This window comes from Stegodyphus dumicola, chromosome X2, assembly GCF_044657685.1.
Source record: "Stegodyphus dumicola isolate Sdum_Otavi_A_Nest chromosome X2, ASM4465768v1".
In the NCBI taxonomy this organism is placed as follows: domain Eukaryota; kingdom Metazoa; phylum Arthropoda; class Arachnida; order Araneae; family Eresidae; genus Stegodyphus; species Stegodyphus dumicola.
Genome location: NC_140781.1, coordinates 50,420,773 through 50,492,861, shown reverse-complemented (window position 1 = coordinate 50,492,861; position 72,089 = coordinate 50,420,773).

Below are 72,089 nucleotides of genomic sequence, written 5' to 3'. Positions count from 1 at the left end.
AGGCTAACGATATCGTACGAAACACAAGCGTCGTTTTACACTGGCAAAACTTTAACTTGATGCAAATAACTCTTATTTTTAAACTACATTTTCTCAAAAAATTTGTGTTTTCGCAAAATTTCTCGGACAGTTATTCCCAGTTTCAGGGTTAAGTGGATATGGGTCAGCAGTTAATCAGATCCTGCTTGAAAAGTAATCATGCTAACTGGTACCAAGAGTGCGGAAACATGAATCCTTACAATAATATTTCAGTCCTCTTCGGGTACTTCGAAGAGGGGCTGAATTGCAATTAATCACCCGTCCTTTCAGCTAAACAATCCCTCGTTTGTGAAGGTCGCTTCCATTAGGCGTGGCCGCGGTGACCACTCGACCGTCCGCGACCTCTATTTTCGCCGCTAAATGATTCTCATTGTCACTTTCGAGAATCCCAACGGGGATCGTGCACAATGCGCGCCTGACAGTTGTTTGCTTAATGTGGCATGAAAGTCCTTTTCACTTTTTTTTTTTTCATGTAATATAGCAGACTTAAAACAAATACATTTCTCATAGTCATTGTAGTTTAAATATTTTTCTCTCTGAATGTAATTGTTCGCCATTGTTTAGTTATTTTTCATGATATTTCATGATTTCTTTTAATGGCCCATCAGTCTCCAAGCAGTGAGACGCTGTAGCTGTACCCGGGTCCTAATCCCTGCTGGCGGGCTAGCTGCATGCGAGTTTTTGTGTTTTACCTATGTGTAAGCCAGTAATAGTCCGTTTCCTTTAAAAAGTTCGGTCCGAGGTTCGAATCCCGCGAACGGGCTGGCTGCATGGGCGTTTTCGTAGTTTTCCCCATGTAAAGTATATACGAGCCAGTTTCCCTTAGAAAGTCCTCCACGAAGGCATCCCTCCCTTTAGGCAGACAGCCCTCGTGTGCTTTGCCATAATTGAATAATCCCAATCCCAATCCCTTTAGAAAGTCCTCCATGAAACCCTCCTCTTCCTTTTAATATGCTTTGCTATAACACAAATAATCCAATCCAATCCAAATTTGTAATGTATAAATGTTTATTTGAAACAACTGTAACTGAATGCTTTTTAACATAAAATAATATAATAACATATAATAGTGATTTAACATAAAATAACATAAATATATTTATAATAAATAGATGTTATGATCTCAAATACGGATCTTTAACAATGACATGTATTCACTGTAAATAATTTTGATTCAATGGAATAGTAATAAGTATTAGCGCTAAATTTTACTTTATTGCGAAGGTTAATAAATTTCAGTTACTTAGCTAAGTCTAAAATTATTTTATTATAATTACGTAACGTAACTTTACCAGCGTAAATGTAACTGTGATTTTTTTCAGTAAAAATAATGTTACCTTCAATGCATATCTTCCAACATAAATAAATGCCTATAATTCAAAATTAAAAAAAAAAAAAAAAAAAAAAAAAAGTGTCATCATTAAGTTTCGTAGCCTTAATATATGTTTTTTTTCACTTAACACTTCTGCAGTGATACGTGAATACATATTGCCAATGTTCGATTAAATATCAAACAAAATAATTTGCTACGGAGATTATGAGTGCAGATTTCGGATGTTTCCGTATGATAAATAGTGAGCTACTGAGCTTCGTATAACTTTGTTTTCAAACTCTTTCTTTTTCTTAAAATTATTTGCATTACTTTTCCATGATTTATATCTGCATTATAATTAAACAGAGAATATCCCACAGGAGATAAAGTGCAATGTTTCATTCATCAAGTCTCTGAATATTAGACTTTTTTTTTTTTTTTCCTTTTTATTTCCTGAAAGTAACCATACAAAAGGCAAAAGGCAACGTTTTTCTTTTCTGTGCATTTTATCACGTTAAGGAGAAGTTGCGTTCGCCAGTTTTATCAATAGCCGTACTGATTCTTTTTTCCATTTTATATTTATATTCATAGTGCTTCATTTTGAACGGGTCAAAAGTTTTACAATTGCCGGAGCTATTTCTTAACGCATTTGCTTTAAAAAAGCAAGTTTTGCTACTTTGCTAATATTAATGTTTTTGACTTCTAATTATTAATACTTTCTGTAGAAAGTATTCGGATGCAGAGCCCAAAATCAAAGACAAAATGGTAAAAATCGCTTAATATTTCGTGTGTATTTGATACATATCAGAGATTCCCACCATTTTTCCTTGCACCGGCTTCTTTCAAAAGAATGGTTTTCTTCATCGACCCCCCCTTACATTTGTCTCTTAAATATAAAGCATACAACTTAATCGTAATGGTGGGGGAGGGAGGCAGCAGTTAGCTTGTAGTGTTCTTCTCAAATATAAAGACTACACTTATATATTTATGAAGTAATTGCAATTTGAGCATAAACTTCTATTAACAAGTTTGAACGGCCGGCATTAGGTGAATGACCCCCCCCAGGAGCAGATTTTGCTGTGGTCCACTAGTTTTGTTTTCTTCGTGGTTTTTAATTGTGCGCATCTTGTATTCCTGAGTTTTACTCTTTTATACTGCACTTATTGATTAAAAAATTTATGCGTTTAAAAATATCATTGATTTTAAAAATATGTTAAATTATTTTTGTGTATTTTTCCCCTTATACTGCCAATACATGTTCGGCTATCGACCCTCAATCTAACCCTTGGTCATCATCGACCCCTGGGAATCTATGCCCACCTCATTGAGAGTCCTTGGTCAATTAATTAAGGGAGCTTCTGCACATTCTTTTTCCTTTAAAAAGTATTTAAGGGGTAATTACGTTGAAAAACCTACTCTTCTTTTTTTCTTTGTTTAAAAATAAGAGAAATGTAAAAAGGTTTGGTAACATTTCATCTTTTGCTATTTTACTGCTCTGCCGAAAAAAAAATCATACTGTTTCATGCTCTGATATTCCCTCTTCTGTTATAAGTAGTTCCTAAGACGACCTCGAATTCATTTTTCCCATTTCATCCTTTCATCCTTTGTCCCACCCGTGGCAGAGTGGTTAAGACTGATAAATTTTCGGAGGTCGAATCTCAAGCGAACGGAGTATGTTTAGTCTTTTTTTTTTTTTTTTTTTTTTTTTTTTTTTTTAAAGATTTAGTTTACAGAGTTATTGTTTTTACAGAGTTTTTTTTTTTAATTTGTGTATTTCATAGTTTCATTTCATAGTTTATAGGTTTTTTTTTTTTTGTTATCTTCTATAGAAGGTCCTCCACGAAGGATTCCCTTCTTTTAAATAGATAACCTTTGTGTGCTTTGCCATATTGCAATAACCTAATCTAATACTTTATCCTTTACACAAAAATTCACTACCTGAGACAGAGAACATTGGCTTTCTATTATGAATTATCTAATAAAGCACCTTCGATTTTTCACCATATAAAATATATGAAAGCACTAAGAATCACTTCGCATAATTCAAATATTTACAATCTTAGCGATAAGTAAAAAAAATATATATATATATATAAGTACTTTTATTGTCCAGACAGCAAGCTTTGATATGCAGTTGTTAACAGAAAAGCAAATGAAACTAGATGATCCTCATTGTTTTCAGTTAGCTTAGTCATAATTGGCTAAGCGTTATGTTTTATCGTTTATTATCACAGCCGAAATGATTTTTTTCCCTCCATTTTCTAGGGAATAACTCTGCCAACAGGTATCCCAGCTATGTTTTCTGTCAAATTAGGATTTCTACCAAATGGCTGGAGGTTGGAGAATTGCCATTAACAGAGTAATCGTTAATCTTTTGTATTGTTTCATCTATGATAAAATTGAATCTGTATTACCTATAAAATTTTGTTATTTATGAAGCCTGAAGTAAGGTAAGTTTACATGGCTATCAGTTTTCAAAATCGAAAAATAATCTTCGTGATCATACTTAGAAGATAATAGAGTACTAACTGATTGATTGACATAATCATCTTACAGAAATCCACTTTCGAAAGTCAGTTTATGGAAGCGAGTTTCACAGATATGGTCACACGCAGGAAATTTTTGGCTTATTCTTACTGCTTTCTTTAAGAGATATATACTTTTAATGAATAAATACTGAATAAAGATTTATCATTTTATACTGAAGAGTCCTGCTTCTATTTAACAGTGTTCTTAATATTTTGTATATTGTACTTAAACGGGATAATATATATATATTATTAATTCCGAGAAGAGGCTTACTTCTGATTATTGTTTCTCAAACTGTTCTGTAAGTGGGCCATGGGGTTAATTTGAAATGTATGTTATTTTTGAATTACAGGATCTTTCCTTTTGCGCCGAATCGGGATAATGGTTAGTGAATCTGATTGCCGTACCGAAGGGCTCGGGCTTGAATCCAGCAGAAAAGCATTGATGTTTGTTGAATGTACAGCGTGTATGCTCCATGGGATCAAGGCTTTTGCCAACTACAAACGCTTCTGAATCCTTGCACGATGAATGTCGTCGCCATTGTCAGAAAAGTGAGACTGGTAAAAACAACATGTTCTAGTAAACCTTATACAATTCATTCAGCTGTATCACAATCAAAATTAGAAATGAGCCACATGGCCGTACTACCGGAATACCAGTGGGTCAGTACTAGGACAGCCAAGATTTAGCTCTTGCTGATATATTCATTAGGACAATGGATGAAAGAAAGGAGAAAAATTATTTATTTATTTATTTTTGCTCTTTTAAGCCAGTGGTTTTCAAACTGGGTTACGCAGAAACCTGGGGGTTCCGCAAGACAAAATAAAAATTTGACACATGCCAAAGATATTGAGGTGAAATGCTTTTGCAAAACTAAAGAGTTTTCTGATGGAAAATGAATTACATTTAGATAATAGTGGGAAAAATTATATAACTGGACACCTTTATCAGTTGAAGAAACTTTTTAAGAGAATATTTCCCAGAAGAGAAAACTAAGTATGACTGGATAAAAAATCCGTACCAGTACTGCGATAGGCCCACCAACGACCTAGCGGTAAGAGCCGCTAACACTGGTTGTTCGGTCCGGGTTCGTGTCTCAGTGAACGGACTGATTTCATGGGCGGTTTTCCCTATGTGCAACGTGGATACGAGCCAGTTTCCCTTAAAATGTCCTCCACGGGGCATACCTTCTCTTCCATGCTGGGCAAAATGGTGGAGCCTGTAATAAATTTAAAAAAAAAAGAAGACTGCGATAAATTAGAAGATTTGCCAATAAAGGAACGGGAACAACTTATCGCCATATCGACAGATTTCATGCTAAAATCTAAATTTAGAAATATAAACTTAAAGCGCATCTCCTAAATTTTCAAGTTTCTCACACAGCTATAAACATTTTAATGTTATTCGGAATAACGTATTTAAGTTATAAGGTATTTTTCCCGCCTTCTTAGCGTACCTTTGTCGTGTAGTGGTCTGCACGCTGGGCGCGTACTCCAGAGGTCCGCGGTTCGATTCCCGGCGAAGGCCTTGCTCATTTTTCACATCTCTACCTAATGTCTCTACAAAGTGAAAAATCTTTCTTAACCTATATGATAACAAAAACAGTATATAGAGGCAAATTAAATGCAGAATATGAAATTCGATTGCAAGATTGCAGATAACATCAATAAAGCCAGCCTTTGACAGTTTACGTAAAACAATGAAAGTATAACCCAGTCACTAAATGTAATGCAGTCACTAAATGTAACACTATTAATGCTATTAATGAGTAAATTACATTAATTTAATGTTAAATTATTTTTAATAAAAATACATACTTTTTTGTGTTTACATAAAGTATCTATAACATATTGATCTACTTTAAACATTATTTTCAGATATATATTCCTAAGGCCATGATAGGGTTCCCCGAAAAAAATCATACGGTTCTAAGGGTACCGTGTTTCGACAAAGTTTGGAGACCACACTCTAAACTAATCAGTAAGCTTAAATAAGTGAGTTATTTTACGCTAATCAGTGCAGGTTCAAAGGCGATAGAATTAGTGAATTTGGAACAAATATGCACTCTTAAAAAAATTCTGTTGGATTCTCTTGATATCAGTTGCAAAAGTCAGAAATAACTTTTAGTTTTACATAACTTTTTTTAGCTGAAGCAGTTTTTTTATATGTAAAATGCTCATGTTTTCGCTATTACTGTTGTTAATCACCCGGAGGAATACAATAGCAGCGTTTATTTATTTATTTATTTATTTTTAGCTCAGAGAAACATTGGATGCCCCCTCTTTTTTTTTGGACTAATCGAAAAACAGATTTGCGTTTTCATTATTGTAGCGGTAATATCTCTCCACAGGAATGTGACAATAAAGTTGTAGCTACTCTTCCATAGGTTATTTCAGCTGTGTTTGTTTTGACCTGCGCAAGTAAAGAATCTGGATAATCTCAAGCAGTACCGCCGGGAGTGGAAGTGTTTAGGGAACATGTAGTAGACTGGAGGTGATACCCTTCAAGTAGATAATTTCCTCTTCACCAAGCCGGCAGCTCAAACCATTACGATGAACCCACCGTAGCTGACAACAGTCCATTAACACATCCCACTATACTTTATATTAAGTACCCCGCGGAGAAGTTTCCCAACAGGAGATGAGACAAAAGAGCTGGTTCCCAAGTCTTCTGGCAAATTACAAAGATAGAAAAAATTCTTATATGTCATGTGGCCAATGTCAAAAAAGGAGAGGCCATCCACTCGTAAAGGAATATGGCAGCATGCATAGCGCAGACAGGAGATAAGATGAGTTCTAGATTTACTGCTGAGCAGTAGGAAGTATTTACTGATAACGTTTTATTAAAAGAGCTGGAAAGATGTATTAGATCGCTTTTATCTCCGGTTATTTGAATGTCATAAATAAGATTCTTGAATGAAGGGAAACTCTTTTTATCCATTGTGCGTCTATGAAAAAATATCTAAAAGAATTCGAAACTTGATCCTTAGTGATATAAGCTGACTCCTAAATACAGGATTTTATAATACGCCCTTAACTCATATAATAAAATGTTTTTCTCTGATTTTGCTTTCTTGATAAAAAGTCCTTTAACTCTTAATAAATATACTTATGAATGCAGAATACTTTTTTTTTTTTTTTTTTTTTTTTGGTAGCCAGAAACTAGTTACAACTCGAACACTACCCATACTTTGTATTTCCATACCAGAAAAAAAAAAAAAAAAAAAAAAAAAAGGAAGTGCTGAATCTAAATCAGTTTATTTCCTTCAGTGAATTATAGTGTGAGCTCTTGTAAGCCTTGCTGTTTTAAATTAAAAAATAAAGAATTTTACTTCCTTCCTTCTTTCTTTCTTAACTGACACGAGTTGATATTTTCTTCCAAAAATTCGAATAGAGATTTTTCCTCCCCAGAAATTTTTGCCATTTAATTTTCACTATATATTCTGTAGCTATTATTTTACCGATCAGATCAATTATTCCTGCATGGCTATTAAAAGACCTTTTAGCCACATCGCATACCCTGAATTAAGAAATCGGATGTGTTGTCCAGCACCAAGTACCCACACATGCGTGTAATGAAGTCTACAACCTCATGGACTGTCAGAAAGGTGACCATTGCTTCAGCTTCCTTTGAGGTTACAATACAGGAATCAGCCCTGGCAATGGTGCATTTAACAAACCACATAGGCTCGCAATGCTGTGACGTCGTCATTTCCCAGTAATCTTTTTTCGTTCCCAAAACCATGAGAGCCATATCCATTACGTGGAAGGACGAAAGGGAAATAACCTTGCAATCTTCATCATCATATCTACCCATCATCTAGATTCATGGTATGGGGTGCCATTAGCAAAGCATCTCGTTCACTTGTAGTCCGACTATCTGTTATTTTGACAAAACACCATTGCCTCTCTGAGATTTAATACCTACGACTGTGCCATATCTATATCTTCTGCGCCTCCGTCTTCTCACCTTTCAACAGAATAATGCGAGACTGCTTGTTACCCACCTTATCTTACGTTTCCTCAATGTACAGAGCGTTTAATTTCTTGCTTGACTGGTGCGTTATTCAGATCTCTCGCCGAATAAAAATGTTAGGTCAATAGTTTTAGAAAGTTTGGTAAGACAAGACCAGGCAACTTTTACTGCAACCGGTGAGCTCAGGCATTAAAATGCAGTAGCACGGACTGCGATATCCCAGAATTCCATCCAAAACCTCTTCGACTCCATATCTAACCGCATAACAGCTGCTATTGTTGCAGAAGCGGATATTCGGAGTACTGTTCTCTGCATGTTCTATACTAAAAAATTAAATGAAGTTTTGATATTTTTATCTTTGCTTTATAATGTGTATGTAAAATAATTATGATTCTGCTAACTGCTTTCCTTCATGGATCAGCAACTTTATTGGCCAACCGTGGGTTCATTATTTTTTAAATTTGAAAATACACTTTTAAGACCCCCCCCCCAAAAAAAAAGACACCCCGAACGCCCCGAGAAGATATAAAGCAAATTGGACACAAATTGATATGCATAAAGTTTTCGACAGAAAATGCAAAATTTTACATTTTGACTGCCAATTAATGAACGTTTGCGCTACAGCGCATCTGATCTGCGCAACTGACAGGATATTTAAGAGGAGAAATTACGATTCCAGGTCATAAATTCTTCATAAATTTCATTCCGTGTACATTGGTAGACAGTAACTATGCCTCGCATACAGGTGCGCGAACGATATACGCAGATACCAGAATTTGAGAGAGGTGGTGTAGTTGGGTTCAAAGAAGCCGGTTTGGTCTTATCGGCGAATACATTTGAGCAGGAGCGATGCCACTGTTAGACGATGTTGGCAGGAATGGGTGAACCATGGTCGCACACAGCGTCAAGAAGGAAGCGGTAGGCCTAGAAAAACGACAGAAAGTGAAGACCTATCAATTGTCAGAGCGGCACTCACAGCCCTAGATGCACCATTGTCATCGATTGTACTTGCAATTAGTGCTTCAGTGACCGCAAGGACCATTCATAGACGGCTCACAGAATGGGGGCTAAGGTCACGGCGCCCCTTGCGCCGACTACCATTGACCTCTGTACAACGTCAAGCGCGTTTGCAATGGTGTCGGGCTCATTCACACTGGAATATCATTGACTGGAGTAGAATAGTCTTCAATGATGAGTCCCTCTTTGAACTGAGCCCTGATGACCAGCGAAGGCAAGTCTGGAGACGCCCCGGACAGCGGTGTGATACCAACCTGACTGTCTTCCAGCAGACAGGCCGACAACCAGGAGTGATGGTCTAGGGTGCCATTTCATTTCATAGTAGGACCCCTTTGGTTGTCATCCGTCGCAACCTTACAGCACAGCGGTACGTCGACGAAGTTCTAAGGCCCGTTGTGTTGCCCTTCATGTCACGCCACCCTGAGCTTACATTCCAGCAAGATAATGCCCGCCCCCCATTGCACATGTTTATACTGCTTGCCTTAGTGCTTGTCGAATATTACCTTGGCCAGCCAGGTCGCCGGATCTCTCTCCAATTGAACACGTTTGGAGCATTACCGGCAGGGCCCTCCAACCAGTTCGGAATGTTGACGATCTAACGCGCCAGTTGGACAGACTTTGGCACGATATCCCTCAGGAGGAGATTCGAAACCTCTATCAATCGATGCCAAACCGAATAACTTCTTGCATAAGGGCCAAAGGTGAACAAACGCGTTGCTGACTTTTTCACTTTGTGAAGCTCTATCACTTCAATAAATCATCCGATTTTTCTCAAACTGTAATCATTTGTTTTTCTGTACATGTAAAAAGGGACCGGAAAGTAATGTCGTTTCTGCGCATGTCGACAACAACATGCTAAGGGCAGAAGTGGAAGCAAATCCATGTCAAATACTCTTAACCAACCTTAGTCGACCATCCAAGAACATTTAAAGCAGAATGGAAAAATAAGCAAAGCAGGTGTTTGAGTCCCACATAATCTGTCCGAAGAGAACAAAGCCAACCGATCCATCACATGCAACGTATTGTTTCAACGGCACCATACAGAACCGTTTTTCGAACATTTGATTACTGGAGACGAAAAATGGGTCCTATTTGATAATCCAAAACGCAAAAGGCATTTTAATAGGGGTTACAAAGTGTTTACATCCCCAAAAGGCGCTTCTGTGTGTTTGGTGGAGTATTCACGGAATTGTTCATTTTGAATTGCTGAAACCTGGACAAACTGTTAATACAGATCTTTATTGTGAACAATTGGATCGAGTGAACCAATCTTTAATAGAAAAATATTGATTGTCAATAGAAAAGGCATCATTCTGCAACACGACAATGCAAGACCGCACTGTGCAAGACGGACACTGGAAAAAATGAATGAATTGGGATGGGAGGTGCTGCATGACCCACCATACTCGCCCGATATCGTACACTCGGATTTCCATTTATTCCGATCCCTACAATATTTTCTTAGTGCCAAACAATTTGAAAATTTGAATGATGTCCAAAATGCCATCTTGAGATATTTTACTCAAAATCCAGTTGATTTATATCGGTGCGGGGATTGAAAATCTGCACACTAGATGGCAAAAGGTTGTTGATAAGGAGGGTGATTACATTATTGATTAAAAATAAAAACGTGTTAAAAATTTATTTCATGTGAATTTAATGTAAGAAAGCGACATTACTTTCCGGTCCCCCTATTACATCACTTCTACCGGGTTTCGTCTCATTCGGATAACTCCTTTTTGGTGCGTCTTTTTTATTTTATTTTATTTTTTTTATCATAGTTTCAGTAAGTAGTTCACTTTTTTATAATACGAGTAGTTCATAGACCTAAAATTACTTTCTCAAGCAGTGAAATTTAATTTACATTTTTTTTTCTTTTCTTTTTTTTTTTTTTTTTTCTTTTTAGCTAACTTTTCTTTAACTCGTTTTCATTTCTCTCTCTCTTTCTTTCATTTTCTATCTTTTATGATAATATCATGGTAGCAAAGAAAGATTTTGTTGCTAATCATTTTAGCGCTTTTATTTATATATTTTGGTTAAATGATTAGCAACAAAATCTTTCTTTGCTACCATGATATATAATATCGTTATAAAAGAGCTAAAAATTAGAAAAAGCATTCCCAGATATAGCTCGACTATGTTGCTGAACCTTATACTATTTCATAATTTCACAGTGTCAGTTATCTCAGGGCAGTTTCATAATTCGCTTTGTTCCAAGTGTCAGTTATATCAGTGCATATTTTATATAACAAATGTACAAAAGTTGTAAATTTGGTTTTATTGAAGTTAGATTGTAAGTGCTAGACTGAAAGATCAGATGATCGTCATTAAAAAAAAGATGATACTATGAACAGATAAAATCGCTGAAACAGGACACATTAAAGTATTAAAAACCAAAAAATAGGTTTAAGTTTTCCTACATTTTGTATTTATGTTAAGAAAGATGATGTACATCTCAGTTTCACGCTTTTGGTATTTTAAATGTCAAATTTCGAACGCTACTTTGATGTATGTGGGATACAGTTATTTCAAGTACTTACCTTAGTTTTTATTCGCCTTATATTTTTCACGTGTATTATCTTGTTGCAAATAATTTATGAATCACCTATTATCATTTTTATCGCTTCTTTTACTTTAGTCTATGTTATTGGGAGATCTGTGTTTTACTCTGTTATTCTATATTATGTTCTTGAGTTATTATTTTATTTTTATGTTTCTCTTTAAATTTTATTCTTATGCTATTCTACGTTATTAGGAGATTTGATTCGACGCACTTTAAGTTATATCATCACATTATGCTATCAAATATCTTATACTTATCATTTAAAAGCATTATTTTCATATTTAAACGTTTAATTCTATTAATTTTGTACTATCTTTTAATTCTGCATTCTTCGGACACATGGCTGCGTTTGTAAAGCTTTCAGTGCGGCTGCGCATATCTGTATACAAATACCTAACAGCAAAATGACGTTAGCACGAATCGTATCTCCATAATAGTAAATAAGTGCAAAATAATCCATTAGTTAGCAAATATATATTAAATATAGGTGTTGTAAAATTTACCGAATCCACTTGCGATTTCGTGAGGATTAAATCGAAAAATGAACTTACTATCCGAGTTTGTGCAGTGATGATGTGGAAAAATTAACAAAGTAATGCTTAGGAAACAAAAATTTGCTTTGAACCCTACCTAAAGAATGTACAGATAACGCCTCTGTGAATAAGTTATGTGTAACTAAGTGGATACGCAAGTACATAGGAAGACAAATACGAAACTCATTTGCAGGCTTTCATGTTGTAGACAGCTTAAAGTTTTTTAATTGCAGTGATGTGAATTGAGCTTTCTCAGGCCAAAACCGACACACAAAATGTGCAATTCGAAATAATTAATAAAATGAATTGGATTGAACACAATACTAGTTACAAGAATAAAGTGTGTGATAGAGTATGAATACATACATCGAAATGCGGATAAATGTTAGAATACTAAGGCTATTGCATCAATTCATATCCCGCAATCCGTTGCAGGATAACTCATCGCAATTTTTATTCTTCTTTGGGGTTTATTCCTAGCCAGCACAATTCATTATGTCATAATTTTCATTTTGGCATCATTGTTATAAAATCAGCGATACTGTGTCAGGGAGAATACCTCTGTCGGTCAAAGGGTAGTCCTCCGTGGAACTTGGGTAATAAAAATATAACCTCAAAGCGGAAGATTGCGATATAATAGATAAAAGCTCCATTTTATTAATAGTGCCATCAATACTACTAATAGAAATATCTATGAAGCACAAAAACTATATAACAGAAATATCTACTCTGCACACGCAATGAAATGAAATAATTCGCGGGCAAGTAAATGGATGCATTTTTTACTTTCTTTCAAGATGTAAAGGATGTATTATAATCTCGAAATATTTCAAAGGAATCTAGCCATTTTGATAATTCCCGAATCCATTTGGATCATTTTTTGGCATGACATTATAAGGTATTTCTCCCGATTTCTTTGCATGCCTTCGTGGTGTAGTGGTCAGCACGCTCGGCGCGTGTTTGATAGGTTCGTGGTTCGACTCCCGGTGAGGGCTTTGCTCATTTTTCATCTCTCCTGCTTCGAAATAGCTTAATGTCTCTACAACGTCTGTACATACGAGCAGAATAAAGGATTTTTTTTTTTTTTTTTTTTCCAAAATGGATGGTAAAATGAATTTAAAAGGAATTCGAAAGCGATTTTTTAGTGATGTTTGTACGTGTGTATGTATGCATCTGGTATAGCTCAAAAATGATTAGCCATAGAACGTTGAAATTTTGTATATGGGACTGCTATAACATCTAGTTGTGCATCTGGCACTACCAAACACACACACACACACAGAGATATATATTAATTTATAAGTGTTGTATGATCTTAAATTCATTTAGTGCGAAATTAAGTTATTCTACTACTTGCGCAATTGCTGCAAAGTAAGTTAATAATAATTTATTTACTAAATAATATTGATTATATTATCTCCTAAGATTAATTATAGTAGAATGATCTGAAAAGAGTGAATCCATATTTAGTAAGTTCTATATACAGTACAAAGTCCGAAATCGGTACGTCCACTATCCGGAATGATCTAAAATCCGGATCTCAAAACCCCCAACAACGTTTTCTCACAGGCTTTACGCATGCGCATTTGATTCCCTCCTCCGTGCATAATAAAACATCTGGAGGGTCCCGATTCTTAATTTCAATTCCACACTAAACAAAGTACCTTGTTATTGAAGAAACAATTATTTTAGCATAAATTTGTACGATCAGTAATTCGGCTCCATTGCTGCGTATCTGCTTGGCACACATCGCAAACCGAAACATTCACCATAGATACATCGTTGATCTGACGGCAACCTGACGAATCATTATTTATTATAGTTTCCTTCATCACCGCATGTTTATTACAACATGACAACATCATGTAGCGATGCCTAAACAATTTTTTTATGTTAGTAATTGAATAATAAAGGAGTATGGTAACCTTATTATGCTTGGCGATGATTACAGATTTAAGTTAAATGCGCTAAAAATATTCACGAGGAAAAATTTACCAATAATTCCTTTCGCATATGCTAAAAATAGATTTTGGTGATGATACTCATAGATTACATTTAGAGCTATTTAAATTAAGAATAACTGATTTGCTATTCACATAAACCTAGCGCCAGGGCTCGTATGGCCGCACCGAGTCGCAGAATTTCTGACTCAGAGAGACTGCATCAGGCGGTAAGATATCTAGTGCCGGCCCTCAGGATTAAATATATGTGACAATTTATTTATTCATAACTCTGATAAGCCTTAAGCATGTGCAAGAAATAGACATAAGTATAAAGAATAACCAAACTCATACAGTTCAGGCTTAATTGTCTCAGTGCGCGATAGTAGTAAGATAAAATTTAACGGAACAATTTGTCATTAGTCGCCAAGCTCATGATGTATAGTCAAATATGTATAGTGAAGGATACTTAAATTTGATGATGACAGCCGCCAATTTTAAAGGTTTTTTTTTTTTTTTTTTTTTTTTTTTTTTTTTTTTTTTTTAATATATATATATATATATATATATATATCGCAAAACAAAGGTGAAATTTTCCAATTAACGGATTTTTTAAAGAAATGTGGAGAAGTGGTAATAAATGAAGATGTTATAAAAGAAGTTTTTCATTGTGATGACAATGCTTCTCAATCATCAATCAATTAATGAATGGCGAAATCTGTAGTATGGTTACAGATATAGAAAACACTGCTATCGATAGTGAAGAAAGTGACAGAAAATTTGCTGAAAACGAGAAAATTTAGGTCGACAAGTTAGTCCGAATTCTCGAAACAGCAGTTATAGGACTTCAACAATGTAACTAAACAAGAGATTATAGCTGTCTACAGAATTAAAGAGAAAGTATTAACACAAAAAACGAAGCAACTTAAACAACTTACATTGAAAGAAATGTTTAATAAGGTAAACAAATAAATGTCAAGCTTTTTTTTTGTAAATTTTGATACCCTTTAGATCATAAATACTTCATTATTTCATAAATCACGATTTCATATTTTTAATTTTATAATTTCTGCATGCCATCTTACTAGATTTAAACTGATGATCTAATATCCGAAAAAATCCCAAATCCGGAATTGCCGAAGTCCCGACGAGTCCGGATTTCGGACTTTGTACTGTATAACTTTTAAGCCGGGTACGGTGTAAGGAGGTGGATATACTATGTATATATATATATCCACCTCCTTACCCGGCTTAAAAGTTCTTACCCGGCCTATATTTTCGCAATCATTGGTCGCAGTCGTATACTTCCGATTACATGTGTTTTAAATAACGAATGACCGGTCTGTTAATTTTTGTCAACATTTGTGAAATCGGTTAATTTAGAATAATTCGAGGAAATAAGTTTAAATGAAGTGAAGAAATCTATGTATAATTTAATAGGACGTACAAAAATTGTGGTGTCCACATCAGATTTTATATATGATTTTGCATTTTAAGAAAATACTTAAAGTTGTATTTATATATTTGTTCTATTTATATATTTTTATTTGCTCATTTTTTGTATTTCATTTACTTTTTTAAAATTTATTTTTTGGTACAGAGATTTTAACATACTGATTTCAAATTATGCACTAATAATGAATAATATGATATCATGAATACAAATTACAAGAAAATAAACACAAAAAGATTATAGCTTATTTAACCATTTTATTTTGATTTTAACGCTTTTGTGAAACTGCTTATAATCACATGATTTATTTATTTTATTTCATTTTTTGTTTGTTTGTTTGTTTGTTTGTTTGTTTCATTATACTACGGATATGTTTAACTGTGCATTAATGGTAAAATGTAGTTTTTTAAAAACTGTTTTACTGTAAACAAATATAGCTTTCATCGTCAAATAATATCAGCCTCTTAAAAAAAAAAATCATTAGAAGGGAATTGAAGGTTATTTTCTAACTTTAGCCAATTTCTCAGGGCCGGTCTTAGAACTCTCGAACTATTTCACTTAAACGCACACCAGAAACTTGACCACAATACTATCACCAGAAACTAGGTAAAACGCAAATTAGGATGCCGCAAATTGTTGTGACGAATACATGTCCCATATTCCGATATTTTATTCTTTGAGATATTACCTGATGAAATCTTTTGGCATTAGGCGTCTGTTGGTCTCCTTAGATGTCATTTCTTTATAATATATTAGACCGAGATAAATTACTTATTTAAATTAACTTTTGAAATATTTGGCTTCCCATGGAACATAGCGCTTAAGGCGGAAAAGCTCATCCATTAATCCGAGGTCAATTTGACCAGATCTTTGAGTTGATCATTAGCGATGGTTTGTGACGATACATTGAAATCACTGCAATATTCTTATACCAAGACGGCCCAAGTTGTCATAAATATGTGTATTTCAGTTATTAGCTCTTAATTAAGAAATGGTTTCCCCCCCTTTTCGTTCAGAGTTTTTCTTCCTTCTGAATTGAGAGGGGTCAGAGATCGCATTGTTGATGGACAAACAATATGACACGATTTTCTGGTTTGACCTTCGAACAACAAAATGCTGGGAAACTAGTAAGGCATTGAGAAATGCTTGTTCTTAATGGCGTAGAATAGGTTACTCACCTATCCTGTGTTTAATACAGAATTTCTGGCACGTTTTCTTGGCAGACGCCAAATAAAGATGTCTGTCAACGCTCCAACTTCGCAAAAGGGGACTTTGATTAATTACATCTTTATTTCTTCAATTATCTCATCTCGTTTCCCATTGGCTGGCAGCCGAATACTACCATTTGTCATACCTTCATTTAATCATGCGAAACGTTCTCTTTTTAATTTCTTTTTATTTCTCGGTGATCACGTTCCGGGAAGTGTATGTAAAGATGGAGGAGGTGTCGAAGAATAATCTGTCTCACATTTAAGCTGTCCTTTTCTTCTTAATTGACGCCTCGTTTGTTGAAAAGGAAAGAAGAATCAAATTGAAGATTCAATCAGCCAATTCAATTGTGCGCAAATTTTACTACAGCCAATAAAAATTTTATTGTTTTCAAAGGCTCTTTGATTAACGATTCTGCTTTACCTACGTTATTTAAGCTTTTTGGTGGAATTGAGTGTATTTTGCAAGGGCTTCTTAATTTTAAAGCACAGACATTCAGAAATCTGAGTTAGTGTCTATTAAGCATTTGTTGTAATATTACATCGCATTAAAAAAATAAATTTGTATTAATTTTTATTATAACTTATATGTTCGAAATAATTTTCAAAAATGCATACAACAGACTCCCGATAAACCAACTTGCATGGGACTAGACCGCATGCCAGGTAAATGATTGGTTTGGTTTATTTGATTATGGCAAAGCACTCGAGGTTTATCTGGCTAAGGGGAGGGATGACTTCGTAGAAGATTTTCTAAGGAAAACTGGCTGGTATGCACGTTACACAGGCGGAAAACTATGAAAACGCCTATGCAGCCAGCCCCTTCGTGGCGTTCGAAACTCGGACCGGACTACCAGTGTTTAGAGAGTTTACCTCTCGGTCGCTGGTGGGCCTGCCAGATAAATTAATTGCCAGTTGAATACAAAAACATCAAGAAACGCTTTTACAGACTACTTTTCAGAACGCCTTTTTTATAAATTTTATTGGACTTAAGTTTTAAATTGGATTTAAAATGGGTATTCATTTCGTATTGTGAATTCATAAATTATTAACCATTTATTTAGTTAAAATGATAATAATCATTATTTTTAAATTTTAGCTGTTGTTTTGAACCAAAATCACCCATTTTTTCATAAAAATAATATCAAAAGGAATTGTTTTGTTGCCCGATGTATCTCCTCGTTCATTTCAATAGTTGCTATAATCCATTTCCGTTTATTCGAATACATTATTTCGAAATAGATATTAAAGAAACAGCAAGAACTAATGAAAACATACATGAGCAGAGGACTTTCGAATCGCCGCATATTTAGAGTGTCCCCATACCGCACGGACACTATACATTTAGAAACATTTATGCATCCTTCTCCGGGATTCGAACCCGGCCTCTTCGGCACGGCAGTCAGCGATGCTAACCACTATACTATGCTGGTTGGGCTACATAATTTTTCATAGGAATGGCAATGGAAATTTCATTAGCAGTAAACAATCTTGATAAAAATATATCTAAGTGAAATGAGACAGAAAAATTTGTATCTATTGTATTTAAAAAAAAGCTTTTTCTTAAATGTTTGTATTTAAAAATAATAACGAAATTTATCGGGTACACTGCTTAAATGCTTAGCACACAAAACGGTATCTAATAGAAACTGTGTAAAATATATTTGGTTTGAGATATTTAGTAAAGAGAATCAATTAAACAAAGCTTTCTTAATCAGTTGCTATGAAAAAGCGTTTGAAATAATTATTTACCTTAAATGGAACTCTTTTGCTGAGGATTTACTAAGTTTTACAGGGTAAGGTTACACATGTCGTACCTCCGCTTAAATCGTACTTTTTAGATATTAGGCGTAATATCATGCCAACTGCGCCACTTTTGGCAAAAAGAATTACCTCTTAGTCAACCATTATTGTTTCAGATAGTGTTCTTCTCCCTGTAATATTTGTGAGGGAGACTGCGAAGAGAATATGATTCGGTGCCTAAAATGTAAAGAATGGGTACACGACTTATGGGCTGAAATTGGCAAGAAAATGAAAATAATACATATATCTTTATGATCATTGTAATAAACTGTATAAATAAATTAATTGAGAAAGAGAAAGTTTTATAATTGTCCGGTCTTAAACGTAGTACGACATAAGATATATGTGGTACGACTTAGAATACTGATTTCCTAAGTCGTATTTAGTTCATAAATTTTTATTGGTTTTATCCAATAGAGTAGACTGTATGGAATTTTATTGTAATAAACATCATTAACGACAACACTAGATATTATTACTACATATAATTTTTATTTTTTTCATAGATCCTAAAATTTATACCTATTTTTTCTTAGGGAATAGGACTTAAGCAAACTTACCCTAAAGTTCTACATTAATGTTACCCATGAGGAAACCACGGAAGCATCTTGTACCCGCCCATATATTAGGAACCGAAACCAGAACGAACTACCAGTAATCAGCGTTCGGTAGCATACTTTATTCGAAAGAAATCAATGCAGTTATTGAATCACTTTTAAAAGTACTATAATTATCAATTTATATTAATTAGGATTATTTAAAACTATGCTATCGATCCTGAATTTTTAGTTTTACGCTCCTGCTTGTTGTTACTCAACTGCTAAAATATATGCTGCAAAGAGTACTATTATGTATTTCAGCGGCCACAAAATATATTATTTCTCTATGTCTAACACATATCTTCTTCCCCTTCCCCAACGAAAAGAAGAAAAATAAGATTTAGGCTTAAAAAAAAAAAATAAAAAAAAAAAAAAAAAATAAATAAGAAAAAAAAAAAAGGGCCTAATCTATAATGAAAAATTTTGATGCTAATTGAAGAAGAGGAATTTTTTTAAAAAGCAAATTATATTCACCATAGTGCTAAAAGGGAGCTTTTGAGTTAACCTTCATTGCGCGATATCGCAATATTACGGCCAATCAGTTTTGTTTATTGTTAACTCAAGAATATTTCGGCAATTTTTCTCTCTCTCAATATTCGCAGTTTTCAAGAGGATTTAGCTTTTCTTCTTTCCCCCACGCCTCTTTTTAATTCTTTTCTAAAATCCCGAGTATGTCTCGGCAAGCACAATTTTTTATGCCAATACGTCAATATATCCTGACACAGCATCTAAAAAAAAACTCTACTTTAACTAAATCATGTGCTGGCTTATAGCTTTGATATTAAGCATTAAGTTTGATAGGCTTTGATATTTATTATTAAATTTCAAGCGCTATTAAATAACATATCTCTAAAAACATGGTTCATTGATTAGTAACCCAGTTTAAAAAAGAAAACCTAGGTAAACTTACCGAAAGTGAAACTGAAATGTTAGCTGCAATGCATATATAATGTAAGTATCTCATTAATAATTTTACACGACCTTCTCATAAAGTTTAGGATTGTTTGAAATAAGTTGAAATATAATTACTGAATTATACGTACGTGACATTTCTCGGTCTGTTGTATGACATTAACGAAATATTTCTGATAGGCTTATAACGTAACTCCTGCGTCATGCTCTCTTGTCTTTTTTGAAGTAAAAGACAAATTTCAAGTTCTAATTTCTAAGAATAATTTGTATAATCTTGTAATTCTACTAATTACAAGATTACATATTAGAATATTAGAATATTTATTTTGCTTCCGTCAAAAAACTATGTAGTGACTTAAAGCGATTTTTCTCTCTGTGTAAGTTTGAGTAGGGCCCTAAGTTGCTTTTGGGCCAGTATTGGGAAAGTACATAGCGTAATCAAACTACCCTACAGAAAAAGGGAGAGTTACTATGACTTTAATAAATGGAACAAGTGAATATTAATTACTAGTTAACAGATAATATATACGCGATGTACATTAGACAGTTTGTAGGGTTTATATTTATTTTAACTAACATTTATTTTAAGTTTAAACTATCTTTCCTGTCAAGCCTTACTTTTCCCCGGAATTGCCAATGCCAGAGTATGTAAATTTTAGTAGAACACGCAAAGTATTCAAATAGTCAGCGGAAGTATTCTGAGAAGGGAAACGAGTTCGAAATTGTGTTTTCTTGCTTCACGAGCGTGGAGGTGGCTAGTTAGAAATTGAAGAACCAAGCGTTTCGGCCTGTGTGCTTGCCTCGGCAAATAGTTAAATCTTCCAACGTAATATTCAGAAGTTTGCTGAATTATCAGCGGTATCTTAGAACGCGGTTAGGTTAGTTACGTTTAGAGAGCCTCGTAGGTAGTCACTTGTTATTATTCATTTTTAGTTTCTTATTTTTATTTTACCGCCGGGTCGGCGTAGTTTGTGAGCGTCAAGAGCACGCATCTGTAATTTCTAAAGTTGAATAAAAAGGGATTTAAACCCTTCTCAAGACTTTGTATACTTTCCAGTTCATAGCAATCACCACTATTGTTGCGTGCAAGTTGGGAGCGCGCAACATTACAAGTTAAACAATTCCCTTCTTAAAGTCGACATTAACAGATATGACCTTATTTTAATTAAACAAAATTAATATTTTACTAAAATCAGTTACTAAAATCTGTGTTTTCCACATACAGTAACAGAGACTGTTCTGTCGCACGTTACCTTATTGTTAAGCTTGAATTTCTATATGCTTAATGGTAACACAGTGACTTTAATCGAATTGGGCCAGAAGGAGATGGAAACACATTTGGAGTCTTCTTTTTTTCATGGAAGAGAAACGCGCGAACGTAAATTACAAATAGGAAACTAAACTGAACTAAGCTAAACTAAAATATCACTTCCAGTAAAACTAATATAGATCTCTCTTCATTACGTGATTTTTTCCCTTTTAAAAAAGATGGACACAAGTTTAAGGTTGGTTTCTTGTTTAAATTCAAGTGCTTATTATTATTAGTTTTTATTAATTATTATTATTACATAATTTTTATTAGCTGTTAAGTTAAAACATAAATCTTTGTCACATCATTTGAAATCCTACTGTGATCATTTTTGAAAATGGATTATCAGAAACTAGTTATTGTATTTGATTTTTTTTTTTTAATTTTTCCGCTATGGACGTACTTCAGATTTAAAATAAAGCATTTATATGAAAGAATACAGATGGCTCTAGAAATCCGTAATTAGTCATTCCATTTTTCATGCAAGAGGAAGAAACGTTTGCTCTGTGACAATCCTCTCAGGTAAAAGACCATTTTCCGTATGTTACCACATGGTTTTGTAAATATTTTAATTGGTCACTGTTCTATAGATTTTGTTTTTACGGGATTATGCTTTGATACTGATTTTTTATTTATTTTTGTTTTAATTATATTTCACTTCTTGTCAGTATCATACAATTATTTGCAAATCATATATCGTGTCTCTATTTTGTATTTCAATGCTTTATAGAAAATGAAAGAAAAGAGCATTAGCTATTTCCTCGAGCCTGATATGTTCTTTTTCATAACGATCTTTGTTAAATAAAATAGTAAGTAAAATATTGAGATATCAAATTTTAAGCTGTCAAAATGCTTGAAGTCATTTTTATGCTATTTATTACTGTTAGATCTTTTTAAAATGTCTTCTCATTGTAGTAAAGGCATTAAAGCATATTTTCAGAAAAATATTGATGGGTTATTTAATAAATAAATGAGACAATTAAAAAATAAAATAAAAAAAGCACTTAGGTGTGTGTGTGTGGTATTTGAGGAGCTGTCAAAAAGTTAAAAATCTTTTTTATGAAATTTATTATCGGCTGAGCGTTTCAAAATTTCTTCTCATTGCAATAAAAGCATTAGAGCATATTTTTAGTAAATAATGAGGAAATCAGTATTTTCATCATTTTTCACTATTCGATGAATGTCAAATACCCTGCACAAAAGTGCATTAGTTTCATCAAATATCGAAATTTTTTTAAAATCTGTCTCAGTGTTTTAGTTGAAATTCTTCATTTACCCTAACGAAGAAAGAGCAGAAAAATATAACGAACACCTTCCTTGCTAGTGTAATCTTTACCACACGAAACACTGGGTTAGTAGTAGTTTGTGTAAACCTACAGATCCCATTAAATGGAAGTAGGCGAGAGAAATTACCTATAATTAGGGAGTTTCTGTTATCCTAAACTAATACTTTTTCTAAGACAGGTAGGGAGAGAGAAATTTATCATCTTGAGTTGCTGCTTTCAAACTGACCGCTAGTAAGCAACCTTTTACCTGTCAGAACCAGACCATTATTGGCAATTCCTCTCATTTTACTAAATACTTGGCGCTTTTATTTGTCACGAATGTTTTTTAACATGTATTGAAAATTTTTTTTAGTTTACCACGCACAGAAATAATTAATTTAGATATGGAAAGATTTTCCTCTTTTGGCAGTACGTTTTTTTAAATACTACGTAACTTAAGTTTGGTAATAGGGTGTACCTGAAATAATAAAAAGGGAGTATGGTAAAGTCAGAAAACTAACTTTTTATTACATAACGCAATCAAAAAAGAAAAAAAAATGAAACCAGATCTTCCTGAGTGCACTGCTGAGTTGCTGCGCCATGAAGGAAAGCAGATAGCTGAATCATATTTACTTTACAAATACAATATCATGCAAGAATAAAATTTTTAAGTTTGAGATAATTTACAAGCACAGATCAGAACATGTAGAAATCACTATCTAAGCATCCGCCTCCGGCAAAATTAGCAGCTGGTATGCCGCTTAGTATGGAGTCGCAGAGACTTTGGATGGCAGATATGAATAACACAGCTCACAGTCCATGTGACTTCAATACTACGCCAAATTTATACGTTATACTGGAGGGCGGATGATGTCTTGCCAGTATCTCTGCAAGCATTGAGCAGATATTTCTATCTGGTGAGAGATCTGGAAAGCACACTAACCGAGGTAGAACACGAACTCTCTGTGCATTCAGAAATATAGGTCAGTATAAGCAGCATACGGCTTTTCAAGATGGGGTTATGGAGGCCCTGTAGAAGAGGCATAGCCATTAACATTAAAACCTAAGAAATGTAACTCTGGCTGTTCAAAATACCATATATTTGAAGTAGAGATAAATGTATTTATTCTCTGTGGCAATAGTATGACGATGAAGAATGTTAAGCTTCCAATTTTTTCCCTCCTCAGTGCCTTCACCCACAGATATGGTTATCATGATGCTGTGAGGAAAACCGACATTCTTCAGAAAAGATGTTGATGGGCTCAAGTCGTCGTTGATGGGTCATGCCGTCGATACGTCCAAGTCCTTGAATTATTGCAAATACTGAATCTTGAAAGCGTCAAGCGAAGCCGAAGCGATTGTCACCTTCCTGAATATCCATGGCGCTACAGACGTCGTTGCAAAGTACTGAGAATACTTGGTGCTGTGCAGCATACCTAGTTTGCTGATCTAAGGGCCATGATGTCACTCTAAGATCTGTATTAGCCATATGAAATGATGCCTATCCTCTCAGATATTGGTGAGTATAGGTGTGCTGCTAAGATCTCGTACATCTCTGTGTGCCCCCTTCCATATCCATCAACTGCAAATTCTTCGTGACAATCATCAGATATTGATTAGCTCGAGCAGTAGTTACACGATACAATAATCTACAGCGGGTAAAATAAAATTATTCCACTATCGGATTCTGAGATTCTTGGAACGAGTTCTTACACAAAGCAAAACATGACCTCAAAAACAAAAGTAACAAATTATAGTAATTTCCGAACCAAAAAGTGGAATTTCAATCAATCTTATTACATTGTTTCGCGGTATCATTCCTCTGAGCCATAAATTAAATGCTAATTATTTGCATATCCTATAATGAAAATTCATGCAAATTTCAGGCGTGTCGTGCACATTCTTCAGGATGTAGCAGTTTTAATGGCTAGCAGTGTAGCTAAATGCATAAAAACGAAGGTCTTGATTCCTCAGGGAAGAAAGCCCAGAGAGTCTACCTGAACAAAGCTTCTAAATACTCATATTACATTTAAAGTATCTAAAATGTTGTTTCTTTTTATTATTTCTTAACTTTAAAAATATAAAATTAGAAGCAAGACTAAAATGCGGAGCTTCATATTTTATTTTTTATGCTCTTCCTTTAAAAAATCAGACATTGGGCAATTACTTCAGTTACTAAGAAAAATAGCTTAAAAAAGAACTGCATTTTTTTTTACTTAAAACTGTTATTATAAATTATAATTTATAATATGGAGTTTTAATTATAATTTATAATATGTTTATATAATTTATAATTTATAATAAACGAGGTAAATAATAATTTATAATACGCTAAATGACAAGATTGTTTAAGCATTTTCAAAATTAATTTTATTGACAGTCAAGTCATAAATACCATAGAATAACCTTTCAGAAGAAATTTTTCCATGTCGGAATCTACATTTTATTTCTATACATGATTATCGAATAGATAAACGACTTAACTGCATTATTTTGGTCACCTCTCTTTGATTGAATGAAGATTTGTAGTATAATAAAAAAGAATTCTTTAGATTTTCCCATTTTTCAGGCTTTTTCTAGAAAAAACAAGATTCTATTTTAACCGTGTAAGCTTTTATTTTGCATAACACATACTAAACTAAAATTTTTGGGAAAAAATGCACAAATAGGTGAAATATGCTTCTTTTATAAAATAATTTTAAATGAAAGATATTGAATTATAATGCTATTTCAACAAACATTTTTTGCGAAATATATTTTGTATGAAACATATTTGCTTCAATGGTAGCTATACTGTACGTTGAAATAACTGTAGAAGAAAGGGCTTTTCGTAACAGGTTTTGCTCTGAGCTTTTATTTTGTAAATCAGAAATTAGTTCCAGAGAAAATGTTTTCCATTTATTGTACTACAGAAGTATGATAATTTGATAATTCATTTCTTAACACGTCGTAATTCTTAACACATATTAAGCAAAATTTTAAGCCTTTTTTTAGATGAAAAACGTTGACCATATATTTTTTGCAAAACGGTACAGCAGCAATGAACTTAGCGTTCAGGTAAATTTGACAAATAAATGCATAGTAATTTCACCTGTATTGATTACTCATAAATGCTTTCGTGCTACATTGAAATCCATTTCTCGTGTTAATTTTTCTCTTGAATTCTAGAAATATTTTAAAATATGAATATCTTTACGACGACTCGAAAAGAAACACGTAGATGTAAAATTTAAAACTAGGCCCAAAGAAAGGAAAAAAAAAATATCCCTGTAGCAAAAGAACAGGCGTAGCCCTTTCTTTATGTTCCCAAATATACATTTTATAATTTTTTTTCGTGGATTTGAAATAGAAAATGCTATAGATTTTGTTTCATTTATGTTACCTATTTATTAACTTAATAGCCCCTTGGAAATTCCTTTTTATTATGCCTAATCATTTAATTAGTTACAATTAATGCTAAAAAATTCCCTTGAATATGATGCTCCATAACATGTCCTTGCCGTTTTTGCAAATAAATTTGATTTTGCCTCATTTATTTATTTATTTTGGTCCCACCAGTTATTTAGAATTATTATTATTACAGTTATTTAGTATTGATTATTTATTATTTATTTAGAATTTGTCTCCACTTTCAATGACAGTGATAACAGTATATATCATAGCTAAGGCCGGGAAACTTGTAAAAACTAAGCTATTTTTAGCTCAAATTTTCGTTAACTACTTCGAATTTTCTTTATTTTTACGAACTAGAATCGCAGCTTCTTAGGACTTGCATGTTATTACAGCTTAAGTAACACTTCGTAATAATATCTCCCAGAAATTATTAGACTTTATAAAAGCCAACTGACTGGCTGGAAATTTCTAAACATTTGTCTTTTAATTTTTTTTCTTAATTTCCATATACTATATATTTTGTAGTTCTGCATGTAAATTCATGGAAAGATTTTAGAGATACGCGTTGGAAAACAAATATGTGGTACTTTCAAGCACCTTGAAAACAGTGTAATGTCTTTTTCAATATTCGCTGCGCAGCAAAATTAATGATGCTTTTGCAAGTAGCAATTGGCAACTTATAAGAAAACATATGTAATAAATTCTTTGCTTGGCCGTGAGAAAATGTGCATATTGACTCTCTGCCTATACATGTAATGGCGTTAAAAGCATCTTTTATTATATAATAATGATACAAATATAAAACAAATTACAGCAGCATAAATTATTAACCACATATATTATTAACAAAATATTATAAACCACATAAATTAGATGCATTATAAATTATTTTGGTTAGTAATATTATTAAAAAATACAAGTATTCAGTGTTAAGAATCACATAAGAAGTTTTTGGCAACTAAATTAACTAATCAATGTGATGTTTTAATTCTAAAGGTAACTTAAAGATCATGTCCACGTCGAATAGTAACAAATCTGAAAATCAGCAATTTTCTTAGCAGCAAGAAGGATAAATGCACGATTTTATGCATTGTAGAAAAGCAATACTTAACAGGTGCGTGGGTGATAAATGCCACAATAGAGTAATGTACTATCATAAATGTAGCGTGACCAAAAAAAAAAAAAAAAAAAAAAAAAAAAAAAAAAAAATTGAAAGCTTCGACTGCTGATATTTCTAATGTCATGACTATAGACAGTATGTAATTTATTTTTGACTACATAATCTGTTACGCAAGAATTTTACTCAGCACTTTACGACAGAAACTGGGTTGAACTGCAGGCAAGAAACCTTAATAACTGAATTCAATAAACATTTACGGGCATCACATGGAAGAGAAAAAAGTAGAGAAAATGCAACATTGCTTGAAGGACTGTCTTTCGCAGTAAATCTTTCAAGCAGTGTAGAACGACGGGAAATCTTGGACGTAAACAAGATTGATTGATTTGCAGGTTGAAACTGAAAGGCTAGAGGTGATCTGTGAAGCCTCTTCTAGACAGTATATTGTTAGGCGATGGCAGTAATACAATATTTGTCTAATTTCGTGCATTTAAAGTTCAGAAAAGATTGTCAGTTGTCTGACTGAAAGTCAAACAATCTAGCTTTCTTTAAAATTCAACGTCATTATAAAATTTATACACATTAAATAAATATTTGTTTTCTTCTGAATTAATAAAAACTAAGTTAGATGAATGTTTCTCTGCTTTTTAACGAAATGCCATCTCTCGCTTTCTAACAGTTGCAGTTACCACTAACATTTCAATAAAGAGATAGCCCTCGTGCTTTACCGTCATCAATTAACCAATTAATACCTCAAATACGAAACCAATTAATACCTCAAATTACAAAGGAAGAGAAAATAAATAACTGAAGCAATAGCGAAAAGCAATTTAACCATGTTTAAGTATGCTCTACGGTTTAGTGCCGATTGAGCCCTTTCCCAAAATAGCCTTCACACTTCTGTTCCCGTTTGAGCCTTTGAGAGGAAGATTCAGCAATTGTATTCCTAATTGAATCGGAGTCCAATCGGAAAATAATTAATTTCATTTGAAATGAAATCTGTGTTTTTAACGTCTCTTTCTATAGATAAGAGAGCATTAAGTAAGTGTTTTCAATGGCATAACACTTCTTTATTTTGTATTATTTTAGGAGAACCTTTTAATCTCGTTTTACACTTTTCCAAGATATGCTGCAAGGCAGCTTGTTATCTTCTCTCAAAAATCTTAGCCGTTAATAATATTTTATCATAATTTTGAAACTATAATATAACTTTGTTTAATTTGTTTTCAAAATTAAAATATTGAGTTTCGAAAGCATCTCTATATTAGTTTAGAACATCAGAAGAACATTAGAAGTTCAAAAAAAAAAAAAAAATGCTCCTAAAAATTTGTAAATTTGCCTGAACGATCAAATTTGAATATAGATCTGAAAGATCAAGCGCCTGCTGAAAGATCAAATCCGATAATAATCCAAACCACATAATTGTTTTGGTAATACATAGAGGTTAAGTATCATAAACTCATCCTCCTTTATAATTTTATGTGGGGCTGAGCGAATATGTGAAGGCTAATATAGGAAGGATGGTCAGCAGCTATTCCCGTTTCAGACTAAATCGGGAATAAAATCGTCAATGCTCTTTTGGGACAAGGGTGCTTTGGCCCATCACTTTGTTATACATATCATAATACATTAAGTTAAAAAGTCAAAACTGACAAAGGACAATATATACTATTAATAGAATGCTTGAGCTTGCGAATTTGAAAATAATTCTTTCATATAATAAGGTTGCGTTTTACTTAGTTTAAGATCGGATCCACATGCAATTAATTTGCCATTACATATTTTCTAATTACTTTTTAATTTCCATTCATTTTACTGGAAAAATTTCAGTATTCTTTGTCGAGGAATTGCAACATTTTTTTTTTTTTTTTTTTTTTTTTTTTTTGAAATTAGACGATTTCGTAGTCATTGGGTAATGGTTCAGAATAAATGACGCATTTTTGTTATTTCCTAACAATTCACAGCGTCTCGTAACGTCGCCAAAATGTCGCATAGTATCTTTTCACACCTCCAACGACATTAAATGACCTCTGTACATCTGTGACTTCATCTACCCCATACTTACAAAATTGTAGCATTTCAGTCAGAAGCTGAGAGTAAGGGACAATCAAGTCGATGGTGCTGCTTTATCAAGCATCATTGTCACAAAAATCGAATGCTTACATTTCTTCCAGGTTGCGAGTAATTTTGTTTCGTAGAAGATCAATTCAAATAATGCTTATTTTTGATGTAATACAAAAACAGAGACCTCATAATATAAATTCTAATGTGTGCGCCCTCCTGTGGACATATTCGCAGTGTTAATTGCTATAGCATATGCCCTAAATTCACTGCAATGTACATTTTTTAAAAGTCTACTGGCTTTTGCATCACCTGTATTTCAATAATGATAAAACCAGTAAAATTTCTATCTTTACATGAGGAAAGTACGAATTTTTAGATTTTCTAACTGCACAGAATTTCATAAATTTTCCTCTAAGTTACGTGCGAAAAATATCACAAATAAAAAGTTCATTTCAGTTCTTTATCTTTAATACGAAACAACACATTTTTTAAAAATTTAAAATGAAACATGAAAAATAAAAATTTCAATTGGGCATAAAGACGAACAAATTGAATTCAAAATAAACATTTGCTTTTGAAAAAAAAAATAATAATCATAGAATGTGATTCTTACACTGAAGACACAGAAAAAAACTAAATGTAAAATATTCGTTTAACTTAAATCTAGTTAGTGCTCATAAATAAATAAATAAATAAACAATGAAAAACGTAAAATGAGATTTAAAAAAAAAACCTTTGATTTGATATCATTTTATTATTGCCATTCCTCTTTAGGTATTGACTTTTTATGACTTTCTTCTCCTTATCTTATGTGTATTACTCGTTCAGCTAACCAGAAAAACAACATTTCTGAAACAGGGGCAGGGGGATCTTAGCTAAGGAATTCAAAAAATATTTTTTTTAACTGCTTCCCTTGTCTACTTTCGAAGCCGTGAGTTCAGTTGTGATTGGTTTAAACCTCAATAACTGTCGAGTGGAAATGAAGCCATGCACATTGTAAGAGGGGAATAAGCCAACAGATTAGGCGTCACACTGTGTGGACATCATAGCCTAATCACAGTCAACTTCTAGCCACAGATGGATACGAAGCCCCGCAGCGCTGTGCCGTGTCATATACTTGTTTAAAGGCGAATACACTTCTAGTTTCCTACACATTTAGGATACCAATGAGACTAACAGAATATGCGTAGCTTTGCTGAGCAGTTGTGCCAGACGTAATGTAGCCGTATATAAGAGTGATGATGCTGTAAAGTTTGTTTTCGGTTAGAGGGAATTAAAAAGTGGAAAATAAAAAGTGAAGAGGAAAAACAAAAACAAAATGTGTACAATTAATGTCTTTTCCTGTTTGGCGGGAGGTATACAAGTGATTTATTGCTGAAAAAATATTTTTATTTCTGCGTCACCTTTCATGATGAGGTCTTAAAGGTACGGACGGTTAAAGTAGTTGAGTGTTTAACTATGTTTCTTTTGCCGCTAATTCTAAGTGCTTTTTTTTTTTTTTTTTTTTTTTTTTTTTTCTTTTATGCGGCTAGTTTCAAAGATATTACTTCATTATTCTTCTCGACTTGCAGCTGATCTATTATACTAAGTCTGAATAAAACTGTTCAGCATCATTTATTTGCGGAAGTAATTGAATAAAGTCTTTGCGTAGTTAATTTAATAAATTATTTATTATTAGACTCATATTGATTAACAAGTTTAAACATGGGAATCTATAAAGCAACTATTTTTTTTCTTAGTAATTTTCACATTATGACATTTATTACAGACATACAGCATACAAATTTGTTAGGTAATCATAAGATATAAAGCACTGAATTGCTAAAAATATTATATTCACAGATTAAACGATAACTTCGCAACACACAAATTAGGAATTTTCAAAAAGGAATTTTTCCTAACAATGTAAATAACGCAAGTATCATGTTTAAGTTTTACAGAATGTGTTAACGAAATGCTAGTAGTGTACCAAAAATAAATTATAAAAGCTTACCGGTATGTAGTTGACGTCATGAGCTGCCCTGATCAGTATAGTGAGATGCTGGCTGAAATATCATTGGGCCAGGGCTCGAATCTCGGAGAAGATATGGATGTATGTAAGTGTATAATGTCTGTGCGGCATGGGGGACACTTAAAAAAAGTGGTGAGCCGAAAATACTCTCGATTAGTTTGGTGAAAACTAGGCTGGAGAGCCTCGAATCCGTTTCCCGCTCTCCATCAAAATTGGGGTGGAATTTCACAGTTAATGAGGCAGGACGATATATGTGCCAGCAATGGGGATTCTGGAATTTCCCCATTTTTGCCGGTACCTGCCATTGTCGTAAAGCTCGCAGATTTACAAGAGATGTTCGGCCTTAATGACTATTTTTTTTCATGTTTTCTACGCTACTTTCATTCATTATTCCATCTACTCACGCAGTAACAAATCAACAGACACACAGTTTTATAGTTAACTATTAATTATTATTTATTTTATTAATTATTAATTGTTTATTTTCAACATTATTTCGTTCTTTATATTTTCGTAAATGGAGGTCTTCATCAATAATCTTTGAATGGAATCAGGATATCTGCAGAAACACAGACATCCCATATTTTCGGATATCAAGATATCTGCAGAAACACAGAAATATATATATCTTCATAAATCATTAAAAATGGTGGTCTTATCAATGGTCTTTGGGTGGAATCAGGATATCTGCAGAAACACAGAAGTCTCATATTTTAAAAGAGAAAATAAAATGTGCATATTTAAATTAAGGGGTGAATATTTTTAAAGGCTGCGACTGCACTGCCTTCAAGAAGTAATGTCTTACACATTGTGATGCATAAATAAATTAAGCTATATACTGTTAGCATTGGATCTATGTCATCTGTAGCATATTTCGATATACTTTTAAAATCATAAAAATATTATTTCATATTTGTAAATAATCACTAAAAAATTCCTTAAATTTAAAATAAAGAAGCATAAACTATATGCAAGACAATTATTAAACATCATGGAATGAAATAAGCATATGTAACATATATCTGAAAAATAATGAAGTCTGCGATTTTATCCTAACAGGAAAGCACAATTTCCTAAAAAGGACCCGTTTCTTCAATTAATAACGATGTTTTTCGGTTTCTATAAACGTAAAAACGCCATGAGCTGGAATGCTCATTGCTTGTTAATCTCTAGGCTGTTGACAGAAATAAATAGTTTGCTGTTTTATTATGATGGTGGATTTAAAAATATCATCTACCCGAAACTTAGCTTAATATTGAGGATGCAGTATTCTAAAATTAGTCGAAACAAACTCTGAACTTCTGTTACGAATGAACAGAAGTTGAAAATGGGCCTATTTGTGTAATTAATATTTTAAATTAGAAGCCTAAATTTTTTCCACAGGAAAAATGGGCATTCAGCTTGTAACCTAATGTGGAGTATGTTTTTCATGCAAAGACGGAATGTAAAAAAATTATATTTTATTATATGGTTGTTGTCATATATCATTATTATATTTTTAAATATATGTTACGGTGAAACACCGAAATCTGGAGAATGTCGACTTTCACCGGTGAATGTCAACATTCACATAGTCTCTTGGTGTATGTCCGAAATATTTTCCAAATACTCTTATTTTTGACTTACACCGGTCAATGTCGACATTCACCATGTACTAATGGTGAATGTTGAACATATAACAATATTATATTTTCTTCTCCGTAATTCAGTCGCGAATAAACGCACTTGAGACTTGAAATAAGAACTTAAGAACATGAGAACCTAAAACACACAATACATTCAAAATGAGAAAGGAAAATAAGAGAAGTTAAAAACTTACTTAATTATACAGTACGTTCTAAATGAGAAAATAAAATAACAGTAATAAAAACTTAACTAAATTATGTGATTCAAATCTTATTTATTGCAACAACTTAAACTATTATGGCACTTTATGACCTCTCTTTTCGACTTTCACCAGAGCATAGCTGTGATTTTCGACATACACCGGTGAGGGTCCGAATATACAAGAATGTAGTGAAATATTAGATCTTTCACCGACGTATTTGGTGAATGTTGATATTCTCCGGTGAAAGTCGACATTCTCCAATTTCGGTCTTTCGCGGTAACATATACAGTACACAACCAAATGTCACCGGACACATTGGAGTTTAGAAATTTTTCGAATTTCTTAAGAAATCCTTGACGAATTGTTTCGTAACTACGGTCAGGTTAATAACACACTTGAATTCGCACTTTTTAAGGAAATTTCAATCATGAATGCATTTAGGTTGTCCAACAATAAAATGATTTAAGAAAAAAAAACTTTTTTTGATAACTCTGTATTATAAAAAAAATTTATTGCAAACTCTCTCTTTTACTTTAAAGAGCCGTTGGTGTTTTATGCATAAGATTACCAACAGAAGTGTGAGGATGTTACAGAACAAATAAGACAGACGAAATATTTTACACACAAATATATTTTATTTATAACATTTATTCATTCAAAATGATCCTATGTATTGGTCATTGTGAAACTGGCCGATGATATGAGAAATAAGATACACAATTTAAGAAGTCTGCAGTTATATTCCTACTAAACGTTATATCTATAAAGGAACCGCTGAGTGTAGTTGGATAGTACTTGGAACCCTATTCAGATTAAAATGATGTTTCATAAATTCAAATGCCTTTTCATTTCGTTTGACGTCTACATTGAAATCTCCCATCATAATAATAAGTTCTGCATTTACGTCAAAACGTACTGTTCGTTACGTCAAAACGTACTGTTTGTTACGTAGTAAACTGTTCATCTATTAATAAAGTAGTCCCAGAATATTTCATCAATGCACTACGCTAAACAAGAACATCTTCAAATCTCCTGAATTAACAGTTGGATTAATATTTATATAGGAACTAACGTTTTTTAATTTAATTTTTTGCTTTATTTTTAGAAGGGCAGCGTATATAAACATACAATGACTATCATGTAAGTTCAGAAAGATAATAGTCAGATGGATTGCAGTTATTTCTGGAATTAAATGAAAAATAAGTGCTTTTCTTCATTTTTTTAATTTAATTATTTTTATAAACTAGATCAGTATTATGCGAATAATCAAATACGTATTTGATACCGTATAAGCGACGGGGTAAAAGAGCTTGAGCATAAAATATGTATTTGATGACAAAATAAACAAACGTAAAGAGAGTTTAATTTCATTTTATTGTTTCTCTTGAACGTTGCCACATTTTCTGTAATATTGCATAATGTAAACATAAAACGGGTTGTAACCAAAACTACCATAAACAAAAGATTCACTTGGCCTTTTTAAATAATTTTAATTAAAAAAACACAATTAAGATAAAACATTACAATTAAGGGCGTTATAATTATACATTTAAGTCACAAAGTAAATCTCGGGGAACAACATCTCGGGGAAACAGCATGCTTAGTTAATGACTTCCGTACATCGACTGAAGGCTAGATAGAGTCTTTTTTGGGGGGGGGCTGGTGTTTATTCCGGCAGCCGCTAGGTGGCGCTCATTGAGCCGTAGGGTTAAAAAAATTGGAATTTTGATAAGAAAATCTTTATATCGTAGATAATGTACGTATTACTTTTACAAAAATGCATATAAATATTGCACGTGGCATATAACATATTTCATGAAATTTACAAGCTTTTTCCTGGTTTTAATGATACACGATTATCAAAACTAGAATTTTTTTATTAACATTTTGTTGTTGATCCTCTTACCGCACTCACAACTGAATTTTCACTGGAAGATGTCAGTTCAAGCACGTGATTTATTGAGCCGTGGTTAAGAATTCTGCAAACATTTCTCTACATATTCTAAAAAATGTCTAAAACCAAAAGTGCATGGTAATTTTTGGTCATATAATGTATGTTCATTGTTTAAATGAATCCTTTGATAATTTGTATTTTTAATTCATAGAAATTTATATTTATTAAATTGAAAAGTAGGAGATTAAAAGGAGGAATTCAAAATAAATATTCAAAATGTGATAAATTAGTATGAATGGACAGAAACCCATTATTTTAAATATTCTCTGAAAGCTTGGGAAATTCTTTGTTAGAGTTTAGATTATCAGCATGTAAAACCAAAAATTTAGACTTAATTTAGTATTGTGAAAAATAGACTTCTAAAAAGTAGAACAAAAATGCCCTTTCTGAGAGAAACACTTTATGGTATTGAAGATACTTAAATATGTAACTATTGTAATGGAAAAGCTCAAAACGCATCCTTTCTATATTAAAATTAAAAGATGACTAGTTTGCTGTCCGGACATTCTCCATTGACCATATTTCATAATATACTTTATATGCTTTTACTAAGGATCACAAAGCTAATTTTTTTTTTTTTTTTTTTTTTTTTTTTTTTTTTTTTTTTTCTCATTTAAAGAACACAGAGCGTGTGATAAGATTTCTTAATTTTTCACAAAAAGCTCTTAAAGGCCAAGTGCATCCAAAGTTAAGGTTTTTCTTCACTTGTTGTATAGTTTTAAATTTCATATATCTTGTGCATTATTCTTTTAAATTTTGATGCAATTACATATGCATATATATTCTTTTAAATTTTCATCTAATTGTCTGCGTTAGGCATAAAAAACGTAACACACACAAAAATATGTGCACATCTCTATTATAGGCATTGTTTATAACATTTCTTGGTATTAAAGTTTAATGAATTATACATCCGAAAAAGATTTTAAGCAAAGAAAATTTCTATTATCATAATAACGGCTAAATTTACGTATTTTTACGCAACAGGTTTTACTGTTAAATAAATAGTTAATTTATAAATCGAAATCTAAGATTCTTACTAAATTATATAAAAACTTTAAATTACCTATTACACTTTTACGAAATCAAATGCCCCCAAACAAAATCAGGATAATTTTACTTATTATTTTTACATATAAAAGGCGTAACCGATTAGAGTACATTCACTGACCAATGATATTCATTTATGGATAGATCGGAAGCAATCATCGTCTTTATTAGGAATAAACCGAAGCTTGTTTTCACCTTTTGCAACTTAATGTTAGCTTCATTTTGTGAGAAGAGAAAGCCCATTGCTCGGATCTCAATCAAAGCTGAAGTTAATTCACACAGCAGTTAAAATAGTCATTTTATAAAGTGACTATTGCTCTTGATAAATGATAGGAGAACCTATGGTTCAGCACGAAAAGAGGACCTATTTTTGATGCACAATTTCTGAAATGTATATCTATTTTCCAAAGTTTCACTGTTAACTTCACACTTTCATTTTCATTTGTAAATATATATTTGAGGATAGACAATGCGATAATTATGTATAATTTTATGATGTATTACACAACAGATTGTTTTGATAACTCATAATTCAAAACGAAATAAGTAAATGAATAAGCATTTTTTTATCTATTAAGAAACGAATGAAGATATTACGTTTCTTTCCAACATCAGTTAAAGTGAGAATATAAATAAATTTCGCAAAATAAGGTTGTTTTACATAATCATAGACATCTTTAACTAAGCTGAGAAAACTAGACACTTGAAAATATTACAATATGCGCAATAATAAATATTATTGCTCTTATTAACAGTATGAAAATATAGTGTAGAGCCATGGGAGCATAATTCTGTAGAGTAAAATTCAAACCTATAAAATATACAAGCAAATCTAGTATATTACGTTTAAGGAAGATTATGCCACAAATTTTAACGATAGTTTGATCATCATTAGGTTAAGAATTTAATATAAAACTTTATATTTAAAAATTCTAATCCCTGTAACCTGACACTTGTTCTTTAGAAATGTTTACACATACGAATTTACGTACTAAATGCTAAGGCAGAAAATGATAACAACTTTATTTCAAACAGTATTATACCTAGAGCGAATTCAGAATCGAAAGCGATTATTCTGGTTGTGTTAGTGTAAAATTATCAGTTTCAATAAATAATTAGCAAATTATACTGCTTATACTTAATTGTCCAAATTATAAACATCTTAATTTGCTCAAAGATAAAAATAATCATTTTTTTGCCATTCGAAATACACAAAGACATTTTAATTTGAAGTCAATGCCTAAAACTGTTGAATTTAGATGCTTAAAATATTGCTATTAACATTCAAATTTTTAGAATAATGTAATTTTTAAGAATATGTATTTTTACTGTTTTACAAAAATAAGGATGTTTATATCGAAACAAGTATTAAACGTGAATAAAAGCACAAATAAAATAAAAAAGTATTTTATGAGATATACTTATGTTATTTACAAAAGCTACGAATTTCATACTTCCATCATTCATGAAAGATCTGATTTTAAAACTTTAAAATAAATAAAAAAAATATGTGATGCAAATGCCATGGATTTTCCAACACCTCTCTCTTCTCACGCCTTCGCCTAAAATCCAAAACTATTCCGCCTTTTTCTGCTCGTTAAGATGCTCTTGGCTGCCTAAAAGATTCTACATAACAATGTAACGTAAGTAACAGTCTTTTATATCGTATTATTATATTTTTATAAGAATACTACTAAATTAAATAAACATGTGCAATATTCTAAAATTTTAATTTATTTGAGAACTCCCCATCTATTTAAAGCATTTTGAAGACTTCGCGAAATAATTTGGGATTATATAATGCTTGTTTAACTCCTTTGTTAAAAATTTACAATTTCTATCATAATGATAAACGCTTTGAAAATGACAACGACATAATTTTCTATTGAAACTGAAATTCAAATGGTATTCTCACAGACAAGCCACTTCTGATTCTGATGAATTTTCACTGCTAAATATTAACATAATTCAATGCTAATTATTGACAAATTAACATGTTTAATGCTAAATATTAATATATTAACATAAATATTAACCTAATTTATATTTAACAGCTAAATGATTAGTTTTCCAGTTCTGTTTTGGCTTACTCCGGACGCAGATGAATAGTTTGTTTTATGGCAATTTATTGCTGCAGCATTATTCGTCATGCGACTCTCGAATTATGATTTGATTTTATCATATTACCATGTATTTATTATATTGGCTTCTAATGTTAGCTTAAGACGAAAATATGTTTATGTGAGCTATCAGAAACTCTCCAGTAACTTACTGATTGTTCACAATTGAAATGAAAAAAAATTTAAGCATACAAGACAGAGCTGAAACTTTATAAAAATAGAATCACTGAAGAAAAACAAATTTTGCCCAGATGATCAAATTATGAAAACATACACTTCTTTCAAAATGATTCGACAGGGACAATAAAATTATTAATATGTAATTCGTCAGAAAATAATCCAATTTGAGTAGCAGATTTTTATTCGAACTCAGTAAGTTAGATATTTCACCGCTTTAATGAAAAAATACATGACTGAAATTAAATATTAAATTAAGGAAGAAACAAACAAGATAAATTGTAAAAGTATCTGTGAAGATGAAACGGCAAGTGAAGATGGGAATACCGAAGTAATTCAATAATTACTGATGTAAAATTAAAAATGGAAAATTTATGAAATTAAAGTATTTTATATCGTAGCTAAAATTATAAATATTTCGTAAACACATATTGCGTATTGTTTCCCTCAAGCATGGAGACTTCTTCAAATCGTTCAAGAAAGTACGAAAATTCCGCTTTCTTTGTGTATTGAACCATGTTATTAGTCCAAAGGGGCAATTTGCCCTGAAGGACTATTAATTTCGTTTTGGGATTTTGAGTTGGAAACTTTAAAAGCCTGCATCACTTTTCAAATCCTTGATACCGTATATTATCGCCCTGTCTTACATTTATTTAAAGAAATTAAATAATGAAGAATCTGCATAAATGTATGTTTCTCGCATTGTGATAAAACAACGCTACCTAGAGCCATCCAATTTTGAATGACGTAATCCTACTGCGAATATGGTCATCTGTAACCCCAAATTTGGAATTTGTTTTATTAGCTATTTCATATTTTGTAAAACTTTAACGAATTTTTGATTAACAAGCTCACCGATTTAAAAGCAAGCAATGGCAACACTGTACGGGGGGGGGGAGAAGGGGAAACCTTTTTATCTCCAGCGCACGAGACTGTGTATCGAAAATTCTAAAGTCATGCTCATTTTAAAATTGTTTTGCGATATTGAAGTGAATTTTATGGTTTAAGTGCGAAAAACGTGATATTTAATAAATAAAGGTAACACACAAAACGTTAAAAAAACGCCCCTTTGGACGTAATTTAAAATCTGAAACCTTTCAGATTTTTTTATTTATGTGGTATTTTTTTAGATTTGAACAAAATTTTTGAAAACTATAAATCCGATACTGCAAGAGAAATGGAGAAGATTAATCATGTAGAGATAGAAAGTGGATGGTTTAAAAAGTACTTAATGTAAGATACTTTTCCTAAAAACGTAAGGAATATTTACACGTTAATCAAGATGCATTACCTGGTGCTAGCGTCCCATGTACCTCAATCTTACAATACTGATATACGTGTTAAAGAAATAAGTATACAACTTTTACAGCTTTCTATGGAAAATAATACGCTATTGTTACAATGCGTGGTATTGTTCTTTTAAAAGTGTCTGTTAAGAACAGGAGCCTTGAACTACAGCGAACCCGGACCTAATAATAAAAAACCCAGTAAGTTATAATTATACTTTTAAAATGTTTCAGATCTTTATTATCCAATTCCAGTAATAAAATCAATTCTCGCCTAGCTTCCCAATTTCGGGAGCGGAGACAGACTTAATTTATCATACCACCTCTCAGCGGGATAAATTTTAATAGAGCTTTTAATTCAAATCGCGATGAAACAGATCTTGCTATCTCTGCGACAGCTTTACACGCTTGCACCCAACAGGGGTTCCAGGGGGAAAAGACAATAACAAATGTTCTTGAAGAGCACGAGTTTCTAAAAGCAAAAGCAGGAACTGCAGCAATATAGCTCCTGGTGCTTTATTGTAATGACATTGTTGTTCCGTTACGTGTTCCGCCTACATTATCAACGTGCATTTAGCATCGTAGGATCCTAATCTGAAGGATAATATCTTTATTCACTGAACAAGAGAAGTAGTGCTAGTGATATTTATTGCGGCGTAAGAGAGCAATAATTATCAGAAATGAAATACGAATGCATTTCTTAAAAACCTTTTATATTTGGAAAAGCATCATGAATGACAAATGGTAAGAACTTTTTCTTTAACTCATAAATAAAAATTATTTAAATGTTTTTATGTTTTTTGAAACTGATACACTAATTATTCTTGCGCTAGTATGCATTTGTGATGCTATTATTATTATTATTATTATTATCATTCAATCAGTGTATCACTCTTGTGTTCATATTTTCTCTAATAAATTTGTCCATCAATGTTGTGTATCTTTTTCTCTCAAATAAGTATTTTTTGGATTTAAAATGAAATTTATCAGAGATAATAATAATGCAGATTGTATTACGTAATAAATATTAAATTTTGTAAGCGCTTCTTGGCTTATTTTTGTTGAGCTGTTAGTCAGTAATAATAGTTACACAGTCCTTGGCAGTGTAACTATTATTAGGCCTTCCATACTGGATTCATCATAAAACGTTAACGTTTCAGGACGTTTAAAAATGTATCTTCTTTCCTTTGGAATGATGTCCGTAACACGAAAATTAGTTACACGAATTCCTACTTTATCTTAAATGCAGCAAAAGATAGTACTGGATAAGCCAAATCAGTTTTAACCACAGAACAAAATAACTTAATTAAGACATATTTTCTCGTCTTAACATTCATTTCTCCAACAGCAGTAAATCTAGATTAATTTACAAACCAAAAACATCGCGTCTTCTAATTTCATTAGAAGACAAAATGAAACTGATCTTGACATATTTAATGAAAACCTGATACATTATAAATGCACAAACTGGAAAAGCAAATCCAGCTGTGCTCAGGTTTTAGACATAAGACATAATTTTTTTTTTCTTTTCAAAAATATCTCTCATTAGGACCTCTAGCACACCAGCTTACTTCCCCTTCTTAATTAACATCATTCTCTCTTTCTTGACCGCATCCGAGACGACACCAAAATAGACTAAGGAAGAAAGTGTAAGGCCTTCTGAAGTGAGTTTAGATAAGAATGAAGTTCTGGAAACAAACGTTAGATACTTTAAGATGAAGTATTGCTTTGTATGCTAAGTTCTGTAGAATTCTCGGGTTCTAAAAAGTTTTCGGAAGATTTATAAGGTATTTCTCCCTCCCTTTATAGCATGCCTTCGTGGTGTAATGGTCAGAAAGCTCGGCGTGTATTTGAGAGGTCCGAGGTTCGAGTCCCGGCGAGGGCATTGCACATTGTTCATGTCTCCTGCTTCGAAATAATCTAATGTCTCTACAAATTAAATTTCACTGTACTGAAAAGGTTTAGCAATACTGGATCCTGAAATATGCAAATCAGAATGTTTCTGGGTTAAAATGAATTACAGGATTAATGGAAGTTAATGTATAATAAAAGTCCGAAAACGTGACTATTAAACAAGTTTATTTTTCCCATTCTGTAAAAAAAATAATTTATTATGTTTCTTTAATTATAGCGATTTTTTTGTTGTTATTAAAAAAAATTAAATAATTTATTTTTGCAATAATGGTGTCATTTTTCGTGTAAGTAGATCTGCGTCAGCATTACGAAATTTCAAATTACGAATTTGAAGTAAAAAATTGCATTATTCATCTTACACGAGTCTTCTTAGCAATCGTTAAAGACAAAGCTTTTGGGATTTTTGCCTAGTCAAAGATGCAATTAATTTGAATATCAAAATATAGTCAGAATATGCATGCAGGCATGAATATCTCAATACTCACAGAAGACTTAGAAACAAGGAGATTATATTGCAAGGAACTTATTGTCAGAAACACTGAACAGTCACAAAGAAGTCTGAAGAATTATATTAAAGCTTAATTTATATTAACTCTGATGATAATTTTGCTTTGACTGTTAATTAATATTACGACGGAAGAATCTGCGCAGTGTTACTGAAAGTTTATATGACGTTTTTTCCTATGACTGCGCTGTAAAAATTTTACATTGTAATATTTTCTCAATTTCCCAGCAAATGAAGCCATTCGACACCCGTTTCTTTGCAGCCATAAGCAAATTTTCTACCCTTAAACATAAAAGTAGAGAATTTGACTTCAATAACACATAAAAAGGAACCACGCACTCGTAAGAAAGTACTGAACTAACTTCCCTGTGGTGGAGCTTGACATACACCAGAAAGGAAGAATATTTAAAGTACCAAATTGACTGTGGAAATTGGTAATCCATCGTTTCAAATAAAGCCATCGCACCGTCCATAACTTTTTTATTGAGTTCATTTCTTTATGCAATGGAATCATAAAAACCAAACATAAAAGACTTTCCAGAAGAGGCACATAAATTTGCTGGCAATTTCTGAATTCGATTCCCCACCAAAACCCCTATTTCTCTCGTTGACACGGTGCAAAAAGCATGGATGGGGATCATATGAAGGAAAAGAGCAATGAATATCTGAATAAGTGCATTTCTACCAACAACAACTTGAAGAAGAACGATACGTGTCAGATCATACATCGTCGCAACAATGGACTTTGCTGTAACCTATTCAAGTCAAAGCGAGGTACGCATTGTGGAAAATGGTGGTTTTAGGGGCTATGAGCTTTTGGTGAGACAGAGGGGCAGCATAAAGCCATGAAGCGATGCTGACGGAATCATACTCCGTGTCAATATCAACAACGTCCTGACACGATATATAACTAACGCCATTGACGCAACCATAATGGAACTTGATTAAGAGCTCAACTAGTCCCTAATGCGGAGAATTACGCGTACGGTTTTGGATGATCGGTTACAACCAGCGGTTGAGGTGGGTCGGTGAGCGACCGGCTGTCGCCAAAAGCCCATGTTTACGCCGTGGGGCCCTTACCAACATTGCGAATATGCAAACGATGGTATCTTTTATCCTCGGCCGCAATAAAAAAATCTTTCCTTTATTTTAGAAGCATTCACAAAATATTAATTTAGACCGAGCTATTTAAGCCATTAATTTTTAGAAAATATATCTTTATATGACGAGAAAAAGGAATATTCTAATGTACAAGTTAGGAGGGAAAAGAAGAGAAAATTAAATACAAAACATAAATAAGAGGACTGAAAATGTCAAGTTAAATAAATATAAAATTTCGAGTCAGTTTGAAGAATTTTACACTGCTTATAAAAATAATTAAGCATTCTCTGGCCAGAGCGCTCGGCAAATTTAAAATACGCGAAAGCTATATTTAAAATATGCTGTAACTAAGCAGGATTTTTGCATTTAGTTTTCTTATTCAACAAATGTGAGGACCAAATCACAGAGATAAAAACTAACCTTAAACCATGTAATTAATTTATAAATGCAAACTGGATGATCAAACATGCTTTGTTTTCTTTCAATGCAAGATACTTCTAAACATACATATAACATAGTGCCATTCACTAAGATATATCATTAGCGTAGCACATTGCGCTTATGTATACGTCTTTTCTGCTGTTCTAATAGCCCGTACCTATTCTATAAGTAATACCTCCCATACGTCTATTCAGAATTTAAGCGCAGTTTGACACTGTTTTGAAATTACTATGAATATAACTCATTTAAAAAAATTGAAATTATTGAACGCTAAAATAGCATTCCATTACACGATTTCTGTTTCAAATTGGAAACCTATTTCAAAAATAAAACTATAGTTTTATTTTTGAAATAGAAAATAGTATACTATTTGTTACACGCGATTTGGCCTTGCGTGTACTACCATTATTATAATTAATAACTGAGATGCTTAAACACATTCGCTTCGGCTGCAAAACATTTTCATGCCATTAAATTTATTAAGTTATGAAATAAATAGGAGCAATTTTTGTGACAGTATCCTTTAATCTGAAATAACTGTTGTCCACCAGCGACTGAAGAGGTAAAGTGGCTGAATACAGGTAGTTCCACCCTGGGCTCGATTCCAGGCGAAAGGGAAAGATCAAAAAAGGAAGACAGCCACATTAAAATGGGAATAAAAAGGACAATTACCAAATTAAAACTAAAATTTCTTTCATATTTTGTACCTTACACACAAACACACACAGATATATATATTTATATAATGAAGAACTGGTGCCAATTCATAATGCCCATATACGAACTAATAGGCTTTCATATATATATATATTTACTAAAGAAATATTGATTATATTATCTCCTAATATAAATTTAGTAGAAGTATCTAAAAAGAGTGAACCCATATGTAGGAAGTTTAATTCCGAAAATTGTGTTTTAAAGTAACTTGAATGTAAATTGTTAAAAATGTTTTACGGGGACTTGAATTATATATATATATATATATAAGTGGCAAGACAACAGGAATTAGAGAGACCATCATGGTCAAGAATTTTGCATTTTGAGCTGAAAAATAAAAAAAAAAAAAAAAAAAAAAAAATTTAGAAGTAAGAGGAACATTTAAAAGCTTATGCTAAAAAGTTCATTTGACTCTACAGTTCTTTTGCAAAAATGTGAAATCGTTCAACATCTAGACACAATAAAGTAGTAAAAGCAATCTCGTAAAAAACTAAATGTTAAAATTACAAGTCAAAATGACTTCAAAATCAAAAAGGGGTAGGAAAAATTAATAAATTTTAACGCACAAAATATTATCAAAGGACTGTTGTAAAAATTAAACAAATTACAAAAATACATGATATGCACAAAAAAAAAAAAAAAAAAAAAAAAAAAAAATGCAACAAATGGTAAACAGCTCAACTCGAGGTTTGCGCCGGATTTATCAAGGGAAAAGCAACTGAAAACTCGAATCAAGTTGATACCTATAGCACGTTTCATCAAACGATAATAACTGAGACTATAAACGAAATTTCACTATTAGAAAAGTCCAACTACTAAAAACTACAATGATCCAACTACAATGATCTAAAAAGTTTGGTAAGTCTCAATCATATCGCTCTTTTCCCGACGCGCCGTAATTTAAATTGAAAATGTAAAATTTACTATTAAACAAGAAAAAGCTACACAAGTAAGCTCAGTTATGCAAAGGTACAATAAAAGTAAAATAGCTAAAGGCTATTGCCGAGCTATAATTTAAATTGTAAATACAAAACATACTATTAAACAACAACAACTACAAAAAATTAAACACGAACGCCTAATTAGACAAATGTACATTAAAATAAATAGCTTAAAAAGCTATTAGTCTAAAAATTACACAGTTTTAAGGGATAACAATTTTAAGCGATAGATGTTGAATGATTTTACATTTTTGCTAAGGAACTATAGAGTAAAATGAATTTTTTAGCATAAGCTTTTAAATGTTCCTCTTACTTCTAAAAATTTATCTATCGATTTCGTGAGTGAACAGATATAGGTCCTTCTTAGGAGCAAAATATGTTTGCCAAGAAAAGATTCTTAGACTTCGTTTCTCACCCCCTCGTATAAACGCAAAGAAAAGGGGTTATGATTAAGTCATACATTTTCTAGCCTATTTTTGCATTTGACTTTTCCTAACGACCAAATTTTGCAGCAGCTTTTTTCTACTTTTCTAGCTGATAGCCTGTTGCTGATAGCCTTTTCTACTTTTCTAGCTGATATGTGTGTGTGTGTATGTATGTAACATCGGTATGGCCATTAGCTCTTCTCGATATCTAGTCAAAACTACTCCTTTTGTGCTTCTTTATGTCAGTTTTTGCATCATTCCTTATACATGCCTGACTTTTCTGTTGAATAATTTCTTGTACATGTCTTGTCAGTCGAACATATAAGAACATTTCCATTGCAACTGTAAATCGGCAGACTTATTGTTCACTTCACACTGAAAGACCTTGCTATAACAAATAAGGGATTTTCATCTTTATGGATACCAATATATTACGAAGTTTCTAAACTATTTTCAAAAGATTTCACACCATAAACCAAAGTAGTATAACGCAACAGGCTATTATCTAGAAAAGTAGAAAAAAGCTGCTGCAAAATTTGGTCGTTAGGAAAAGTCAAATGCAAAAATAGGCTAGAAAATGTATAACTTAATCATAACCTTTTTTCTTTGCATTTATACGAGGGGGTGAGAAACGAAGTCTGAGAATTTTTGCTTGGCAAACATGTTTTGCTCCTAAGAAGGACCTATATCTGTTTACTCACGAAATCGATAGAAGTTTTTTTCAAAATAGGGCCAAATTATGATTGCTTCTTATCAAATCTAAAATTAAGAAATATGGTTAACATATAAGACTTAAATTAGAAAATATGGATATTTCCGATTGAAATGGGAATGAAATTGTCGTAGCTCAGTTAGAAAGAGGCTGAAATTAGACATCACCATATTACTAGAACTTGTATGTTATAATACTCCATAATCTGATTGTTGTTTCGCATTCTACCCACTTATAACTATCTGTAATCGGATTGTTTTTATAGATTCCTCTTACTAGCGTTTGTAAATTCGTTATATTTCGATGGTTACTATAACTGCCTCTCGTTATAGCGACCATCCCATTATAACGAGCGGTGCAAAAAGTCTCCAGCTGATCAGAGCCCGTTAAACAAATTTTCGCTATAGTGACTACTCGTTATAGCGTCCTTTTTGTGTAAGATGCAAGAGGTCATTCATTATAAGAAGCTTTGATTGTAGTTTCTTTCAATTCGACTGTTTTTACATATCCTTCTTCCTAGATGGCGCTAAGTGTCATTTGTGCCGTCTTATAGTGTCCGATAAAATGCGTTTACGTCGACAGAATTCTCGCCCGAGGATTCCGCTTCTCAAAATGTAGTGATTCACTTTTCTTGTTCTACTTGTTTTTGTTCTCTCTTTCTCTTCCTTTTCCCCCGAATCAGCATCAAGTAAGAGTAAATTTTGACGCTTATTAAATTTTCAGTCGATTCTCCTCGCTTGCGAGATTGGTGTTTTTAATATTTATTTAGTCAGTTATAAAACATTTTTAATATTCATTTATTTCAATTTCTACTGAAAATAATTTTATTATTTTAGCTGTTCCTCTACATCTTTTTTACTTCTGTCTTACAAATGCGAATAAGATATATACTGAAATAAATGTTTAAAATCGAGTTTTTTTAAAGCGATTATAGTAGTAAAAAGGCCTTATGCAAAATTCCTGCTGTAGGAGCATGGAGGTAGGAAAGGGAGGAGGGGCCATTCCGCGCTGGAAGTGAAGCATTGCTTTGAAGCTTGGGTCACCAGACGGGGTGTTTTTTGTTTACATTCAGAAGCTCGCTTGACAAAATTCTGATAGTATTTCGACACACGACAGTTCCATAGAAATCGAAAAAAGGGACACTCTCGCATGAAAGAAACATTCATAGTGTGATGGATAATAGCAATTTGTATAGTTTACTGACATTTACGCAAAAATCACATCTTGGTTATTTTTCGATAACTAACAACAGCGATTTTGATTATGAATTTGTTTTATAAAATTCTAAGCTGTTGCACTACAAAAATATAGATTTTAAGAAAATTGCTAAAAAGAGATCGGCCAAAATTTATTTTCTAGAAGATTTGAAAAGTTTGAAACTTGATGGCTAAATGTAAATATAAAATTATGTATGTTAAAATATTTGTAATTAGGCACATAGGTCAGATTAAGTTTTTATTAAATAGAGTAACGCATGCAAGGGCTATCTGCCTAAAGAGAGAGATGCCATCGTGGAGGAATTTTGAAGAAAAACTGACCTTTGAGTGGGTATTAAAAATAATACTTATAATTTTCATTCAAATTATATTCATATATATTTTTTATGTAAAACTTTCGGGTGTATGCTAAATTAGTGTAAATTACTTTACACGAAAAATATAGTGAATGCACAAAAATTAAAGATTTGTACATGCCGGAAATGATAAATAGCAAATATGTATGGGTATTTATGCATGTGCTTGCAAAAAGCATGTATCTGCCTTTGACAAAATACTTAAATATTCATTAAATTATTTATAAATGTATTTGAAATGAAGAATTTATTCACTTATAAACAACTGTGATAGTACTGTGAAGAAATCTAATGATTAAATGTATCTAATTTATAATGATTATAAATGTTATCTAAATATATAATAACCTTAATATTGAATTGTAAACATAAATTGAAATCCTGTTGACAAATACGTTATAAAACTATTTAAGCAAGAATTGTTCGTATTGGAAAGCAATCTGTTAAAAGGTATTGTAAAGCAAATGCTATGAGATGCGCACTTAAGAACGTAATAAAGAGTTTTGGAATATGTATTGTTGAAATGAAGGGTAAAAAAAAAAAAAAAAAATCTGATAAGTATAATTAAAAGAATTATTCCCTTTACATTTTATAATAACTCAGTTACAAGTTTTAAATAATACTTTAAAAAAAAAAAAAAAAAAAAAAAAAAAAAAAAAAAAAAAACTTATTTTATTTCCTTTCAGAAATGTTCAGAGAAAGTCAAATACTATTTTCCTAATAGTTCTCTAATTTAAAATGAACCGAATAGAGCATTAATTATAAATTGACTTACATTTTTCGATTTAAAAGAAGCCAAAAAATCATGTCATATTTAAGAAAGTATTTTAGGAAATAGCTCTATAAATAGAAAAGAAGTAATGCATAATTTTAATATTAATAATACAATAAACTTTGATCTTAATTTTTGTACCTTAACCGAATAAAATCGAATTACCTTAATTTTTTTTTCTAATGTAATTAACGAAAACTTGTGAAAATATTTCATTCAAATTAAACCATTCTGAGAAAACTGTCCTGTGAAAAGTATAGCATTTAATTCCGTTCAGAATGAAATGTTGTTTAAAAATATGTTGTTTTCACATACTTAGGACTCTGAAGTGTTGTAGAAAAAGAAAATATATACATTTATATGTATATTTGCGACGTAATTATAAAATATTTACACCCGAACGCGTCAAATCCCATAGAACTCAATGGTAAATGACCCAATGTTTTGGTCACCACGTAGGGATCGCCGGTGCTTCAGAGCAGGGTACGGAGAAACTTGTTTAGGGCGACTCCTTCTTACTTCCTACCTCCATGTGTAGGAGAGAGGGTAAGCAGTGATGCGGAAAGCTTGGGAAAGGGGGCGCAGAATAATACCCTCTTGGTTAGTCCCGCCCCTTGTGCACTTCATCTTTCGATCGTTAGCAATTGACACTAAAGTCACATATTCGACACTGTCCCCTTTACGCTCCCCGGGAGTATGATCCCCGTAAAAGAGCGGAAACGGAAACAAAACTGTTCCTCAGTCCTTTATGTACGCGTGTCTAAGGGAGCGTCTTCGCAGTAAATTGAAGTTTTTCTAGAGTCAGTACCACCATTCTAGAAATTTAATTTACACTCGCTGCTTAAAAGGAAATTAAAAAAAAAAAAAAAAAAAAAAAAAAAAAAATGAATGACTTTCTGAAAACAAACCGATAGGGATAGAATGGTTGCGGATTGCACGAAAACAATACACCTCTTCAGGGAGTAAAATAAAATACAATTATAACTGAAATGCTTTCAGTGATTAACTTTTACTGAATACGGCAAGACCCACGAGAGTTATCAACCTAAGGGTAAGAATGCCTTTGTGGAGGACGTTCTAAGGAAATGTCTCATCTTTACGTTTTGCAGTGGGAAAGCCTCGAGAACTAAACATGCGACCATCCTGGATCGAACCCCGGTCGAATTCCCAATATTCAGCGATTGGCCACTGATGGGACTAAATCTATGTAAGAAACTATACGAGAGTTTATTTAAAGCCATTTATTCTACTTATCTTGAAGATGGCATAAATAATTTAACTATTTCATCAGCGTAATGAATACCAGGTAGAAGAAATAAGGCTGTTTCTGTTGCTATATGATAACAGTAAGTAGAAGATACATGGTATTGAAATGTCCTTTGGTGTCGTACGAATTTATGATAGTTCACAGTTTTTACGACTTATTGTTATAAAAGTGTGAAGCTTTATTTATTTCGCATATTGAGGTTATTGTTTTATATCAGTAGCAGTGTGGATAAGATCAGAAAGTTATTTCTGTATTTATTTTGTTAGCTATAGAAATTTAGCTTTTTATAATATTTGTAAGTTCTTATGTTAAACTAAACAGTTATTATGATTTTGATCTTTACTTTAACGTCACCTTTCCGTATTCCTCACCAGAATGTAAATTACTAGCTTGTAGAGTATTTAAGCTGAGGGCTTTCGGAGGATCTAGAGAGGCAAAGAGTGCCTAGAACTCGCGTTTTTAGAATTCTGCCAGCTCTAGCTAGATGAAATTATACCTGCTTCGCAGATCTCTCGCAGCCGATTGATACTTTAAACTCGTACACCAGTAACATTAGATTGAGCCAGCCTGTAGCTTAAGCTATTGTCGTTATTTAGTCTCAGACTACTTATCAATGTTGAAATTTTACTGGATTGTTATCGTTTAATTTACAGAACTTTGAACATAGTCGTAACCATTATGTTCAAATTTCTGTTTTATAAAATGGTAGTTTGAAACTTTTGTAAGTCTCTGTCCTATAGCTTATGTTGTTGTTTCTTTGTAGTCTTCGACTATTTATAAACGCTTAAATTTTATTCCATTTTTATCGTTTAATATACCTTCCCATAAGTAATGATTATTTGCAACACAAAGTCGTGACTCTTATATTCAAAGTTCTGTTTAATAAAAAGGTTGTTTGAAACATTTGTAAGTCTCTGTCCTATAGTTTAAGTTATTGTTACTGTGTAGTCTTTGTGAGTCTCCATCCTATAGCTTAGTTTATTATCTTTGCGCAGTCTTTGACTACCTATCAACGTTTAAATTTTATTCGACTGTTATAGTTTAATTTACCTTGCCACAAATAGTGGTTATTTGTAGCACAAAGTGGCCACCAGCTGCCGAGCGATAAAGTCGCTGAACACTGGTAGTTCGGTCCGAGGTTCGAATCCCGCGAACGGGCTGGCTGCATGGGCGTGTTCGTGGTTTTGCCCATGTGTAAAGTGTATACGAGCCAGTTTCCCTTAGAAAGTCCTCCCCGAAGGCATTCCTCCCCTTAGACAGATAGCCCTCGAGGCTTTGCCATAATCACACACACACACACATGTAGCACAAAGTCGTGACCCTTATGTTCAAAGTTCTATTTAATAAAAAGGTTGATTAAAACCTTTGTAAGGTTCTGTCGTACTATTTTTAGACATAGATATAACTCACTACCTGGTAAGATTATAGGACTAGAGTTCCACTTCAGACCAAGTATAGCATTGTATATTTCAATGGTATATAATAAATGCAGTCATTAATTTTTGACTCATTAAATACAGTAGCATCGCATATAACCAGATCACTCGCATGTAACCAAAACATTCGACGAATTCTGAAACAAGTTATGTTGGAATTCTTTTTTCAAAAACGTATTCTAAGAATTCTTTTACACACATTTGAAAAAAATTCTGTATTTATATCTGTTAGGTTTTCTATTCATACACTCTAAATTTTTCAAACGAATAAATGCTTTAACATTTTGAATTGCCAGATAAACTGAATCCGTGATATTCAAGAACAGTGTTCTTCATATAGAAGGAAAATTTAATTTCCCTTTTCGTTTCAAAAAAGGGGCTAAATATAGTCAATAATGTAAATAACAAAATGTCAACTAACGAGAAGCTGATTATAAATAACTAAGAGAAGAGAAATAGTAATAGGTATCTGATGAAGAATAGTTGGCTAAAAGTCGTTTCGAAGACATTTCCTAACTTTCATTACAAAAAAGGTTGATTAAAAATCTGTAACCTTACGACATAGATTTTAGGGTTCCATAAATCACTGAAAACATTTTGACTCAGGAAAACGCTGAAATGCATTAAGCTGATATTTTGTTAATGCATTAAATTTTTCCCACATTTAAGCCAATATTTTCCTATAATAACTAACTGGAAAATATTTTGTGTCGGAATCAAATTTAGTCACATTAAATAACGAATAAATGCCGATATTAGTTATTCATGTATATATTGCATATAAAATACTGCTGAAGCAACTCAAAGCAATACTTCTTCATGAGCAACTCAAAGTTCAGATTTCGTTAATAGCTATAACTTAATGTAAACCGCCTAGACAAGATTGAAAATGACAGATACTTTGCACAAAAAATAAACTATGTACCTACTAAAACTGTACTAAAGTAAACTAATTTTACGAGTACCACAAGTAGAGCTAATAATTTTTTCTCGTTATTATGAACAAATCATTTAGTTTCAGTTTTCATAAAGTAGTACAGCAAGTTAAAACACGACCATCAGTAGAACTGTTGAAATCGTTATTGTTGACCGTGCTTAAAAGCCGTCTTCCTATTCTTTCCGTCTATTACTGCTTTCCGTCTTCCATTCCAACCACAATATCTTACTCCTACTCTTTAACAGACTAGTAAAATAAACAAATAAATCAACATAATAATAATCGAATAAATAAATAAACATAAAATAAAAAATATAGTTAAATTCTAGGCTTAAAAATTTTACACTGGAGACTTTTTCAAACTTTTTTTTTTTTTTTTTTTTAAAGTTATTTAACTTTTTTTCAGGACTGTCAGGTTCTCGTAAATATTGTACTAAACACAATAATATATACTTTTAAGGAAGTCTGTCTTACTTAAAAAAACACAGTGTCTTAAACAAATTAAATTTAACATCTAGTAACTCGGCTTTTAGAACCATAAATATTATATTTTAAATAGTATAAATGGGTTTGTTACTTGTATCAAAAATACAAAAACTAAATAGCTAAGCTTCGAAAACTTTATAAGGAAATATATAATATAAAAAATAATGGAACACACACGTATATACGTACATAATTCTGAATATAACTACGTATTAAGTAAATATTAATAATTCATTATGACTTAGAAAAACATCTACAGGTTTAAAATGGCACCTAAAATAAAAATGCTACACATACTTTTTATACCACTGATGATAAATATGGCTTTCTATCTTCCTAAAAAGCACATCTGTGTATTGACTGTAGAAACATTATGCTTAACAACTTTGCTACAGAAAGATAATTTTTCTGAAATACTGATTTTTTGTTAAAATTTTTTATTCCTCAAAATTCTCTGCTTCTGCATCTCATTCGCTCACAAGTGGCCGAGCGGTTAAGTAACTGAGTACTGGTAGTTCGTTCCGAGGGTGCGAATTTCGGCGAACGGCCTGGCTGCATGGGCGTTTTCGTGGTTTTCCGTATGTGTAATGAGTATTCGAGACAGTTTGCCTTAGAAAATCACCGACGAAGACATCCCTCGAGTGCTTTGCCAAAAACCAGTTATCCAAATCAAACCATCTTTACCCCAGAAAATGACTGCCCATTCAGGCCGACAGTTTCGATGATGTATAGCTGCATGGTTGGTTTGATATAAAAACATGTCAGGCTTGTAAAATCTAAATTTTGATTAAGATTCGAATCTAGGTCTTCTCTTATGCAGACGATCATGCAGCTATTACGCTATTACGAGAGTCGACAGCTACCTTCTAATAATTCCTCTATGAAATGATATTTTAATGAACATTGCTCAACGTTTAGCCTAGTATGACCGGATGTCCCCCCCCCCTTCACATTATAACGAATGACTTTGAGACCGATGTTCCGTAGTCCCATGAGGTGCTGGTAAGAAGCTAGCCTATCTATAAAGATTTTAAGTAAGTCGAGAACCAAAGTAAGTCTAATTTTTCATTGGGTCTTGAAACAGGACAACCCTTGGAAGACGAGGAAGGTATCCTTGCACTGTTGAAGCCAGTAGCCAAACTTCCAATAATTTGGAAATGTAAGCCACACATGAAAGACTAATTTAGTTTAGGCTAGTTTGGTTTATTTCATTACGGCAAAGCACTCGAGGTCTATCTGCCTAAGAGGAGGGATGTCTTCGTGGAGGACTTTCTAATGAAATCTGGCTAGTATTCTCGTTACACATGCGGAAAAACCTCGAAAACGCTCACGCAGCCAGCCCGTTCGTGAGATTCGAACCTCAGTATGAAACACTGGAGTTTATTTAAAAATCGGACTCCAAGCGTTTAATAGTTTTTGGGATTTAAACTAATATATGAGACTCATCATAGCTATAAATCTGTAAAATAATGCTACTAGAATGCTAAAGGTTTATTTTCATATCACAGATATAAAGAATTTTCTTGATAAATATAGCGGATCTTGTGCCATTTCAGAAAAGGAATACCGGTGAAATACTGAATATTACGTAGAAAAAAAAAATTATTAAGCATGAATGACATTGTTTCCATACCTTTTGCAATTAAAAACAAAAACAAATAAAAAAAAAAAAAGTGGAAGGAAAAAAGAAGAAGAAAAAGAAGGGGAAGGAAAGAGGTCAGTAGTAATACTCCGAGGTGGAATTTCCGCTATCATGGGTGTAGAATGGAAATGCATTGGGGCTGCAGAAATGAAACGAAACCGAAAGGAAAAGCTTATATGAATATTGTATGAACATGCATGCATTTCGCATTCTTTGTCTTCGAGCAGTTCTTATTCCTACGTACGTAAAAACGGGTTGATAAAATGATGTTATTAAAATTCGTGCAGTGCATACTTAACAGTATGCCAGCTTTTCTGAGTTTCAGTACTTGTTTCGAAGAGCAGACAAAAAATATCAAATTCCAGTCCTTCTTTTGAACCCCAAAATCTTTAATATTCTTATAGCAAATGCCTTAATACTAAAGTCGTCTAAAAGGAAACTAATTAAGAAAACCTAGTTATCCTGATATAGTGAATTCGTGAGATAACTAATCCTGTTACACTTTGCAACTCAAAGTATTAAATTAATTGCACGAATATCTTGTAATTCGTGATATCAAAAGGCCACTCTGTCTATTAAATTTATTGCACGAATGTCTTGTAATTCAGGGTATCAAAAGGGAAGTGCTATAGTTATTAATCTCCTGGCATTTGAGAGTAATTCATAGCATTATTTTCCACTTATTTTATCTTAGGCTGTGTAGGCATTATAAACAACTGATAAAAAATTTTTTATACATAAATAGCACATTTTATTTTGAAGGCATAGCATTGATTCAGCAATCAAGAACAATTTTTGGTTATATATTTGTTAATTTATGTTGTTCTTATTTCGTACGCTTTACAATCATGATTCAGGTATAATTTAATTGCCTGAAAGGATTTTAAAAGATGCAATATTTATATGCATTATCTTTCGTTTTCTAAACAGTTCCTTTTTCAAGTAAAAAATGTTGATAGCGCATATTTTTTAATAATTATTCTTTGAAAAATTGAATAATTTGCTTAAAAATTGCTTTAGTGACGCATTAAAAAATTCGTGCAGTGCAAACGAATAAATATTCCTCTTCTTAAAAAAGCGAATGAAAATTAAAATAGTAAAAAACATAAAATAATAGTTAATAAAATCTTTCTTCTAAGTAAACCCGTTTATTATTATCATTAATAAATGAATGTACAGGATTTTGGATAATTTTCTATAATAAAAATTAAGTGTAAATTCTGTATTAATTTAAAATTACTTTTACTTATATTGCAAAAACATATCGCGTTTGATTATAATATTTGCCCCTTTATTATTATGAATTGGAAATAACTTAGAGGTTTTATTATATCTAATATCATTTTTTGAGTATTTAATAACACAGATAAATGAATAAGTTAAAAAGAAAAACAAAACAAAACAAAAAAGTGTTATTCAGATTAACTGTAAAATGATGGGAGTTTAAAAAACGTAATACGTCAGCGTTTCAATATTTGCAGGTCGTTTTTGTTAGAAGTTAATCAGATTTTAAATCTGTAAGCTTGATGAATAATACCAGAATGATGAGACTGCTTTAACTGACGTCTAAATGGATGAAATTTTTAAGATTAGTTACGTTAATTTCTTAGCTTTTGAGTTCAAGCCCGAGTGGCGGCTTTATTGTAAAACTCCAAGACGGAGTTCTGTTAAACTTTATTGGAATAATAAAGGGGAATTTCACCCTTCTTACGTGTTGTCTCTATATCACGAACTCAAGCGATTAGTGGCTTAACAGTTCTTAAGATTCTTCAACTTTAACTGTAACTTAAAAGTACACAGAATCTTACATTACTTCTGCAGAAATGTATTTTTATAGGAAGATAATAATTTGGAATACAAATTAAAAATTCCAGGCTGCCTGTTAAGAAATGGAAGCAAGTTTTATTAATAAATACATTAATTTAAATGGTGAGCTGGGTATTTTGACGTCAACAAACATTTCAGTCCTCTATTGATATCAATATATATAGAAAATTGTTACCAAAATTCCTTCATTTTAAAATATTTTCGCTTTTGATAAAGCGTACAAATGGAAACATAAAACTTTACGATAAACTTTACGATTTTATCTGTTACGAATTCAACTGATTCGTTCGTCCAGTTCACTTTTAAAGCTGATCAGTTAGTTTTTAAGCTTTAACAGTCTTTTTATGTGTGTGAGTGTGTTAGATCTAATTATTCGCAATAAATCTGAAATTAGTATTACTATATCATTAAAAACTTTTTTATTTGCTTACAAAATGTTTATGATACAGTAATAGGGAGAATGAGTGCGAAATCATGTCACTGCAAAAGTACAAAATGGCTTCAATTTGCACTCAAAGTGCGTTTCTCAGGAACTCAATGATCTGAAGTCGTTTTGCATTATCAAAGGATCATCTTATAAGGTATTTCTCCCGCCTTCTTAGCATGCCTTTGTGGTGTAGTGGTCAGCATGCTCGACGCGTATTCGAGAAGTTCGTGGTTCTAGTCTCAGCCAAAGCATCGCTCATTTTTCATGTCTCCTGCTTCGAAATAACCTAATGTCTCTACAGTGGCGCCCGAACTAAAAGGTGGTGAATGTTCTTCACCACCAGGATTTGGCGATCGGGTTGCCTAAAACTCCAGTCGCCCTTTAAGAGCGGGAGTATATAAGGTATTTCTCCCGCCTTCTTAACATGCCTTCGTAGTGTAGAGGTCAGCACGCTCGACACGTATTCGAGAGGTCCGTGGTTAGAGTCCCGGCGAGGGCATTGCTCATTTTTTATGTCTCCTGCATCGAAATAACCTAATGTCTCTACAATCTCCTACGATTAAGCTCCTTAAGAAATTTTCTTCTTGCCATCATCAAAAACATTCTGCTATTAGAAATTTCCGCAAATAACCTTGTTATTAATAAGTAGTTGCATTTATTTATATATAAATATTTTAATCAAGAACTCTTTTTTTCCTCTCTGTCTCGATTTTTTTCGAGAGCAACTGCACGCAAGTGGGTCGCGATGTGTTGTCGGTTTTTAATATTAAGTCGCCTACCAGACAGTTTGTGAAGACTAGATCTACATATTTATCTGCTACACTAATAACTTATATCAGTAGCTGGGACTATGAAGACTCTCATCTTTTGATAGTTTAAATAAAAAACTGAATATAGCTGTGTATTTTCTTTTAAAATTTGGTACTTATGTATTATCACAACCACCTTGGTAGAAATCCTCAAACTTGGACAACCATGCTCATAACAGTTGTTTATGTAACCATATACATTCTACAAGGTGCAATCAGAAAATTCACCGAATCACCTTTTTCTTCGGCAAAAAACACGCCAAATTGTGCCAAGGTGGTTGCGCGCTAATACGTAAGTACCTAAAATTTAATTTGTAAAAGCCTTTTCAACCAGAACCAACGCAGAGCTGGTACAATCAGTTTGGCAGCATTTAAGAGGACTAAAGTTTTCAGAATTTAGAGAAATATCCAGCAGCAAAATTTAGGAATGTCGAAACATTTAGAATTTATGGGAATGAACTGAGAAGTAGAATTCAGGAGGGACGCAAAATTTTTAGACTTTAAGAAGGCACTGGGCAGAAGGACCGGCAGAGACTGCAGTAGGCGACAAAATGGCTGGCACTGTAGGCAACATATGCAATCAAAAGTTCTTTCCTAGCTTTCGAAACAGAAATTGTCGATGCAAATAATATCCGCGGATAATCTAAGATTTTTAAAAATTGTTCTTTGATTGTTTGATGTTCACAGTTGTGCTTGTAGATAAGAAGGAATCTCTTAACAATAAAGTGTAAAGGAAAGAAACCCAAGTCCTGGCTCTAGATAGCCTGCCTAATGAGAGCAACAGCAGGGGACTTAACATGGCATGTCCTTAAAGCTCTAAACTTGAACTTTTGTCTCAACTTTAGCTCAGCTTGCCATAAAATGAGCGCTAAATCTGTCGCCTGTTGAGTGTATTCATGAAAAAATTTGCGGTGTCATTTTATGCGATTACCCGACGAACGAAACGCTCAGAATACTAAGTGCCTAGAGTACTTGCTCACAGTGTGGTATCTTACCTAAATCCCAACTTTATAAATCACAGGAATGAAAGCTTTACTGTTCTGCTGTCTGGTTTTCGATAAATATAAAGGATCTCTTAAATTAAAGAATCAGCATATTTTTAAGAAACATTTCGGGCTCGTATGTTTTTAGTGAAGAGCTTCTTGGTATAAATAGTCCTCCATTTATAGATGGTTGTGTCAACAAGAAAAGGAGAAGCTTTCTGAGTTTATAGAGGGGATGAAGGGGAAGCAGGCGAACTGACATACTACTTGGCAGTATCTTTTTCTTTTGGCAGTGATAAAATTATTGCATATGTTTATTTATCTTATACAGCTTGCAGTTCTCGGCTTTATTTGCATCAATTTTTTTAAAATGAATTCTTTAACTATATTAAATTTAAATATTTTCAGACTCGTAGCATTTTATTGAAGAATATATATATATATATACTTCCCTTGACAATGACTTATATTATTAGACAGTTTCCACCGTATTTTATAGTTTGATAATTTAAAATTTATAAGGTATTTCTCCCGCCTACTTAGCATGCCTTCCTAGTGCAGTGGTCAGCACGCTGGATTCCAGAGGTCCGTGATTCGATTCCCGGCGAAGGCGTTGCTCCTTTTTCATCACTCCTGCTTTAAAAAAAATAATTTAATGTCTCTACAGTGGCGCCCGAACTAAAGGGGTGGTAGATGATGATTCTCTCCACCCAGGATTTGACGATTGGGGCCCCTAAAAACCCCAGTCGCCCTTTAAAGGGAGTAGTATATAAGGTATTTCTCCCGCCTTCTTAGCCTGCGCGTATTCCAGAGGTCCGTGGTTCGATTTCCGACGAGGCTGTTGCTCATTTTTCATCTATCCTGCTTCCAATTAATCTAATGTCTCTACAACCTTTTCTTAATGATGTCTTGTTACTAGCCTGTGATGGTATTCTGTCTTGCCAATGATAAATTTGTTTAGGCATTTGAATTAATTTTACTTTGAAGATTAAAATTTGTAAAGTGATACTTAATTGATTATTTTAGATTTGTCAACATTCTTGTCGTAATTTTATTGTTTGCTTTATAATTCACTCTTTCACTTAATTTCTCTTTCAGAAAGCAAGAGAAGGAAATTTCCACACATTTTTTTAAGATTTTATTTCAACCACCATAGCAAATTTAAGCAAGCAATGTACATCCTCAAACCGCATGTAATTGCAAAAAATGGAGTACAACACCAGTTCGTCCAAAGCAAGACACTAAAAAACAATGAAAAATAAAATTAGAAACAAATGTAAAAATGAATGAAGGTACTGAATAACGATTGGAATAGTATGTCTTCTCGGAGGGGAGTATATATATTTCAATAAATTTGTTGCAATTTTGATTAATTTATTCCTTACAGCAGAATAATCTGGCCAAATTTAAATAAAGGAAAGGTTGGTTTAGTTTATTTAATTATGGCAAAGCATACTAGGACTATCTGCCTAAAGGGAGGGATGCCTTCGTGGAGGACTTCCTAAGGGAAACTGACTCGTATACACGTTACACATGGGGAAAACCACGAAAATGTCCATGCAGCCAGCCTTCTCGGGATTCGAACCTCGCACCGAACTACCAGTGTTCAGCGAATTGCGCCCACCAGCGGCCGAGCCGCTGGTGGGCGCAATAAACAAAAAGAATTTAAGATAATATCCAAGCTGGTAAGGTAACTATAACCTGACATAACTTCAGAATGAATGGAGTCTTTGAATTCATTGTTTTATCAAGACTAATGATATTTTGGCTTTGCGTAGCGACGATTTTAACGTGAAAAATCGCCGCTACACAAAGACAAAATAACAACTCAAAGAATTGCACAAACTCGGTGTCCATGTACCACCAAAAATCCCCAATTTTCGCCAAGGGCTACCCATAAATATTCTTATACCCGATTGGCGTTTGGCGACCATTGCCGAAATTTCGCCAGACGTCGATGGGATAATACTTAAGTACCTTCTTTTATTAAAGTGGAATAATGATAAAATTTTTAATGCTGATATGTAGATAATTCAGATTATTATGACAAGAGATAAAATTTAAAAATTTTTGAACACTTTTGATAAGCTTGTGGCTCCATTTGGTTAAAATTATATGTTAGTGCGGTGGGATCAATATATTGTTATCTGTTGGCAAACTGGAATAATTTTAGGCTTAAATTGGGTTGTTTAAAGCTGTGTAACTACTATTGGCTATTTTTTAATATACGCACTTTTATTACTAATTTTTACAGTACATTTCAAAAATTTAATATTATACTCTGTTTTTAATAAAAATTTGAGTAATTTATAGAGGCTTAGAGTTTACGTTTTGTATTTAGATTTTAATAATATATTTTTCCCTCCAAACCTGTTAATTTCTATTTAAAAATGTTACGAGTATTTTTGCTGCCTAAACTTTTCCCCGAAAATAAAGGCAAAGTTTCGTTAAAATCAAAGGAGGGAAGGGGGGGAGAAAGAAAGAAAAATAATGTTTTTAACCTATTTAATTTTGATGGAGAGGATTCTAAAGCATGTGCAATAAATACATACAACATTTATAGCTATACAAATACTGGACCCCTTGCTAGAAGATAGTCACCAGTGGATGCGAAACCATTGTAAATAGGTCTGTCTTAATGCTTTAACTCGAGGAGGCACATTAATCTTTCATGTGCTATTAGGCTGGCATTTAATCACATGAGAAACAAAAGACACATTAAAATGCCTTTGAAAGCGAATGTTTTCATGTACATAATGCAGTTACTCACGAAAGCAGAAGCTTCTGAAACAGGATGCAGAAGAATTTCTGCGCTTCAAGTAACTCCTCTTATGTTGACTTCTATTTTCTTATAATAACCGTTGATATTTAACAGCAAGTTTTGGGTCGAAAGAATTTTTTCATCCGACATTCATCTCCCAAGAAGCATCATCACATTCCCCCCAAGTGCTTCTTTTCCCCTCCTAATTGCAGCTGTCATCGCTCGAACGACAGTATCACGTGTGAAGCGTAACAGAATTCATCCCTTGAAAGTGCAGTAAATATTTCGCCTTATAGTGCTTGAAAATATAAACAAAACTTTCATTCACTGTGTTCACGATACTTGAAAAAGTAAACGGATTTACCCCCATCTCCTTTCGTTAAAAGAATATTGATATAACGAATGCTTAACAAATGGTTGCTGAATATGCAAGGTCTTACTATGTATGTATCAGACTTTTTTTTTTTTTTTTTTTTTTCTTTCTTTCTTTCCACGCCGTAAGCTAAATTACAACTTTCAAATTAAGCAGTTTAGTTCGCGTAGACTAAACACGAAATTATAATATCAGCAACAGAATGTAACAGAATTTTTATTCACTGTCGCTTGAAAATGCAAACAGAAATTTATTCACTATCTTCACGGTACTTAAAAAGGTAAACGACTTTTATCTTTCATTATTCATTCTAGCTGAAAATGTTAACAAAAATGTAGTTAGTTAGAGCTGTAGTTAATTTCCCAATCCAATCACATTAAAAATTTCTGTAATTGTAGCTTCTCTGCTTCTTAATTTGATTTTTTAATGTTTGAAAATATATTCCAATTTTTAGTAATTCCCTCCCCCCAACATTTCAGTCCTTTTGCTAATGCGATTGTGTATTCAAACTTTTTGAAAAGAAAACATTAGTTTTTTATGATTTTAATTTTAGTTATATTAATTAATATATGCTCATAATTTTTGTGCAGATATGCAAGATCGTGTTCCTGTAAATAAGGTTTTTTACAGATTTGCTTCTAATCATAACTAATATATAAAAATTGAATTGTGAAGTTATCTAAAATACTAATTATAAATTATAACAGGTATGTTATGAAATTACGAAGCCTAATTTATTAAAATTTTTGAGTGAGCACGAAAAATATCTCCAATTAAAGGATCGGTATACTATGGTACGGGGAGCATATTTCACAAGTGCACAGCAACATAGCCACTGAGGGAGGAGTTTCGAAAATGGACCAATGAGCTTCTATTGCTCTTGTGACACTAAATCATCGTGCATGTGAGCGTATGTTGTTTACGTTTTAATTTGCATTTGTTTCGCAGTTATAAATGTATGTCTTAATAGTAGAAAATCTCGTAGTGCTTTCGTTTTATGAGATTAATTAATTGCTGACATTTCACATTCGCGATTTTTATCACGCATTGATATTTGGATTGATGTTCATGGTATATTATAGCTCTTTACATCGAGAAAATGGCTAAAGCTACAATTAGCTTCGAATACTATGCATTTACTAACACCTGTGAATTAAAAGAGAATTAAAGTGTATAGTTTTTTTTTATTTTTTATTATTATTACTGAGCTGAGGAGGACTGGAAGTGTTACAATGAATCTAGTGTTTCCTTATTTCTGTGCTCGCATTCTTTTGATTTTGAAAGTGTAAGATTCAGAATACATATTGTGTATGATCTAATTATATCCATTGTTAACATCAAAAGTTATATGTGAATAAATTGAATATATTCGTTGTGCATAAGATAAATTCATTATGTTTAATGATTATTTCTTGTGTAGACAGTACATTTAAGAGTGAGCAGTTATTAAATGGGAAATTTAACACACTAAATGTATATAAATGCAGATTGGTAAATTTCACTCTGGATAAAATTCTGCATTGGCTATTATTATAGAACATCTTTCATCTTTTTCATATAGATTGCAATAAAAATTGCTGACCTCTATTTACATATATGATTGGTGTAAATATTTTCTCATATGCATAGTGTTATGCAAAGGTAGCATCTGGGCTCAGATGTTTATCATTCTTTATCTTATTTACCACTTACTAAGTAATAGTTCACATTGATTATTTTTGCGAAGTATCCAACATGTGTTTGTATTTATTTCAAATTTTTTTTAACCAAGAAGTGAAATCTTCACAATTGGTTATATCTGATCTAACTTCGCAATGAAAATTTTCAGAATAAATCTTAGATCCTTTAATTATTTTGTACAAAAATTGCGGGGCAAAATATTTTCAACCATCTTGCCTAAATCTTATTGTGCGCGAAAAGTCATGTGACATGACAGAAATATTACTGGATGCCCATTGATCCATCCTAGAAGCCACTCCATCGGTGGCTATACAGATGCGCACTTGTGAAATACGCATACGCGGATACATAGTACTTTTTTTAAGAAACTTGAACTTCATTGAAACATTATTTACTTATTTCCGATTAAAAAATATCATGCTTTGTCAGGGAAAGGTTCATAAGAATTTTGCCGAGAATTTCTTAATGTTTATCTGCAGCAGAGAAAAAATAAAAAATTGTGAAAAGGGAAAAAGCATCTTTAATGTCTTTAATTTGGAAGTTTAATTATACTACATAAATTGCTGTATGTTGTGCTATAGTTCTATAAGAAATATTCGCAGTAAAGTTTGTTAGCAGTCTTTAACTCATGTTAAAATTAAACTAAGTACTCACTAAAGTTTGAATCGAATCTGACTAGTCTCCAATGACTTAGCTAGAGGGGGTGGAAGTAGCGCTCCGCGCGTGGCGGCATATTTTTGGGGGGACATTTTTCATGTGAAACATATTTTAGGGACTAGACATATAGATCTTTGGAGCAAAACGACTAACTGAGATTTATTACCTTGCAGAAAATTTCGCTACGGTTATCTCTATCAGGGGGGATATCTTCGTGGTGGACTAAAATTCTCCGCGAAGGGTTTACAAAAATAAGAACTGGCTCATATTATTCACATTATGAAAGCGGCCAGTATTCACCTCAATTTGCATACGTGAATACAATGTTACATACCCTGCCCTATACGTATGGTAATCCACATAAGGTAGCCAGCCCGTTGTCTGCGAGTTGACCCCTGCTCCAACTACCAATATTCAGCTATCTTATTTGCTCGACCATTGGCAAGGTAAAAAATCACCAGATGCCGAATTTGATACGAAACTGAATTGAAAAGAGAATTTTTTTTTTTTTTTTTTTACACAGTACAGAGTATTCAGAGAAACTACTGCAATGAGATTTCGGGTCTTCACTTACATTCTATTATTTCTTTACTCTATCAAAACTTTTAAATGGAGAATGACGGTTGACCGATTATGATCTTAATGACACAAATAAGGAAGAGATCCTCACTGAGAGAAAAATACTTCAAAATTTTATTTCTGCTACAGCTTAAGAAGACGAAACCAAGACGCAGAGTTCAGAACTTTTAATTTTAATCTAAAATACAATCACCGAAACAAAATTCAAAATATTGTTATTCTGCTCCGTGTTTTCTTCACAATGACTGTTAAGTATATAAAAATAAGATAAGAAGCGTTTAAGACCTAAAAATGAGTACTTTGTATTCAATAAATACTGTATTGTCTGAAGAAGAGCAACTGGAGTGATGAAAAAACTTCTGCAGTATCATTGACGATTGTGCTAACAGAAAAACACGCAAAATAGCACTTTAAAATATAGAATTAAAGTTTTATTTCAAAAATTAAAACACAGCTTTTATTTATGTACCTATATGTCGTTTTGACATATTATTAATCTGGTGGTAAATTAATAAATATAAATGGTAATTGATCAATTTTGATGATCCGAAATGATTGACCCATTCTGGTGTGCATTGAGAGAGACAGTAATAATAGACCACCCCAGGCAAACAATCTCTTTGCCACAGGCGACAAAAGCTCTAGCTAGATTACTGCTGATCTCAGTTTATTTAACATGTATTTATAACTGTGACTGAGAGTTTTGAAAATTTAATTTTTCAAGTATTTTATTATTCATTTGCAGTTTTTGTTCAACGTTTATATTTTGATCTGTATTACAACTAGATCTGTACAACAACTTTTTTATTATTTATTTATTTATTTATTAGCATACACATTTTACCGTAATGTTAAAATGCATTTCAACCTCTCGTCTGTGTGTTTTTGAACGTTGTATAGTAATATTCGAGACTTATTTATCATTTTCATATGCTGATTTTTACCGAATGCAGTGTGCGAGTTAGTATATTTTTTACTTCTGTTAGAAAGATAATAATGAATTTTTTTTTTAGTATGATATCCGTAAACGAGAGCTTTTTTTACACCCTCTACAAATCGATTTATGTGACGTCTATTGATGGCTGAATATGTGCATGTTACTCATATTTGTGGAAAATTTTATCAGAAACATGAGTATCGTCCATTCTCGAATCATATTTATTCACTTTTATTATGATATCAATGTGTAACATATAAATGAAGCACCCAAACCCGAGAAACGGAAATCATGAAATTGTAATTGTAAGATACGAATAATATTATTTCTGAAAAATCAATATTTATCAGCCGAAATGCTTTCCAAACCCTATCATTTTCCCCTGAATCAGAAACTGAAATTGTCTTTCGGAGAACTATTAAATTCAAAGGGCTTTTAACTTCAAACAAACACAACTCTTAAACCAGAAATAAGCAAAGGTAGCTCTAGAACCAAATTGTGGTCCTTTCGTTCAGTCACGAGAGGATCATCATTTGGCCCTAGAACTACTTAAAGAAACTACTAAGAATATTTTTAGAATGCAAAGCAATGACACAATATTATTGATGAAATTTAATAGGAAAATAAATAATTTAGTTATAAATTAAATTATCATTTAAAACAATTCATTTAAATTATGTTAAGTTATTATTATTATTTAATTCATCAAATTAATACATTAAATAATAATTTAATGTATTAATTAATTAATACATAACAAAATCAATAAAATCGAGAAAGAATTAAATTAAACTTCACGCCATTTTCAAATTATGTACGGCTTTGCTCTAAGGTAATTGCAAGCCAAGTCATCATACTTCGCTGTCCGCATGCTATCCACGATTGTCCATGCATGCCATAAATCTGGCTTTTACACCACTGTCTATAGAAACAGGACCATTTTGTTCTTTTCCTTTTTTAGAGAGCGAGGTTAATGCTAATGCAGCTGTTTTCCAAATTAGTTCTTATAACTGATTCTATTTTAAAACTACTTGTTTATTTAATGTATTATCAAAGCAAAGAAAGAAAAAAATAAAGGTGACAAAGCATAAAAAATCGCGATATTATGATCAATGACAGAGAGTGGCACAAAGTATGACCTTTGACTTCCTCCCCCCTTACCTTCATAAGTCACGTTAGTGAGTTGCTCCCTGATAAATAGCGACCCCTGCCGTCAACCTGATGAAACCGTCACCGGGGCGACAGCATGCCTTCTAACCGAAACGGCCCCTCACGGCAACATGCGCAATTACTAGAGTAATCTCAATACAAGTCTTGTCATCTGAGCTGACGTCTTGACACAGGCAACCCCACGGTCGTAGAATGTTGGACAAACATACTTGCCGCATGATATTCACCAAGATTTCTGAAACTGATCCGGGAGATCGAATCTTGACTTCTTAAAGAGACTTTGCGTTTCCGATAACATTTTGGTACGCCTGTCTAGATGTTAAAATGGCAGTTTTGGGGTATTTTTTTAGGAAAATCGATTTTGAAGAAAAAATTTCTGGAGGACGTTTTACTGGAAAGAATTATCTTTGTAGAAGAAAACAATATATGTTTTTTTTTTTTTTTTTTTTTTTTTTTTTTAATTTGTGACACTTTTTTTTTTTCCTTACAATGTTACTAATAAAAATCGTAGAACCAGTTTAGACACTATAAGTGAATCAAATGTGCAAACCTTCAGATACTAGTTTTTGACGCATTTAAACTTTGCCTTCTATTTACTAAGCTTGTAAAGTTAGTTATAAAGATGCCCATTACAATCAATTGAAACAGCCTATGCAATTGAATTAAGTTCTTTCCAGTACATTTTGAGCATCTTTCACTTCGAAACATTTCTCGAATACCAATCATCCAAGCTAATTTACGAGCAATTGCGTTAAAAAAGTAAGCCTGAAGAGTATTTTTTGTTAATTAACCAATTATTATGATTTAAACCTTCACCATAACTTCTCCTTTTTCATAGTCCTCATCAGGAGGCAAGTTATTGATTATTTAATTCAAGGATATGTTTTAGAGTTTTCGCAGCGTCGCCTGCATTTATGTTATACACCAAGCTTTGCCAATGAATATTTAGCTAGCCGACGTTAAAACGCGCCATTAAAATATTCGAAACGGGATAAATATATAATTTTTTATATACTCCGACTATTTTATCTTTAATTTCAAACTTCAACTAATGTTATTTTAAATATCCGCAAGTGACGGTGTTTTGATTTTAAGCAGGAGTTGTGCCATCTGTTTAAGTTCAAGATTAAATAAAAAGATTATTTAAATCCTTCTCAAATTTGTCATAATATTTTAGACGGAGCGACAACTCACTTTCTAGTCTCATAGGGTCAGAAGTATTTTAATTTAATTCTTATACCCTGTGGCCTTATAAGCTTTTCCCTTATTAGATTTTATACTCAATGACATATTTCTACATTAAAATCTAAGTAACTGTTCTCTTTCTTAAGTCTTAATTGTTTCATTCCATTAAACCAAACAGCGTCTAATTATCAGACAGCTTCATCCAACTTTGAATTCCTAGTATTAAAAGAATTTCTGTCGGAGGAATGGAAGAAACTGGATATTTATTTTTTGTCTCCCTCTCGCCATATTTTGAAATTAGTGTTGAATGCTAATAAAATAATTTTTACTAATGCCTCAATAAATAATTAGTTATTAATTATATAGATTTGTTTTATTAAGTAAGGTAAGAGTTTAACACCAAATAAGAACAATTACATATAAAATACACTTTCTTAAATACCAGAGTTGACTTTTAATGAAATTCCAAAGAACATAGAAAGCGAAGTACCAAAGAGGGAAAAATTTCACGTATACATTTGTGATAGCATGTTATAGCATATGTCTTTTAACTTATGTCTAACGTATAAGACATATAGTATGTCTTACGTTCGTTTCACACACGTTCGTTCCTGTTTGTGCTCGTAGCGCGCTTGTATAAGAAATCTAGCAACAGAGCCGGTTTAGAGGCCACGCAACATTCCTGTCATTCAAATATTGATAAAAATAGACTAAATTTCCCTCTAAAAAAGTATTTCTCTACTAATACTCTCTAACTCTCTAAATTTTTGAAATATTACTTGCACTGAAATTCTACTTCAGCAGTCGATCGATCAAGGGGGTGCTAAAATCTGGAAATACAGTCACACATTACGACTATTGCCGACATTGTTATAAAAATAAACAACGCAAAAATCACGGCTGTCTTTTCTTTGGCAAAATGTTAGAATTTTACTATTACATCTCTATTGCGCCCTTGTCTTCAGACCCAATAATGCGAGACCAATATCACCAGAAAAGACTTTCATTAATGCATATTACATACGTATATTACGTACATATGTACAATACGTATGTTCATTAATTTATATGCATATTAATATATTACACACGTTAATAATACATATTTTCTAACCTGACCTTTAAAAATATAGCAACATTTTATTCTTTGACGATCTTTCCTTCGTAATTTTACCTTAGCGTAACTGTATGTGTTAGATTAGTAAACAACTCAATGATGTTATTAATGGAATGGTCACCTAGAAGGTATTATAAAACAGGAAATTGAGAAGAGAAAGAGGAAAACCTTGTCTATTCCCTTTATATCAAATAAAATTAGACATATTAATTTCTACATATATTTTTTAATATGAGTACATTTTTAATTGAAATAGAAATCGGTTGTGTGTTTAGAAATATTAAATACATTGTTCAGTTAATCTAAAACAGTGTTTGTGCTTTTCATTTATTTTTTTTTTTTTAATGAAAAGGGGAGCAAATTTGTGGCAAAATATTTTTTGCTGAAAGATTTGATAAACGAAAAAGGGAATTTTGTCATTTGCGATAAAGCGATTGTTTGATTTAATTATTATTACCCATTCTTCGATAGTTTTACTGGTTTGTGCTCACTTATGCATCATTACTTATTTTTATTCATTTACATTATTATTTACCAATTTTTTTTTCACTAAGGACATTCTGTGACGCTTAGAGGCAGTGCAGTATAACATCGGCCAAAAACATACTAAAATACACAAAGACATCATAAATATAATGTGAACATATTAAACAGAAAAGTGAAGTCTTTTTGAAGTGTAAAAAAAGAAAGTTTTTGGTTAAGTAACATAACATATCGCTTGAAAAATCAAAAGAAAAAAAAAAAAAAAAAGAAAAGAAAAGGTGTGTGAAAAATTTTCTATATTACCATTCTCCACTGGTAGAATTTGGCTATGAGAAAGTAGAACCTAACAGTTACCATTCAATTGTTTTTTAGAAGAGAACTTCGGTGTCATCGCTGAAAGGTGTGAAGACCCTTATCATGTCTAAGGGGAAAAGAAAACATTTTTTTTGCAGATGGCTTAAGGAAGCTGTAAAATCCCTTGTGCAGTTGGCATGCTTTTCCCTCCTTTCTTGTGTAGGTGGATGATGCCGGCGACCACCGAAGTGCTTAATTTTACCATAAGATTAAATTACTAACGTGGTATATAACTCAAAATGTTATATTTTCCGTTTATATCAGTAAAATTACTTTTGGGGGGAAAAGTAGCTAATCCTTAACGCAATATGGTGTGCTTGCTTGTTTGTTTCATTTGATACTGTAAACCTCACAAGGATTATCGTCAGCATCATATAACGTACGGGCTTCCTTTGAATTACAGAACATGAATCAGTTTAAATGATTTATCACATTTTCCATGCTGTTTATACTAACATTTTCCGTTCTTGTATGAATAGGTGATGCTAATAAATCAACGCTGAAACAGCGCCGAAGCAGTTAATATTGTTTTTTAATGGTACTGTAATCAGTTATGTTAATTTCAAATGTCACAGTAGAATGTATATGCGCATGTTAATTTTTTAAAGAAGAATTTTTAATTTTTTACGAATCTTATATTTTTAACTTGAGTTAAAATATTTGCAAATCAAAAAATAAAAGTTTGAAATTTAAAAACATGACTGAAGTTACAGAAATTACTGTTAGCGGTCTGTTACAGAAGTTAGTGTCTGAAAGGGTATGTGGCACACGTCAATGAATCAGTTTTAGTAAGTAGTGGTTTGGTTTCATTTCAGTATGGCAAAGCACTCGAGGGCTATGTGCATAAGGGGAGGGATGCCTTGGTGGAGGACTTTATGACTTCGTGACCAACTTTGTGCAAACATATACACCTAGCGACGTACGATTACTTTTGCAGTCATGGATTATTGTGTAATTCATAATCTCTTTGAAATATTCTATCTGCCATTGAAGTTTATACCAATACTTAGGGGACACCCTGTAAATTTTTTAGCATATTCTTAAGAGCCATGAACAAAATAAATACGTTATACTCCAAATTAGACCGCCCAACCTGAATAGTTGTTAGTGACTCTGACTGCCGTAACAAAGGCCCCGGATTCAAATCCTGGAGAAGGCATGGGCGTTTGTAAATGCATAGTTTCTGTGAGATATGGGGGTACTCTAAATATGCGACGAGCCGAAAATTTCCTCGAGAGGTTGGGGGTAAGGGAAGAGCGGGTGGGAAACCCTCAGAACCTTCCTCCCAAGGTGCTCTGTCTCAAAATTGGGATAGAATAAGCTAAAGTCGGTCTGTCCCCTATATGGTGCTCAAGGCTCTTGCCAACTACAGGGGCATATGACTCCTTGCCACGATGAATGTCGAGGGCATGTGTTGATTTTTGTCAGACAAGTGAATCTGGGAACACCAACAAAGTGATAATCACAATCACTTCAGGTTCTCTAATATGATCATTTCCGTAAAAGAAAAAAAAGTGTCCGAGATTGTGGGTGTACGTCTTAGAGAGAATTCCTGCATGTAGATTTATTTATTTCCTTAAAAATTAAAAACAATAAACATATCACCCATTTTTAGTTTCGGACCATCATGCAGAATTTTTTTTAAAGACTTTAAGTAATTCTATTCATTATTATTTATATCTGAATTCAGTTTTATACCCGATTTATGAAAAATTATTTCGATAAAATGTGTCATGATTGTTAATTGTCATTAAATATGAAACATGGTAGATTTAAATTCAATCTTTTATTTGGTATTTCGCTTTAAACCTGATCTTCAACCATTATTAATTTATAATTACAGAGATAAATGCGCCAGAAGCTAGAAAGAATGATAAAATTTGATTAAAATAGTTATGTGATTTGACGACGAATCCGAAATTTCTCATAAGAACAGATGCATATAATTAGTGCAATGAAAACACTGATTCATTAATTACGGTAAAGAAATCAAAAGTAAAAGGCCTTTCAATCCTCAATGACCGATAATATAAGAAAATACTGTTAGAAATATAAAAACGCGCAAAAAAAACTCTACTAGATTCATGCTAGATTTTTTAAATACTGTTATGAAATGTCCAGCAGCGGTAAGATAGCTTCTTCGCAAAGCGGGTTTAGGGCTGCCAGAAAACGGCAAGGGAAGACAGTGTTGCCATATTTGGAGTGAAATCGCCCACTTGGTGACATTTGCCGACAAAATTGGCGATATGCTATAGACGGATGGAGAACCATCTGAAACGAATTCTTACCGGTTTGGACCAGAATGTTCTCGAACACAAGCCAAAAGCTATACAAACCCTGCCGGTACGCAGTCAGTCAGTGCCTAATCTAGCGAATTGATCGTCTGTCTGTCTAGAGTGTCTTGTAGTCTATCGAGAGTGT